We start from the raw sequence: 72,089 nt of genomic DNA, 5'->3' as shown, positions 1-72,089 counted from the left end.
TAACTTTTTAGATGAACGTAGTATATCAACCACTAACATAAATAATTTTTTTAAAAAGATTTCAGAATTAATTTTTTAAGCTAGCAGAAAAACAGATCTCTCTAGAAATGTAGGACTGAACCAAGCATCCATTCTCTTCACAGTTTGCCATTTACAACCATTATAAACATACTTGTATGAAATGGCAGCAGAATCTCTCTCGCATTACGCCAAAGAACAGATTGTAATTGTGGCCCTATATATCTTCTGATAATAACAGATCAGTTTTACTTTCCTTAGTATTTTCTCAAATGCTTACAGCCTGCCCTTCTCCCAGTCTGGGTGAACTGCTAAAATTAATTTTCACTTTGTGATAAGGTGACAACTGACAAACAGTGCACGTGTATAACTGATTTCTTTTTAAACCAATCATTCCTTTGCATTCGAGCAGAAAGAAAATGTTCTTCTCTATTGAAGACACCATGCATTTTTGGTATGGGTTAAAATAACCTCCTCCATCACTGACACTGACAGTACTCTCACTATTTCCTCAATGATTATATGATCCCTGCTGTATCTGGGACAGAAAATCCCTGTGCCTTACCAGTAAGAGGTCATTTCACAGGGCAGTATTAAATTAGTTTCCAAGATGATGACTACAAAGTGGCCAGTTTTGCTGGCTAGCTGAAGACACTAATGAAATCAAGAAATCGTGGTTGTCATTTGCAGTGGTACTTGATTCTTCTCAGAAAGACCTAATCTGAGAATCACAAGTTGACAGAGAAAATGTGACAGTGAGAAGAATGCAACTGGAAAATCATTCATAAGCTTTTCCTAGTCTGCTACTGTATCTAGCTTAATGGAACTAAAGTGTTCCTGGAAAGGCAGTCCTTTGTACTATATCTGTTGAATTCATCCCTCACAAATCGAGGTATTAATTTTGCTTTTGAAAAGTGTTCCTTAGGGTAGTGAACAAGAAAACATTACTTACAGGATTCACAGTTTAATGAGTTCTTAGTATGTGAACAAGCTGGCAAGATGTAAGCCAAACTATGTGTGGGCTAAGTGGTTTGGCTAGAAAAGTTTCAAGGCAGATCTGAACATTGACTTTGGTTCGGTAGAGGCAGAACAAGCCTATTACTGACTCCAGGCTTCCGGGTATGACTTAAGTGTGATTATCTCCTACCTTCCTGCACTGTCATGTTTTGAAATCTCACACATCTTAACTTCAGTCTTCATGGATGTTAAGATGGTTGCTTTCTTTAGACTGACCCACAGAAAGTCACCTAGGTACCCTTAAAAAAAAATAAAGACACAACATGGGAGAATAAAGAGCTGAGCATTAACCTGAAGGAACCCCCTCAGTAAATATGTGAAAACAGAGAACAATATAGGCTGCTTGCCTTCAGTGCGTCAACATGAAAGCACAAATTTAGTGAGCAACCAACCATTGTAACAGTAGTTTGTCCATCAATAAATCTATGCTACCAAGAGCCTCATGTGTTTACTTAATTATCATTATTACCTAGCAGTTAAGGAAACCGAGATTTTTGGTATAACAGAGTTCTTTTGAATAGAGGAGGGAAAACACTTTTTTACACTGTGCAGCTTTTTTAGTAAGTTATTTGCCTCTTTTCCTTATCAAGATTTGTCAGCTGTTGGAGAAATGCTTGTTTATTTAGTTTTAATAAAACATGGAGAGTTTTAACAATAGGCCAGTGGATATTCCCTTTATGAAACATCACCACTTTGTCTATTTATGGAAGGAGACTTAAGGAATTTTGTAAAAATGTCGCTACTTTGAAGATAATACAAAGCAATCAAAGCCACCCAAACTCAGCTGAATATTTTTAAGACTGAGCCTAAGATAACAGGGGGTGGATTGGAAGAGATTTAGGTTTTGTATCTTACTAACAAATCCATCAGTGTTTTTCTGTTTCCTCTGAAAACCTTTAAATGAGATTAATACAGCTGATCTGTTTTATGTCTAGCCCAGTCTTCAACTCATTCTCCCTCTGACAAAGCCATTAACTTCGATAAGGCTTACAGTACTTGCAATCTTGATTTTTCCTACATCTGCCTTGCAGGTTTACATGCATGACTTGTTTCTACTGTAGCCTGGAATATCTGTCAGGTCCATCCTCTTTTATAATACTAATAATCATATAAGATTTACAGATTTGCATACATACTAAAATAACATAAGATGTTAAAAATGTTTCCCAGAACAAGGTCAGTAGCACTCTAGAAACAATGCATTTGATTCTGGCCTTTACTAACAAAATATATTTATTCATTTAAAGAGAATTGTAAAAACTCATGCTGTTTGAAACTCATTTCAGAAGAAAATAGCATCATTTGAAAGCCTTGTGAAAACAGAGGTCTGTGTTGGAAATACTCTTCTGTAATAGAAAGTATAATTATTTTCACTTAGTATTTCATCAGTTATGAGCAGCTAATTCATCATTTCTAATATGACAGAACATCTTGCTACTTTTTAAAAAAAGTGAGGCCAAACAGTTGACCTGACAACCTGTTACCTCCAACAACTGCTACAGTGCCAAGTTGTGGGTGGAATGCTTATCTTATTTTCCATATCGCTTTATATCTGATATGCAGATCAAATTTAATGGCTTGGGATTGCATGGCAAGTATTATAACTAAAAATGGAAGTATCACAAAACATGCCATTGATAAACTTTACTGAACTCAGTGTTTCTCATAACTCCTCTATCCCCCATGATTTCCCTATGGAGTTAAATTTGAGCACTAATGTTAATGGCTTAATATAACGCATGCAGATTCAGGTGTGCTTTGTGTAGTTTCACTCTGAAATGGGCAGTGCTGGGGAATGTAATGCAGAGCCACTCACATGTTGCTTCATTTATACATATTTTTCCCTGAAGCAGACAGACTTTCTCCAAACACTCCCTTCCATCTACCAAGCTTTGTCTATAGTTATCAGCTCAAGTACCACTCAAATGCATAATATCTATAGCTTCCAATATTTCAATTATTTCTAATACTTGAGTACAGAAGATCTGTTACTTCCAAGTATTCAATTCACATAAGAATGTACTGTGTAAGTGAAGGTGGCTTGTTTAGTGCTTACTTATGGATATGTACATCATACTGATCATTATTGGAAGCAAAGATGATAAGCAGGAAGTGGGCAACTGGGAGAATTTAGAGGCAAACAACACAAGAAACACAAAATAATTAACATATAGATGCGGTCTATGGTTCAGTGGAAATCTATTGGTATAAAAATGCTGTTTGCAAGCAGAAAAGGCTATTACAGTATGCCTCTAAGATTGGCTTAGCACCATTATAAGACTTCTATTAAAATCCTCAACTTTACAACATTATAGGTTTGAAATGTGTAAGTTATATGTTTCATGTTGGAATTTAGAAGGTTTTAATCAAGTGCTCATAATCAATTAAGCATATTCACCAGTCAACATTCTTTGATTATTTCACTACCAGAAATTAACCTTGGAGGGTATTTTATGATCCTATAGTATATCTCCATGTATTGACCCCTGTATTATAGATTCACCAGCAAAAGTGTTCGAAAAAGCCCTAGTAGTGTCAAAAATAAGTATCTAAGTAACACATGTCCTTCTGTTTGCTCTCTGTGAAATCAAGAACATCTATTTAACTGACTACAGCATGACAGAAATGTCATAAAATATACGAAGTAAAAATTGGCAATGTCTCTGCTTTAGTTTATTTTACTAAATCAGAAAAAAGATTTCCTTATCACAACATCTATCTTAGAAATAAAATTTCACACCTGTTGACATCAGTGGCAAATTCTGAACAGCTTCAGTTGAGTTAGGATTAAATTTCAGAAGTCTGATATATGCCACATAATTTCTTCATCTGAATCGTGTTTTCCATAATGCACTGAGGCAGCTTCTGTTGTTTGTTGTCCTCTCTTTTTTTTTTTTTTTTTTTTTTTTTAAACAAAGGTACGAGCTATCCAACCAGATCACAACTATCCTGGCCATTGCTATGGTAATTATTAATTAGGTCTTAGTTGTCATTAAGGTATTATTTCTCAAACCCTTATTTTGTTCGAACTCGCCAACATATTCGCTCAGAGAAATTGCTTCCCTCTGGTTTCCACATAGAAGCCTAGTGAAAACTTTGTGGGTACCTCAGATGGTGATTTAAGGAGATGCTATAAAGATGAAAAATATCTGCCAGTAAGAGACTTCCTGAACTGTTCATTCTCTGGTATTGTGGATGCTTTCCTTAAAGCATTCCCTCCAAGGGCCTAAATACAAAATTTTAATTCTCTGTGTAGTCATAAAAAAAAAAAAAAAAAAAAAAAAAAAAAAATTCTGAATGAGTAAGTACTTTGATTCATTTTTTAGAGGATCTATTAACTGTCTTGCTCCTACCAAAATCATGAAAACTAGAATAGCAAAGTTGGGCAATGTGACAGCATCATACCTTGGCCAGTCTGGCTTTCAATGCTTGGAGCAGCAGACTCCACTCCCACCATTTTGTTTTGGATAGATTTCCTCAGGCCACTTTAGCATAGGATTGACAGTTTTGGCTGATATTTAATCATTAATTAAAAAGAAAGTTTGCTTTCTTTATTCTGTCACATTACACTTGGCTGTGGAGGTTTGTTAACTTTTATTTATGTGAGGATAAGCATAAGGGGTAAGCGGTGAAGGCTAACAAACCCTTTGTAACAAACCACCCATGCCCTTAGATATTTTATGGAGGGAGATATCCATACAGTATACTTGTACATAATAGTTACAAACTTAATCTTTAACACTTATTCCTTTCCCAGGCCAGCTCCAGGATTATTTTTGATTGCTTTTTAAGATCATTCAGCACACAATCTACTGTGTGACAATCATATAAAACTGTGTCAGACTCAGGCACCGGCTTTAATTGTAACACAAATGTAATGTGACACGAACAACGCACCCTGGTGTTCTGAGGAATAGCGCGATGTGTCACAGTGGCAATGTGTGAATCGGGCTTCTCCATTGTTATGGAAAATATGGCCTTCAGATGAAGCTACTGCAGCAGCAGCCCAAGAATCTGAGCTCAAGAGAGAGTCCTGTCAGTGTGCTTGTCAGCACTGAATTCTTCTCCATGATCTCCAAAGAATTTTAAAATGCTACTAACTGACCTGCACAGACTTCAAAAGATTTTAATCAAATGTTTGTTCTGAAGGAAATTTGTGTGGTTTTTTTTTTTTTTTTTTCTCCTAACTGGAGTGTATTAAGTCTGCCAGAGACTAATCTTGCTTGGCATTTCCAGAATTCGTCTTCCTTCTTACTCCCTTATTTGCACATCTGTAAGAATATCTATTCATATAAGCATTTTAACTCACAGACAATATGTACAAATTGTATACGTATACCTACTCTGTTTTCACAAATATCATCAGAATTAGAGACACTATTGACTTCTGCAATGCCACGCTGGTTTCAGAATATTCTTTGGGACTCTGCGACTCCAAAATTCCCTGTGGGCAGAACCTCCACACAGATGCCAACGAGCCCCACACAAGCCAGCATTCAGGGCATGCTTTATGAGCTTGCTGTTTCCTCATCCCAACCAGACTAAGCCAACTTGAGATCTGAACCTGTGTGCAAGCCACTCTGGACTTCAGAGAGCATTTCTGGTCCCAGAGAAGTGTCTACCTGTGTTCCACCATCATAATTAGACTCTCTGGACTGCATGGAATTGGCGATTACTAAGCCTGTCAAATGTACTGAAAGAACTCAGAATTACCCCTTGCACCAGAGGTGTTCATGTAATTAATATCATCAAACAGGCAGTAATGTTCTCTTGCAGAATAATCTGCTTTCAATTATACTGCAGTCAGGTCCCCACAAGGCTGCAGAACAACCCTATTTCTGCAGATTACATTAAGTTAGTGATAGTAATATTCTGAATATTTGTCCTTTTGCATGGTTTTACCCCCAAGATAGATATGAGATAGATAGGGTTAATGTTCCCACAGGGGGCCTCATTGAGTGAATTACTAAGATAGTAGCCATGTCTGAAATACTTTAAAAGGTTTCTAGAGCCTTCATTTTGGCAGCTGGCATTTGTTTTTAAGACTAGTCTTCTCTGTCAAGCAATTCACTTAACCTTTGTGCTAGGGCAATTTATTTATCAAAAAGTAGATGATTCTTTCATGTTCCACAACAGAAATATACAGAACTTAGGGAAATTACTTGATTACAATGAATAAAAAATACTGGCCAATAACAAATTATAGAAAGCATTCAAACATGTATGGACTTGCTTGGTATGACTTACATTAATACAACGCTGGAAAAACGTGATGACTCTAAGGGAAGCAAAATTGCATGGTAAAGCAGATAAAGAAATGTCTGTTAACACTATTTGATGATGTAAAGACTTCAGACTTCTTCACAGCCACATAAGTCATTTGCTGCTTTCTTATCTGTCTTTCATTCCAGCCACAGAACTCTTCTAGATTAGAGTTTAAATCTGATGGTGTTGTTTTAGCAATTCCTCTCACCTTTTATCCCCACTGAAAGAGTAATACCAGAGGAAAGCAATATAGAATTACAGCACACCTTCTTGTTCTGCAAGGATAGAAGGTAACTAAGTCACAACAAAGTGTAAGGCCCTGGAATGCATTTCAGATAATAGGACTAGGACACAAGTCTCTAGAAGTGGCTGCTACCATCATCTTTTCACTTTGCTTAAAAGTAGATAGTAAATAATCATACAAGTAACTTCTTTAACAACAGACTGAACAGGAATCTTTCTGAACCGCTCAGATTAACGTTAACAGATCATAAAAGAAAGCCTTTTGGCGGAAGTATTGTTAGGATGCTCACTAATTCTGTACCCTTTCCTCGTTAAGACTCTGCCCATGAATTTGTTTTCTGGATTAGTGATTTTTCTCATGAACATTTATCAGAGTATAAGAAGTTGAAAAGAATTAAGAATTAAACTGGATTCTCAGGTAATTTTTTTTATGTACTACAGAGCAAAAAACGTCTCTGAAATACTACCCTTTTATGATGGACTGACTAGAAAAGGACATGACATATTTTGCTTTTTGCAGTGCTTGTAATTTCAGAATCGTAATGAGAAAGAGAATGGATGGAAGATGAATGTGTTTCTGTGCTGAGAGAAAAAGAGCTTAATGGATTTCTGTACATTTGTGTGAGTTCCCTAACATTTTCTGATTTGTGGCACACACAGACATCAGCCGTATCAGGAGTTACTATCTACCACTCTTCTCTGACAGGACTCTGAGGTTGATCTGACATCTCTGTAAATTTTCCCACTGTCTTCCAAAAACTTTGGAGTCTGACTTTGTGTGGACATTTAACTTGTTTTCCTGCTCTAGCCAGGATTTCAGAGTCTAACATTAAGAATTATTTACATATTCAGATCAGGAGGGATATTAATGTCCATATCTTTTGTTGTTATGGATAAAGAACAAAATAACAAGATTCTTAATTGGGGTGAAGCTCATCGTTAGATTGCAGTGTCATAGTAACATCATATGAACAAGAACAAAAAATTTACTTGATGGTCTCCACTGACTACTAATAAACTCTGCAAAGTGATTTGAATGGTTTGGAGTATAACAGCTGTTAGTAAATACAGAAAATAAATAAATATGTCAAAAGATAATAGCTATTGAAAAATTCCAGTAAGGAAAAATCTGGTAACCAAAAATTAGCATCAGCAATGCTTGTGTAATAACCACATTGTTTCATAGTTCAAGCACAACAGAGGGATTCAGTTTCATTATAACACATTGTGAAATGTGACAGTCACAACTACTTCAGTGACCTCCATCCAGCAGGATGTTGGTTTGAATGTTCAGAAAGTGATCCTCATGAAAGTTTTGTATTATTAGATCTACCTGATATACTCCCACCATTTCATAAATACTATTTGCTTTCTCTTCCATTTTTCAAATCAATTTCTTCTTATCATCCTTTCTTTACTGGCAATTTTCTATAGAATACAGTGATAAGAGCATAGAGAAAATGTAATGATGAAGTGTAATGGCAATGGTGCGTGAGGCAGGGTGGTAAAAACTCCAATCAAAGTCAGGAAATAAAAAAGAAGAGCATTTTAAATGCTGCACAGAATCTATAGGAAGAACATAGGCAAGCCTTTTCTACATTTTTTTTCAAAGGAAACATAGGTATCTTATGCCAAACAACATCAACAAAAGAAACTAGGCAAAATGTTAGATAGCAAGATCATAAGGAAGCCATACAACTGTAAAACAGGACTATGATTCCCACAGAAAGGTCTCAATACCTACATTCCTAGCTCCTTCACATATTTTGAGATGTTTCAACCTCTTTAGCTAACATAGTTTTTTTTTCTACTTGGCTCTGAAACTTTCAGTTTGAAGACAACATAGAGGAAATGATTAACCAAATAAACTTTTCGAAGTGTTCATATTTTCTGAAAGAATAAAGTGTGGCTATACAGAAAGAAAGAACACTAGCTGTCACGAGTTTGACAAGCCCAGGTGGCCTTTTAGCTTTCTTCCTCACTCATTCACCCATTATTCCATCAGCAGCAAATCATATCACTAGCTGCTGCGTGGAGAGGGTTAAATCCTCAAAACATGCCACAATACACATAGAAATTCACCAGCCGTAAGGAGAGCACTGTGACCTGGCAAAGCAACCACCACTTCCATCACACTGGGGCTGTGCCAACGTTACGAATGACTTAATGATGGAACATAAGTGGTTTCTGTGTTCAGAAGTAGTGTCCAAGTAAACTCCATCTTTCTGTGAACCCAGACACTATCTGAAAATAGGCACTGTATCATTATTTGCAAATACAATTCTGTTCCTCTGCTAGTTCAAGAGCATTTCTTTGTGGCTATTCAGCATTAAAATTTGCCATCTTTTCAAGACATAGACATAACCATATCTGTCACATTAATGAATTAAAAACACATATTTTTTATGATTAGCCTCTACTATTAATATCTACTAATGGTGCTTTACCTACTACTCTATGAACTAACCTACTAATTTACCTAGTAACCTATTAACATCTACTAATAGTTGTTAGTCACAAACAATGCAGTGCAATGTAGATAACTTAAGCTGCTTACTTTTTAGGACACATTACTGTGAATACTTGGGCACTGTGAGAATGATTTCAGATAAACTGGCTCTAGACTGGTCATCTCTCTTCCCTCCAGGCTTCTGAACCTTCTTTACTAATAGCAGCAGAAGATTTAGCCCATTTTTCTTCCCGTCTTCCCCTTAGTCAGCATTGACCATTTCAGCATGAATACAGGGGCTGTGCAACTTTCTCTCATTTTCTCTGTCAGAGATAATTTTATCATTATTGTTATTCTACTGTAGAGAACGGCAGCAGCCATGATAAGTGTATAGTATGATATAACAACAGCAGGTAACATATTCTTGTAATCTCATCTGCACAGGAATTGTGAGCTTTCTTTCCCCACTGGTTATGCCAGGATCTCCCAGTGCCGTCAACAGTACTTCCCTCTTAACACCACATCACAGTATCACAGTCAGCTATCACTCCTGAATACCCTGCACTCCTCAGTCTCAACATTTTCAGTGTACTTCCAGTCTCAAAAGCCAATTCAGTGACTAGCACTTCAGGAAGGGGGGCCTGGTGACATCTGTATCCTACCTGTCCTTCTCATTATGTCTTTTTCAGCCACCATCATTTTAGTGACGCTCATGGAGATCTTCACATAAATCATCTATCAGAGTCAGCATTTTGCAGGCATAATACTACTGTGCTCACATAAGTATTTACCACCACACATTTCCAGAGACTCAACCACTCCCTCAGCCCAGTATCGTCAATCCAGTTCACAAGCTATCCCACAGAAGCACAGTTACCTCCTCCCACTCTGAAAAGCTATATAAAGAAAGGCAAGCGTTACCTCATGGTAATTAGCAGGAATGATTAATATCTTCTCTATGCCTACTCTAGTCAGCTCACTCACTAGGTGACATAATTGGTGAATATCTAGATTCATATTCTCATACGAGTTAAAATTCTCATAAGACCAAGTGAAAATACTCTGTTTCAGTACAACTAGCAAGCAAATACCTTGCTTGTAGGTGCCTAACTATTAACTTACCTGTAGGGCAAATGAAATAAGAATTTTCTTTAGTATTGCTCAGCTGCCAAAAGACCATGAAACCGTGTTAGAGATTACCAGGCATACAGTTCGTAATTGTCCTTCTCCCAGTCCCACTTAAACAAATTTAAAGGCTAGATATCTTCAGTGGAGGTTGTAACTCACCTGCTTGGCTCAGGGCCATGAATGAATATGTACAATGAAGTAGCTTGCAGTTGATGGTAAGAAAGAAAGAAAGAAGCCACATGACACACAGGAAGAAAAAAATCTGATGCTTGTATTTCTTACATTCTTTCTCATAAGTTTAATTCATTTCAGCTGTTTTGACACAACTGAATCAAATAATTAATCTCCTTCTAGAGACCAGATGGCTGAAAAGTAGAAATGATGAAGGAAAATTGGTTTAACAAATAAGTATATCCCAATGATAACTTTCTTTGTAAGATTCATCCAACTTATATCAAACAGTCAAAATCTTACAACAAAGCTTGGGGAATATGGGATATATGGGATATATATTCCACTGCTGACATAATCCACTTTTTTTTTTTTTTTTTTTTTTTAAGATCTGCCCCTTTCACCTTAAAGAGAAATTCATGAAATTAAATGCTTCTACGGAAGGTCCACATCTGGGTCACAGTTTAAAGGCTGTTAAGATGATACCTTGTCAGCCACATGAATGAGCAGACACATATGCACACAACCAGGCACATTCAGGCAAGACATACCTGTCAGCCAGTGAGTCTTTGCAGTGATTTATTTGAATTTAGGGTTGACTCCTATTTTCTGTGCAGATTTCAAGGGAAATTGCAAACATATATATTCATCAGGCTCTGTCAAAGGAGGGTCAGAAAGAGGAATAAATAAGAATTGAATTTGATTGAAAATCACAAAACAAATGGAACAGCCTAAATAAATACAACATTTTTTGTAAATTATGACCTTTCATGAACTTGGTATACAGATGTTGTGGTTTAAAGTGGCAGGTGGCTAAGCACCACGCAGTCATTCATTCACTTCCCTCCCTTCCCAGTGGGATGGAGGAGTGAATCGGAGAAAAAAAAAATGGAATTTGTGGGTTGAGATAAAACCATTCACTAATGTAGGGGAAAGGATAATAGTTATGACTATATATATAACATATATATGTGTGTGTATTAATATATCTCAGAAGTGATGCACAAGCAAATGCTCATCACCCCACAACTGATGCCCAGCTAGTCCCCTAAGCAATAGAAGATGAACTCCCACCCCTTTAAAAATTCCTTCTGCATGATGTCAGATGGCATGGAATATCCCTTTGGCCACTTTAAGTCAGCTGTCTTAATTCTATTCCCACTCAGCTCCTTAGGCCTTTTGCTGAGAATGGTCTTGGCTGTATACAACACTGCTTAGCGGCAGCTATGAACATCAGTGTCTTATCAGCATTGTTTTTCTCTCTAGAACCAAACACTGCATCATACTAAACACTCTGAAGAAAACAATTCCATCCCAGCTGAAACTCAGACAACAGATTGACAGCAGTTTTTTTCTGATTTTCTTATTCTTTTTAGGTATTTTAGTATGCTTTAGAGTAAAACCTACTGATATTTAGATCGCTTTTATTTTACATTCAGACAGATCAAAAATTGAATGACTGTGTTAGATTTTGATTGTCTGTGGACTTACAACATTTTTGTTTCCACTTGAGTAAGGAATATATATATATAGCCCTAAAGTGGTCAAGCAGTTAGACTAGATGATGATCATTGAAGGTCTCTACCAACTAAACTATTCATCTCATTTTTTCAGTAAATACCACTGCCTGTCTGACCTATTCCTATAAGCTGGACAACTGCAGGACCTAAACATCTCACAAATTCAGACTTACTCATGCTCACAACACCTACTAGAGCATTATTTTCCTGGTTTTTAAAGTTGGGAAACTGAAGAATTTGAGGGAAAAAGAAAAAGTATCACAGAATCACAGAATCACAGAATCACCCGGGTTGGAAGGGACCCCAAGGATCATGTAGTTCCAACCCCCCTGCCTAGCAGGGCCACCAAACATACACATTCAGATCAGGTTGCCCAGGACCCCGTCCAACCTGGCCTTAAACACGTCCAAGGACGGGGCATCCACAACCTCCCTGGGCAGCCCGTTCCAGGGCCTAACCACTCTCCTAGTAAAGAACTTCCCCCTAACATCTAACCTAAATCTTCCCTCCTTCAACTTAAAACCATTTCCCCTAGTCCTGCTGTTGTCAGCCCTTTTGAAGAGTTTACTCCCCTCCTGGGTGTAGGTTCCCTTCAGGTATTGATAGGCTGCAATGAGGTCACCCCGCAGCCTTCTCTTCTCCAGACTGAACAAGCCCAACTCCCTCAGCCTGTCCTCATAGGGGAGCTGCTCCAGCCCCCTGATCATCTTAGTCGCCCTCCTCTGGACCCTTTCCAAAATCTCAATGTCCTTCTTGTACTGAGGGCTCCACACCTGGACACAGTACTCCAGGTGGGGCCTCACAAGAGCCGAGTAGAGAGGGACAATCACCTCCCTGTCCCTGCTGGCCACCCCTCTCCTGATGGAGCCCAGGATCCCATTTGCCTTTCGAGCTGCCAGAGCACACTGCTGGCTCATATTCAGTCTCTCGTCCATCAGGACCCCCAAGTCCTTCTCTGCCGAGCTGCTCTCAAGGACCGCTCCTCCCAGCCTGTACAGGTGCCTGGGGTTCTTCCGGCCCAAATGCAAAACCTTGCACTTTGCCGTGTTGAACCTCATCAGGTTCACCCGAGCCCAGCCCTCCAGCCTGTCGAGGTCCCTCTGAATGGCATCCCTTCCTTCCACCGTATCAACCGCACCACTCAGCTTGGTGTCGTCAGCAAACTTGCTGAGGGTGCACTCAATTCCCTCATCGATGTCATTAATAAAGATGTTAAAGAGCACCGGTCCCAAGACAGACCCTTGGGGGACACCACTTGTTACCGGCCTCCACCTGGACATAGAGCCATTGACCACCACCCTCTGTCTGCGGCCTTTCAACCAATTGCTTATCCATCGGGTCGTCCACCCATCAAATCCACTTCCCTCCAATTTGGAGATGAGGATGTGGTGGGGGACCATGTCAAAGGCCTTGCTCAGGTCCAGGTAAATGACATCGGTCGCCTTCCCTTCGTCCACCAATGCCGTCACTCCATCATAGACGGCCACAAGATTAGTTAGGCATGACCTTCCTTTGGTGAAGCCGTGCTGGCTGTCTCGGATCACATGCTCATTCTTTATGTGACTGAGCATGTTGTCCAGGAGGATCTGTTCCATGATCTTCCCAGGCACGGAGGTGAGACTCACCGGCCTGTAGTTCCCCGGGTCCTCCCTGCTCCCCTTCTTGTATATGGGAGTGACGTGACCCTTCCTCCAGTCGTCCGGGACCTCACCTGACAGCCACGACTTCTCAAATATGATGGAGATAAGTAATAGCAAATGATCCAAAAACTTTTAATATTTTAGTGGAAACTGCTGCCCAGATTAAGAGAAATATTAAGTGTCCAATTGCCTTTGATTTTAATGGAAAAAAAGATACTGCATTAAGATCAGTTTACAGCAATATTCATTTGGTATTATTGGATGTGAAATAGGAAGCAGTACTTAAGGACTTGCAGGAATAAAAGTTTTCTTAATAAAATTCTGCATAATGAAGTAAGTACATCTAATATATTATTATGTTTCCAAGTTTTGTATATGTAAAGCTTAGACAAAGGGAGGCAGATAAAGGTTAAAAGGGTAGACTAAGACACACTGAGGAAAAGTAAGTGCAATTTACCTCTTAGGATTATGTCTCTTCTTTCTTTTTCCTGTCTGGTGGAAGAATTGCTTTACTGACAGGGTCAAGAAATGAAAACAGAATATATAACTTAGATTTGCAAATGTCAGCTCCATACATCTCTGAACATCCAGCCGTTCAAACATTCCCTTTAGCTTACACCTCATGTTTCAGCATCATTCTCATTTACTTCTGATGTAGTTGCATACACTCAGTGTACACAACAAACATGTAGAGTACTATTTGCGTCATGGCATGGTTGTGTATTGTGTAAATACATGCATATGTGTTTTTAATGTAGGTGTAGCCAGCTGGAATGATTAATGGTGTACAACAGTGCATCTCCTCTATTTCTCTTCCTCTTTCATGCACTATGTTGCAAAGTCTTTCTTTAGTTTCATATTGCCTTTCATCCTCAGAGATCATTTTGTATGTACACAACTGAGCTTAAATACAACCACTTCAAAGTGCAAAGGAAATATTACGTAGTAGAAAGGGCAGTTGAGGAGACAGCCTTCAGATTCTGTCCCACCAAATTTGCATCTCTAGTGCCTACAGTGAACAAGAGTTTCGTTTTTAAAGCTTACTCTTGCAGAAGCACCACGTGCAGAGGATTGTATGGTTCACAGAATGCTGAGTGGCCAAAATTAGTTTTCATTTGTTCATGACTAAGCCAAAGGAACAGAGAAGCAACCCTATCAGTTCAAGTCCATCAAGCTCAATATTGCGTCTCTGACAAAGTCTACGGAGAGGACAAACTCCTAAGCTTCACTGTGTTGTCATTTTTATGTTGATTAGATAATCGAATAATATGTAAATTACTATTCATCTCCTTAAAAGGAATTATTTCCATAAGCAACAGTGTAGTGAAGCCTGGTTTCCTCAGATATGTGCTTCCAAGTTTCTGGTGTTGTGAAGTGAGACCAAACCAAAGCTTTTCATGGGCTGGTGTTGCAACATTGCTGTGTTTTATAGATTCTCTATTATTTAGTAACTCATGAAAGTGTGCTGCAGATTATTAGGGGCTGTATGAGATTTTCTCTCTTCTGACTTTCATATTTTGAGACCCCCCCCAATCCTCTTGTCAAGTTGGTTGAAAAGTTGGATAAAACTGAATAAAATTTTGCAAGGACAGAATAGGCAAAGTGAGACTAGTAGCGCAGACACGCATTGCATAATTTGCATGAAATGTTTCAAATTGCACAGAAATTGTATGTCACATGCTTTATGACGTGCACACATAGTGGATCAAGAGAGGGAGCACTGGGTAATGGGATACATGATTCTTCTGTGTTACAGTTTTCTTCAGAGTGGTTCTGAATCTTGTCCTATCCCTATGGCATGTTCTAGCCCTCTGTCTCGGCATAAAGGGAATTCTCTGATACTGCTCCCTAATCTAATGTTAAGGACCGTTCATTCTACCTTTTTTGCTTGAAGTGTTTGGACAGGTAGCTCAGTCGCATCCTTTTCTCTTTAATTTAGAACTCTGCAACTAAAGAAGATGAAAGGAGTTTAATTAAATTCCAGTTTGGCTAAATACTCTGCAAATAATTTGTATTTGTTAAAGATTCTTTGTAGAAATCTTCCAAATGTTGTGCCTCTTTACTATTGCATTCCCATCCCATTTTGTGGTGTATATGTATCAGCAGTCCTACAAATAATACAATGTAAAGTAGGAAGTGGCATTGAAAGCCAAATGCTATACAAAATTATAGAGTGATGAGCAATTTCCATTTACTTCACTGGATTTTGGATCAAGTCATTACAGCAGAGAATAAAGAATCAGATTCATCTCTTTTCAGATAAATAGTAAAATTGCTACTCAGTAGCAATGGAAGCACAAAGAGTGCTCTATCACTATAATTGCCTTTATCTTACCAAAAAGCAATTATCTCCGAAGAATTCCATAAACAATCTAGATATAAATCTACATAACGAACATATGACAGATATTTAACCTTAACACGCTTAATTTTCAAGTTTTCTTAATTTAAGAGTGCTCGAAACCCAGGTGTTTGCACAGGGGATCCAGGTTATCTGATTGTTTTTAAAAAAACATGCATGCAGGACTGTATTTTGGCACTATGTAAACCTTCATAAAACTATTATGAAAAGAAGCAAGCATTATTTATCTTTAAAATCCAGTAACTGAACTTGAATTTCCTCCTAGAAATTTTAATTAGCAATCTGAAAAACACTAAGGCAAAATATCTGCTCTTAGTTGTCTGTTTAGGTTAAATTAAATTATTTCTGAAAGTAATATAATTAAAATCCTTTTAGTTCTTAATCAATATTTTATTTACATTAATTTTCCTTTTAGTACTTGATTAGTTCTTTTGAAAGGGTATGGTAGCTTATTTTCTCCTTATTATATACTCATGAGATGCATCTGTACTTTTGTGCTCTTGCAGCACAGAAACACTCTAAAAATGATAAAATTGTATGTTTATTCAGGTGGGCAACTGGAATTCTACCATATCTCAAGAGAAATTAAGTTAATCCTTTTTTTTTTAGCTCAAGCTCCTACTTGAAAATATCCTTCACTGGAAATCATGTAAGATGATATATATTACACACGGCCTGATTCACCTAGTTTCACTTAAGCCCCTATAAAATGGAGTGAATAAGAAAAGTAAAAATCATAATTCTTATTTGAGAATCCAACATATTCAAATTAAAAAAAAACTTAAACCGGGCAAAACTAAGTCCTACAGCTGCCACTGCTCCACTGATATCGGGAACTCCACGTAATTGTCCCTCAACAAACGTGCTTAATGATTAATCACACAACAGAGACTTTCCTACCCTTAATGTATAAAGCTAATACTGACCATATCAACAATTATTAAAATGGAAAGGTATTCCCTTATTTCAGCACAAGATTTCTGAAAACTTAGGTCAGTCTCTTCTTTATTTTCATCATCATATCATATAAATTAATCTGAAACTATGCTCTGCGTAGTGTTGTGAGTGCTAATTCCATTCAGGCTTCACTCTCAACAGAACATGGTTAGTTCAGAACACGGTGGGGGGACAGAATTATAAATTATGTTATTGTACACTTTGGAAAGTTTTTTCAGTTGTGCTAGCTAATCAGTATTTATTTCTCTACAAAGTCAGACTCTGTAGGGCTCTTGGGGGCTACAGTTATTTTGCCCTGGGGGCAGGAGAAGTGGTGTGAGACTGATGTCTGAATATCTCCATGAAACTTTTAATCTGACATGAAGTTCTGTGTCACAAGAGTTTGGCAGATGACTGCAGCCAAGGAGCCAGCTCTCCACAAGTGATGTGAGGAGCCATGTCTGGCCTGCATGGTCCTGAAGAAGGGAGGAAGGCAATGGCTACCTAGCAGCACTTGAGTTGGAGGTATCAGATGTAACAAGGTGCCTCACTTTCATGCATACCGCTTAAGACTTGACAAGTCTGTTAAGGACTATCTCTGCTGGACACATAATGGTGCTCTCTTTAGCCCTCACTAATATGAGCATGACCCTTGACAGAACCAGAGATTAGAACATTAGAAAACAGCATTATATACAAGATATTTCAGTGCACTGGGTCGTACTAGACACCAACATTTTAAGAGATTCTAAGAAACAAGAAATGTTCACTGCAAGTTTGAAAGGAAAACTCTACATCAGAGGTGATTCTCTGATAGTGCATGCTTTAGAGAAAAACTGTATTGAAGTATTTTAAAGTATGTCACAAGAAACTGGTTTCAAAAGAGCAGAAAGCAAACAAAAGGACTGAGTTTGGAGTTAAATGATCCTGCCATCTCCTACAAATTTCTTCAGGCTAAATTATTTCTATTCCTTTTGCAAAGAACCATCATATGCCATCCCAGTCATTCAGTAGAGAAATAGCAACCAAAGCCTGCAAGTCTTCAGATAGATTGAGGATCTTAGACATATGAAATAAATGCACATGCATGCACACAAAACCAGAAAGAAACTACAGAAGAAGTTGTGTATGAGTACAGTAGTAACTGGCTCAGAAATATCCACGATATCCAGATATGTCTTCACTCAGCATGAGTAAGATTCAGAAGACCTGACTACTTTCATATGAGATTGTAGGCTAATTAGATAAAGTATAAAAACCTCAAAAAACTCTAAATTTGATTTCAATTATATATCCTTTATCATACGAATACAACATAATTATTTTAATAGGAACTATTCCTGATTACAGTAATATTGGAGGATGATGACCCTGAAGCCTTGTATTAAACTATTTTTAGGTCCTTATGTGTTACTTAAAAGTTAATATTATCATCAAAACAGAATTAATTCATTCGATAAATAATCATGTTATAGTTTCAAATAAGAAAACTGTGTCAGGACTTGAATAGCAATTTAATTTGCCCTAACATATTATTCTAAATTAATAAAAATGTTTTTTTTTTTTTTTTTTGCTAATGCTTTTCATTTGTGTTTTGACCATTTCCTGATGTTTCAATTAGTTTTGTTCACAGATGTCTACTAATGAGCATCAAGATCAAGGGTTATTAAAATTTATGACACTTACTGCCAACCCTTGAGCCCTGTTTGACTTCATATGACTTGATGTGTGTAAACATAGCTAATTCAGCTACTGTTACTTATGTACCTAATTAATGTAATGACATTTATGGAACTAGTCAGAAAATTTTGAACTAAATACTTTCTTCTCCAATTAACGTTATGCCAAAACTAGAACAATTTTGAAAACAAATACTGACTTTGATGAAGTTCTGACAGGATTATTTCTAAGCTCTACAATAGGCTTCCTAGAAGATGAGAGTAGAAGATAAACAGTTTCTGGAGCCAAACATGAACATTTCACCAAAGTCCCATTTTTGCCAAAAGTCTTTGTGCACTTGGTTTTCATTCCAGAGTGACACAAAAAGATCTTCAAAGCCACAGAAAAATGTTAAAAACTAGGAAGCCTTCCAATGAGCTGTAGCTCTTAGCTGTAATTGCCATCTTTGGCCTGAAGCAGTTTCTGTGGCTTTATAATATGTTCATTATTTGGATTAGTTGGAAAATCCTAAAAAACTGTGTTGGAGATGGAAGAAAGAAAGTGTTCCAAGTTGCAGCAAACTTTCTCCACAGACTGGATGGCACTGAATTTTGTTGTCATTAAAAGAGGAAGGATCTATGTTCCCAATAGAGAAAGAGAAATTCAGGCATGAAAGCCTGGAGACAATCTGCAGTGCTGAACTCTAAGTCCTCTTGCTAAATTGATGAGAAGAATGAATGAATGTTCGTCTCAGTGAGAATTATGTAGTCACTGATTTTGAACATTCAACCAGACATGGTTTCATCTTAAAATGTCTAAATAAATTTAATAAATCTCAATATAGGAGACAGACACTATGCAGAAAGACAGAATTAAAAAGTCCTAAACTAAAGGCAGGAAGGCCAAACCTGATTTGATAAACCAAGATCGAATGGTGGTTCAGAAGGTCAGGCTGATGAAGTCAAGGTTACTGAGAGACTTATTTTAAATACTGTATAAATAATTGGAAGAGAGGTCTTTGACATTTAGGGAAGCCAGAGATGGAGATCATACAGTACTGAAAAAGAGACAACAGAGATGTGACAGAGAGCACAAATGTCTCAATGGGAAAATAACACATTAAGCACAGCCTAGCAACTGTAAAGCTCTGCAGGCAGCATGGATGTGGACAGGCAAAAAAAAAAAACAACAAAACAACCTTAGCTCATAACCACGGATATAAAAATAGTAAACACAGGATACTGTAACCTGAATACTTTCTGAAGTTGGTTTCTGCAGCATTTTCTGCCACTTGGACACATAGGAAAGATCCCTCAAAACTCCTCATTTCTCCATTCCCTTGCAATTCAAGAGAAAGCTAAAATATGAAAAAAAATATTGAAAAGCACTTTTCTTTGAATGGGTTTGCACCTAAGTAAGAGCTACAAGGTGTCCTCTCACTAAGTAACTAAATTAATACTTTCCTGGTATGAATTAGTGTTCTGAGTTGACTCCAAATGCCAGCAAACCATTTTCTGAAATGGAAAGTGGAGGCATCTCAGAGCAAACACAGTATCCCATGACTTACCAGGAACCATACATTTATCACAGTGCTGCCACAGTTTATGGAAAAATTGCAAATGTTTTATGTAATTTCAAATTATTTATGAGGCAAACATTCAACTTCAAAAATGAGCTGTTTAAAAAGGAATTATCTTTCAGTCATAATTATTGCATTACATAAAGCTGTATCAATAGCATGCCATTCTAAGATCTAATCTAGTCGCAATCTTTTGCCACATAAAGTAATGATAGCTCAGATGTTTAAAATTTGTCCAGTTAATCATCCAGCTAACTATGCCCACAGCATGGGAAGACATACCTGTGACATTTAGAAGACAGCACACAGCTATTTGACTATGTAATTACCAATCTGCCTGACCTGATATGAGAAACGGATTCTACATTTAACCAGCAAAAGTATTCAGATTTATTACACTAAAAGCCCCACTGCTCTGCCTTGAGGTTAACTGGACATCAAATTCTGGCACAAATAAAGTTTCCTGGTCCTCCTGGTGAACTCTCTCAAATTTAAGAACATGTAAAAAAAAAGAGTAACTACTATTCATGTGGCTCAGGAATCTGAAACTATTTGTTTATTTTACAGAATGTTGGCTCAATTTTAATTTTTTGTCTGTTTTAAATAGCAGAGCAAACATCTGGGATATGTGATAGATGCTCTTACAAGAAAAATGACCAACAGCCAGGTTAGAACAGGCTGCACAGTAATTCAGACATGATGAGCATATGTGTACATGTACACAAATTTCATATATAGGAGAAGCAAGAACAACAGCAAACCACTAATGTGATCATGGTTTCAATTCCTAGCCTGCACTGTTTCTAGCAGAAGTTAGCACTCTCTCAGCACTAATGCACAAAGAGCTATAATACCTGGTTCCAATGCTGCGGTATCAATCTCTCCTCTTCCCTCATATATTTCTTCAGCTTTATCCTGTAAAGTTTTAGAGGGAGATAATTATCATTAAGCCTTAAATTATCTTCTGTCTTTTTCTTGAATTTTTTAACCTTATTCTAAGTAGAAAATCTCTCTTCAAAGATTATTTCAAGTAGATGTAGGCTGCTCTAAAATTAATGCCTCCTATTTATTTCCACAGAAACTACAACTATTTGATAAAGCAAATTCTCAGCTACAAAAAATATATATTTTTAGTCACCAGCATTAGCTATGGATTTTTGCTAGCGATGAATAAGAGCTTGCATACTGTGCTTGTAAAATTCTGCACCAGCAGAGGTGACTTACCATTTCACAGCACGATTGCTCGGAAAATGTTGCCCATGCAGTCCATCTTTCATCATCCCAAACAAACAGAAGTCAGAATACGCCAAATTCAGACTATATAGTGGATGTGGTAGGACTCTCCAGCCAAGACTGGCAATGTGCTTCACCGTCTTCAAATTGGTATGGGGCCTGGCATTATTGTGTTGTGGGAGAAAGGTTGTCTTCTCCTCTGGCCATTTTGTCTCTGGCTCATCACCAGTAATGAGAGTATCAAGGAAACTGTCATCTTTATCCTCATATTGGTTCAATAGGTGCTGATGAACATGCACACAGTATTCTTTCATGCTTATGTGAGCATTTGTGGGACCCATCTGGCCAAACTTTGTGAAATTCCAGTGTTGCCACTATCATTTTCAATGTAATGGAATATTCAGCTCTATACACAATTCCCTCATCATAATCTACCAATTTGTGTAGATGAGCTGATCAAGACATTCTTCATTTTGTGGAGTGACAGTTCTGCATGGCCACCTGGATCACAGCTTGTCTTTCACATCACTGTTGCTATTGCTGAAACTCACCGCCCAACTCCTCAGCGTGCGCACATTCACAGTTGGGTCTCCATAAACGTTCAGCAAGCACCAATGTTTGTCAGTGGGTGACATTTGTTTCCTCATGGTGGAATTCAATTCCACACCTTTGCTTCATATGCACTTCCATATCAGATGCCGTCTTGTCAGACTGCTCCTCTGCTGCCATCTGTCACATGCAACAGAATGTAATAGAATATTTGTAAGAAGGTTCAGCCTCTGCTGCCATACCACTAATATCCACCTCTGATGGTGTGGGCCAACATAATAAAATAAGAGGCATTACTTCCAGAGCAGCCCTCATAGACTCTGGTTTCAGACTAGTTAGTTTTTCACTTAAAAGGAAATTGAAATAAATCACCTTGGTCCTTCATAACATCTATTGATCTACCAGACAGTTTTACAATACAATACAATTTCATTTATAGGATATGTCATAATACCTACATCAACAAAATGACTTACAGTGAATTTCAAACACATTATCGTAACAAATCCATTGACTAAATTAGAAAAATATCCTTGGTTTATTTTTTCTAGAAATGCTAAATATAGAAATAAATCATTTATCCTGAAGAAAGTAATTATCATTTTGCAGGAACACAATGAGACAATAGCAGTTCATCGATAAGTATTTGGAGGAAGAAATTAACAGGTATGCTCAGATTGCTAGGACTTGTAATAAAATGAGTCTAATCTTCTTGTAAGAGTTATTTACAAAATGGCATGTAATACTCTTTATTTTCAAAACAGGAATGAATAAAAATGTCCCTATACAAGACACTTGAGTATACCAGGCTATTTAGTGGATTGCAGAGAGCTTCCATAACAGAAACAGAGGGATGTTTATGCAAAATATGACAATGAGTAAAAGTTTCTCCAAAATTTGCAAATCAGTAAGACTATGAAGATGTGTCTCCATCCACCATCCACCAGAATTGTCAAGGATTTCCATGTAATGTACAACATGAAAAAAAGCTAATACAAAAAAGCAAAATCATTTATTTTCAAAGTGCAAATACTATAGGGGGAAAAGTCAACTTTAATGGTAATATAACTTTATCCATACCTGTTTTGGTCCCTACTGTTGTCATCCATTATGGCTTGGGAAGGGAACTAAGAAGAAAGGAAAGGAATATGGCATCAGTGGAATAGCAAAGCTTGCATGGATTTCCTCCCAGGAACGTAGGAGAACCAAGCACTAGGACTAGAGCTTATGTGAAATGTATGAATTGCTCTGCAGTCTGTAGGAGAGAGGAAAAGTGGGAAATTCTCACAAAGAATGCCTGCACTCTACTCAGATATCAGTCACCTCACATATGAGCATTGACTTGCATAGGAGACTTGCTCACAACATAGCCACTAATTTCAGTCTTTGGTACAGGGTCCTTGTACAAATATGCAAAGTTGCATTCAACAACATTAAATCAACATAAAATTATAGGGACAAGGTCATGCAGATATGCCTAATTCAAAACATTTGCATTAAAAATAAGATTTAAAAAAATGACAATAATTCATTTCTGATAACATAATGGCAAAGCAAGTTCAAATCAAAATAGTGTATCTTGACAGTAGGAACAATCTATGCAATTATATTTTAATTCATCAATGTTTTTTTGCCATCAAAACCATAAAAGACAAAAAATTAACTCACTGTAAGAGCACCATAGATGTGTACCACAGATGTGAATACAAAGGGAGTACAGATATTTATTAATTTCAATAAAGTATTTTGTATTTCTTTTCATGTCTACTCTGGCATAAGAATGTTGCACTTCTGTTTATTTTGGGACAAGCTAGTGTATCTGTATGATTATTTTTAGTTGCTCCTTCTCTTGTCTTACAGTGTTCATGACTTGTGATAGTGAGAGCATTGGAAGTAGTCTCTGTATCCTCTGTAACACATTATGACCTATTTAACCACCTCTCCAGCCTGCTCTGTCTGCACAAGGGAAATAAGCCCCTGGCTGCTGTGGAGAACTCTTACTGTGCTCAGTAATTCCTGTCAGCGGTAACAGGGTCCACCCTTTTGCAGAGGCACGCATCTAAAACAGCAGAATCAAACTTGCAGTGTCGTAGCCATAAATGTGATTGTCTCTTCTTCTCCAACAATCCCTACATTTGCCCCTTTGCATTACATACCAGTAAGCTATCTGTAACAAAAATGCATATATGGTCACCTCATCAGCCAATGTGAATTTGATTCAAAAAAAAGCTATTCTGAAGGGTATGTGTATTTTTCAGTATTTCTTCCATTGAACTATGCTGTAGTGATCTTTTCTTAAACACTGCAGCTTCTCATTTTTCAAGCTTAAATTCCAAAGTCATTTGATGCTGGGTAGGAGAGAGAGCAGACGTTTAAACACTGCTCTGCATGTGCTAGCTGCTGTTTCTATCTATATTTCAAGGGCCTGAAGATTTCTAGAGATACTTGTTTCTCCTCAGGATGATAATTTGCCCAAACTCCCACATGAGCATCTTGTAAGAATTTTACCAAAATAAGATATCATTCTTTGTTCAGCCAGCACAGGGAGCTCGGCAACATAAAAGCATGATGAATTTTCACATTTTTAATGTCTTACCCAATATCGTAATTTTAATTATCTCTGTTCAAGTTGTCACTATAACCATTAGGAAAGCCATCAGTCACAGGTAGAGATAAAAAGAAATATCAGCTTCCAAAAGGCATTCGATACAGGCAGTTTAAGAATTAAACAGCATTGCATAATGTCTTCTCCACTTTTTTTGCAGTAGAATATATGACGACAGAAGTTAGAAGCAGTTGAGGAAGTAGCACTCTATTCTGCAATTAAAAATGATGGATAAAATGAGAGTAGAACTGCAAAGCTGTCATTTTTAGATATTAAAAAGACAAGCATTTTTCTAAGATGACTGGAAAAATCTTTCACTCATCTCCTCATTCTGCTTAGATGTCAAAAAAATAAAAGCTTTATAACACTTAACATTTTAATAATAATTCATGGGGAAAGAAAAAAGAAAAAGGAAAGAAAACTTAGGCCTAAATTTCCTCTTTTGGAACAAAATGAGAAGTTCTGTCTTCAAATTCGAAGTAATCAGACCTAAATTCTTGGTTTTTAAAGTAAGTATTATCTGAGAAGATGTTAGTATAAATATGGAATAACATGTACTGTTCTGCTGGCATAAATCTGGAAATAAGAATAACATTTATTAGTGACAGCAAATTCGGAAAGATTACTTATTTTTATCTTTTTTCCAGTTTACAAATTTTCTAAGCAGTTACATATCTATGAGACAGACATCCAAAATCTGGGAAAGGAAACACCCAAGGGCCTCCTTATGAAAAAAAAAAAGCCAGGCCTACTTTCCATTTCCTCATTAGACCTTTTTTAGGCTTACAGCTGCCTGAATGCAAGGAGAGAAAATTCTGTTGAAACTTTGACCTTTGCAGTAGGCAGGGAGAGTTTGGGTTGTTGTTTTTCTCTGAACGTAGGATAATTCCCTAGTTATATACAAATGCTTCAAATGTAGGTCATTACAAGGAAATAGCACTGAAGAATCTAATTACAAATTTCCCAGTTTTTGAGAAGACCTGGTCAGTGAGAACTCACCTGGTAGAGTACATTTAGCACTCTGCCTGTCTGTTAGAAGTCTGCTTATTGCTATGATAGTCATGAAAAAATGGAAACTGTGGTTTGGGTTCTCAGCCCCTGGAAGAGTCATGGTTACAGTGGAGTACAAAGATTAATGTAGTTTTATACACACGTGAATCGGCCACCCAAAGCCATTAGAATATGCCCCAATGCTTGGCCTAAGAAAGCACAGAACAAACTGCAATGCTTATAGAATTTATAAAGTGCAAGAAAGGCCACAGACATCCTCACAACATTAACTGTTTGAATATTAATGTCCTGAAGAGAAGCCAGTGCACTGCTGCAAAAAAATAGTTTTTCCTAGAGGGATTCTGTGCCATAACAGCAGCTAACTGTTGCACTCCTCTGTTTGCTCTTCCTGATCAACTGTCTCCCTTCCAGCCCCTGTAATTCTGTGATATCATCACTGAGCTGTGTACCAAGTTAGGTGTCACTGAATATGGCCTTTTGTCATGGTGCACCTTCAAATTCCTGAGACAATATAATGATATTAAAAACCATCGTCCTTATCTAATTACTTCTCTCTTTTCTGTGAAGGAAGTTAAGTAATATATGCCAGCAGTAAATGAACAGCTAGAAATAATTTTGTCCCGACATCACTGTCCCAGATTGTGAATTACTACTCTACCAACCATGATGCCACTGTCACTACAGCATCACAGCTCTGCAGAAGCCCATTCCTTAGCCAGAGTAATTTTATACCATTCTTCAGGCTTTTCCCCCAGGAGTAAACCTGATGTTTCTACCTGTACTTTTATACTTCTGGTTCACATCAGTCCATGTCAAAGAACAATACAACGATAATATATAACTCTAGGGAATACTGATGTTATATAAACTGCAGCATAATACTTACCATATTAAATTCAATTTTTCAATTTAGCTATTCTCTGTCTGTTTTACTTGGCTTTAAAATAAACAAATCTCCAGTGCCAAACGCAGCAATTGGAACTGACCACCTACAGCACAGGATTAAGGAAATGAAAAAATGCTGTGTATTTGTTCTGAAGCTTAAACCTTCTTCTCTCCAGCTAAGGAACTTCATAGATTACAAACCACACTGCTCTAAATTAAATAAAATGGAAATATAATGAGGTATGGTGGAGTGAAATACAGTTTATTTAAAAGCGTTTTCAATCACATAAACTCTAAGGGAAGGTCACTCTTCTGTTAAAAGAATTTGCAGGCTTTTTTCTGGAAAAAAGTTATCCCGTTATCCTGGCAACTTTATTATAAAAGACAACAGAGTGCAAGGAACTGAAGTTGACTTCCATTCATTATTTTTATTTCTTTTTATTTCTTCTGTTTTCCCATCTGTATATAAAAATCTTATTGACAATATCACAACATTTGGGGTTCTATGAAGCAAAACCCTACTTTGCTACTGCATTCAGACCCCTGAGTCATGTAAGTGGAAGACAGGAGACAGGTTTCATTGGCACTCAGACTTCTGAACTTTGTGAACATCTTTGTAGCTATCTAACATGAAGCAAGAACTCCATTTGCCTACCTTAAAAATGTGACTCGTGTTGATGTTATTTTAACTCAGGAGAGCCCACTGAGAAACCAGCATCAAGAGATAACAGATGATATCCAGACAAGGAGTGGCCATGTTACCTGTTCCCTACAAAAGGAAGCTCAAACTTTTCTTCTGAAGGTTGTAAGCTCATATTATTTGTAATGCTTACCCAACCATCTAAATCCAAACAAAAAGCCATAGATTATTTCAGAAATATAACAGAAAATGATATGATGATTTTACTGGTTTTGTAGTCATTCCAATTATTTATAAATTACAGGTAGAGTTGACTGGAGGGTGTAATTGTTTAGTTAAAATATGCATATAAAGCTAAGTTCTATTAAAGTCAAAGGAAAGAATCCCATTACAGTTTATATGCTGAAGAATAGTAGTAATATTATGGGTCCTTCTCTGTAAGCTCTCTCTCTTCCTCTCTGACTGAAAACCAGAATTCAATATACCATTCTGCATAGATTCTAATATTGTCCTCCACATTCACTGAAGAAGCAAGACTGAGAAATCTCCACAGTGTTCAACCCTCTTACACTGAAAATCATTTCTGCTTTTCCATTTATTTTCAAGCTGCTTGACTTACATGTTTTATATTACGACATACTTGTGTGAAATTTGAGAGGCTTGTTTTAAGTTACAAGTCAGTTCAGGAGGAACAGAAGCATATGAAAAGAAAAACAGGAAAAAGAGTACATTACTATTATTTTGAGGTTACTTAAAAATATATAAAGTTGAATTCATGGAATATCATGGTATTTATTCCAAATTATAATAATACTTAATAAGTAATTTCCTACCTATTTACAGGTCAGTATTCATCATGTAGTTCCTACATCCTCTGTAGTTCGCGACACAGAATTAATATATTTGATAGCTGGTGCTAAGCTTGCTCTTTTTTTTCAGTGCACCAGATCCATGGTGCATGGAAGCTCAGAAGAATTCAGTGAATTCTGATCAATGCACAAGATACAGATGTAAAGGGTGCTCTGTAAAATTAAGGAAGAGATACTGGTAAGAGGCCCATAAAGAACTGTCAGGTCCTGGTTTGCCATGTCTCTCCTTGAGGTAAGCAAGCCAGTAAGTTGTATTCTCTTGAACAACTCTTGTGAAGGAAAGCATTAGGTCTGGCAACTCCATTTTGTGACAGTGAATAGCAACAGATCTTTTAGGAGGTCTCAGAATAAAGTGGGATTTCGAGCTATATTACTTTGAGGGTTGCCAGAGAGAGTGATAAGAAAGACAGAAAAAATGAAGAAAGGCCAAAAGACTGAGAACAGGCTTCACTTGAAAGACCATTGAGGTGAGCTAAGTGTGAAGCCTTACCAAGAGTCAGCCAAGAATTATGACTCAGCCAATTAGGAAAAGGCTTTTTAGTACCATTCTCTAAAATGATAGGGAAAATTAAACCCTAGTCAACTTATATTTACAACTTATATAACAATTTCTCAAATTATTAGCTTTATTCACAGAGATAGTTCCTCTCAATTTGGTTTACTAAGCTTCACTCCAGCAGAGTGGTAGTTGCAGCCTTAACCCAGCAAAGCATACATAAAAGCGATCTTATGAGCAGTTGAATTGATTTTAGTGAAGTATAGATACGTTTAAGATATTCATACACTTAAATGCTTTGCCTGAGTATGGTTTAGATGAACAACATCACTGTTATTAATCAACCTTATCAGCCTGTCTAGCAATGCAATAGAGCCAGCACAAAGTTAATGTAATTGCTAAGTCATTGGAAATAGGACAGGCACAAGTCTATGAAATGATCTTGTGAAAGCATTTGTCTGAAATTACTTTTTTTTCCCCTCCAAATTATCTCATATTTCTGACCAATCAGAGAACTGACTATTCTGTACAAAAATGAAGAAATCAAATAAAACTAAACATGCTAAAGTATTAATTAGATTAATAGGTGGTACCTCTCAAAAGCACTTCTGAAAGAAAGGTTGTTCAAAGATCAGGTGCAAATTTTATGCATTTGACTAATGACAAAAATATTATTATTCATATATCTTATTAGTCTTAAGTAACGTCATTTTAATTAAAATCAATGCCCACTAAATTTCTTGAATGGCATTTAGCAGCGATAAGGAAAACAATACACATTTCCTGTAAACACTTTGTTGCACATAATTATCAATAATTATCAATTCATTTACTTAAATACCCAGCTTGTGTTACAATAGTCAATGAGGCTTGTGCTATACAACAGATTAGATTTCTTAAACCAAGTGTGATAACAACATGGGGGCTTATACTGAAAAATCAGGACATGGTGTAGAGCCCAGCAGTTAAAATGATTACTAAGGATCCAGGCAGCACTAAACTCCACTGCCCGAGATGGGCATCAAGAGGTGGGTGCTGACAAAATGCTGTGGGACCTGGAGCCATTTGTGTTGATTAATCAGGTTTTATTCACATCCCAGTCGAAAGAACAAGAAGCAACCATTTCCAGAACTGCCTGATTTAGGAGATTGGATCTCATTTCAAAGCTCCTTGAGTATTCAAAGTAGTATGCAAACCTAATGACACTTAATCTACAAGACCCATGTTGGGTTTTTTTTGAAACAAATCAAAAGATGCATAAAGTTCTATTAGGTGTCCCAATACTCTTAAAATGAACCTCGGTATGTATCTGTGGTATATGTATCAGTATGTATATGTGGTCTTTGGTAACTCTGAGACATAGTCTAGTTCATTTCAATGTTTTTTTTCTCATTTCGAGAATGTTGTTTAGAGGATTCTGAATTCAATGCAAAGCCTTTTATTATATCAGTGATTCTGAATATGATTTGTTAAAAAAAAAAATCGTGCATATCTCAGTTTGCAGACAGTCAACAGAACACAAGCACCAGATTTTATTTACACACTCTTCCTGAGTCAGGCTATTTAAGATCTCTTATGAAAACCTCTATCTCTTCTCATTGCATCCCAAAGGCTTTAGGCCTTTTAGAAATAAGCTGTGCACAGGAGCATTATCAATATGTCTTCAGCATTTGCCTTAAGTGAAGAAGGCAAAGTTTGTAAAGCTGCTGTTTTCCCTCAGGGAATTACATAGGTACTTTACCTCAAAACTTTCTAAACCTGCTATAGGATTGCTGTTGTAACCCTGATGCAAGGATATCAGAGAGGCAGAATTGAGAATCTTTCATTAAGCCAACAGAGGTGGAAAAATACCTGGCTGAAAAGAAGCAGCCAACCTTCAGCTAAATAGGGGCTGCAAACAATTGCTCCAAGTTTAACACAAGGAAGCTAAGCAATTAAACAACTTAATGATCTTTTCTCCTTGTTTCAGATTATTATCTTTATATTAAGACCTTAAGCCTCTGCAGCAGGATGGGAAAAAATGCCAGGCAAGAACTGTGAGAAGGTAGTTAAAATGAAAATGGAGAATATTAAAACGTCCCCTAAAATCAATATCTCTGCTTAATCCATGGAACTATTGCTTTTGTATCCAGTAAAATTATATACTTCTCTTTCCTAGGCTTTGTTCTGAAGATATTTTCTAAGTCTACCATGAGAATTTGAAGATAAACTACTGAATGACAAATATTTTCATTCAGTTGTTTCTATCACTTGCTGAATTGTTCAGTTCCATCTACAGCGAATGATTTTGCTATCACTGCTGTCATTGGTACATTTGGTAGTTCGGGTGATCTTTATTTTGCTTCAAGATGACCATATGAAGACTCCATTAAGTATAAAGGCATGTTTTACTTAGCTTGAATTCAGATAGGTAGGTATCCACTAATCTTTTTTTTTCTATGTTCATATGCTTAACAAAAATTTCTAGGCAATTTGTGGAACAGCCCCTAATTAATGATGCTCATGACAATAGCAACATGGTTTCTTCCTTTACAGAAAACAAAAGGATAGACATTATATAAACATAATCTGTCTGTAAATCTTTTCCTGTGATTGAGCCAGGATAATTAGATCTAGTCTTGCCAAAACCACCAGGAACATAATTCTGTGAAACTATCTGGGGCTGAAGGCCCCGATTTCAGAAGTAAACATAATATTTACATTCGTTAGCCTAATGGCAACATAATAAAGATGTAGAATAAAGTATAGTCTTTTATAAAAGCTGCTTATATTCTGTTCAAGTGACTTTAATATATTTTTCAGCTCTACATTAATGGTTTTAACAATAATACACCAATTTTTTCAACTAAGAGGAAGACCCTCAACTCATATGCCTTGTGTACAAATTTATAGTAAAAGGTCTTTCTCATCTCAAACAGTTTAGTATCCAAATAAGCAACATGAGAGAGGGAAGAAAGTTGTCTCCAGCACACGTGGGACAGGCCAAAATACACAGATACAGTCTATCTACGTGTGAAATGATGACGGAGTGAACAACTTAGCCTAATTAAAGTTACAGGTCAGGGATTTAGGAAAATGAACCCAAATTGTTTATTGTTTGTAAGACATTCAGTGTGCAATTTTCTTAACGTCTCCAAAGCAAAGATTAACCCCAACAAACTATAGATAACTAATGTGTCAATCTTTTCCCTAAGCAAAGGTGTGTAATGCCATATGAAGTGTTTGGTTACCAAGGACATCTGCAAGATTTTGGCCGATTCAGTGCAGCACCTGCAGAAAATCTACAGACATTGGAATCTCAGCAGCAGGGCAGATGCAGTGGCCTGCAGCATCTCAGATTGCTTAGATGTCTATGATGATACCGTAAGTGAAAAACATGTATTGGTCATCTGCATTTTCTATGCTGTCTCTATAATCAGAATAATGAGATACTGATCTTCAGTAGGACAAACAGCTCTCTGGAGATGCCACTCTTTCTCCACTGACTTTGTAGAGAACCTTGGCCAACTGTGCCCCTGAAGAAGGTTCGGCATTTAGGCATTATGTTATTTTTTTCCACAAGGTTTTTGTTGTCTTTTAGAAAATGTATCCTATCTAGCCTTAGGGAAAAGGCTCAGTGTTTTTCATTGCTATTTTGTTTTGATTTTTTTTTTCTCCATAATCTTGTATTTATTCCTTAATGTGATTATTTAATTATTTATTTAAATGGTTTAAAAAAAAAATAGCTAGGTGTACATGAAAAACAAAACAACTGAATAAATAAATGGATGAACAAAAAACACCACCAAAAAACCCTACAGCATTACTTACATCTTCATCAGAGAGCAAACCACACTTAGGAAAAATGTTATTCTCAGCAACTAAGTACCAGATTTAGCTTTGAGTACCCAGGCTTCAAAACAGCAAACCACTTCCACAACTATTCAATCATTTGTGAAGCATGTCAGAAAGCATTTACAGCTGAAATAACTATAATAAAATTATTCTAATATGTGCTGAATAAAAGGTAGATGTGTATTTCTTTTAGAGGACACACGCAAAATAATTATTCTAATAAGAAAAATCCAGGACTTCTAAGCTTGTTTCTACTCCTGTAGACACATGTTATTCAAGGACATTTATACATCCAAGCTGTGAAGAAAACAGCTCCAGACTTGTCTAACCTATGCACCCATCTCTAACTGAAGAACTGAATATTACACACACTGACAGGTCCACACATGCATCTATTCTAGAACAGAAGAAAATTACAGGATTTTTTTTTGTTTTTTTTAACCTTAACACAAATCTCTTCAAGATTTCTTGAAGTCTTTATCTTTCTTGCTCACATAACTGGCTATGTTTCATCAGTACACAAGAAAGACTAATTTGTAACATTTCTCTTGGATTGACTTTCTGTTGATTAATTGTGGTATGTATTCATTACAGAAATGTGGCATTATATGTTGCATATTTTGACTTCCATTGTGTTTTAGATTGCTGTCTGTTAGCATACATGTAACCATGCTAACTAACTGTTTGCATATTTATGAAAACACAGGGGAAATCTTAACAGAATAACATCAAGTCAGAGTGGAAAATTCTTGTCCTACTCATCCTTCTTCCCTTTCCAGAACTTTTGGGTTTTTAAATTCAAGACAAAAATATCTAGCATGTATTTCTACATCTTCAAATGTATTGTAGGACTTCTAGCATATGCAACAACACAGCCCATAGAAGAACATTATCTAAAAAAATGAGTACATCATATAATAAAAACAACGTATTTTACAAATATGCCTGTGCTATTGGTTTAGCATTTCTTCTGCAAGACATATTTTTCAAATAGTTCAAGTTTTCCTATCCAGACACTCATAGGCAGTGCTTTTACATTATATTCTTACATGATATATATGTATGTGTTAATAAGAATCTGGGAACAAAAAGCTGTGTTTACTTGCATGAATACAACTTGTGACTGGATTCAGAAGGAATGTCACAGTCCAATAAAGTCATTTCACTGTGCATTCTTCTTACCAAAGAGAGCTCTATTTTTGAATGGGTGAGATGGCCAAAGACTGGGATTATTGTCTTCTAATAACTTCTGTCTAAATCGACAGATACTACAGATGTGTTACTACTAACCTGGTTCACCTCAGATGAAATTCATATTCTTTGCAATGACATGATCTAAAAGAAAAGGTTTAAAATCTCTGAATGTTTCAGTCCTATAAAAAGCATTTCTATCAGGCAATATTCACTTTAAGAAAATCTATGGCTTTTAATCCTTAAAAAAATACATTTTTTTCTCTAACAGAATCACAGAACCACAGAATCGCAAGGTTGGAAGCAACCTACAACGCATACATACAGCCCCTTTTCAGCTTTTTCGGAGTGATGCCATGTTAATCTAGTGAAGGTCAGTCTGAGAAAACTCAACTAACAAAGAAAGTGCTCTTAGGAATCATATCACGTCATGTCAGGCTCACAGATAAATGGGCATTAGCTATAGATAGAGATACCTCCAGTTCATCAAATTCCTTCATATGTCTGGTATTTTATCTTGGATTATGTACTATTGGGTTCAATTTATTATTTTGTAAGTTATTAGTTTGTAATTGCTTTCATATATTTGTACAATAAATACAGAAGGAGTGGGTGTAATCTGAAGCACAACTGAATTTTCTCTCCCTCTGCTACAATATAGATAATCATGATTTATTACGATAGGTAGTAATTTGCCTGCAATGAATCATATTTTATCAAGAAGTAAAATGTGAATTTTTATCTCTGAAGAATTCTCTGTGCTTTTCTTTTCCTTCTTTGTGTTTCATTTGTAACTTTTCTTTATGGCTTGGGAGTGTCATGACTCAGAAACGCACTAGAGCACAGGTATGCTGACAGATTTGCTTTCTGTCATTTCATTTAAATGAAATCAATTTTCTATACCTTTAGATGATACATTCCCAAGACGTACCTTTCCATTTTTAAATATCTTCTGGTTTTCCTTCAGTTGTGAAGTAATTTGTTCCACCACACTGCAAAAAATATATACTATGTATCAAACCTTAAAAAAAAAGTAAAAGATTATTTTAGAAATTGTTACATTTTTTTTTTTAATTCAAGAAAGTGTCACAAACTGCTTACTGTGCGTACACAGACAAAATAGATAACTCTATTATAAATGTATGAACGAATAAATAATTTTTATGTACCTTATGCTACTAAGGATGAATTTGATCAACTAAATATTAGTTAAATTGATGATGCTTCCGTATGAATTTCTAGACTAGATGAGGAATCAGTCTTACATCTTATATTCTGAAGCTAAATAACTTCTTTTTTTTTCCCCCTATATATTTGACTACTCTAGCTCAAATTTTGGACTGTATGTTTTAAAGACAATGTGAAATTTAATAGCCAATGGAAGACTGGACAGATTTACATATCCTTTCTTCTCTAACTCCTTCTGATCTTTAGGGAATGTTTGTCACACCACCATTCAGAGTATTTGGAAAGTAGCCTGACTCACATTTTTGCATGATTATATGGAGACCTGCATCATATGGCTGTCTCCCATTTTGTTTCTTCAAAATACTTTTGTGTATTCATTTCATCTTGGCAGGTAGGACTGTTTTATGGTGCTGCAGACTGTTTTATTTGATAAGAAGCACTAAAATAGTAGAAGTTTCACAGAAATAGTGAAAAATATAAAAGCTGGGATAAAGAGATCCAATGATAATTGGAACGAGTTTTCACCTCAAACAGTAAGTGAATGTTCCTTGAGTTGTTTGAGGATGAACAAGGGATGTTATTTCTTTCTGGGCTGGTCTAAAAGAGGACAGCTATAACCATTCACATACTCACGTTCTTACCAGTTTGCTATAGTGAAAAAGACAATATATAGCACCACAGAATCACCAAGATTGGAAAAGACCTCCAAGATCATCTAGGGCAACCATTCACCCACCATGTACCTTATATGTTAGTTTATGTACTGGGAATTGAATAAAAAAATAGTGAACACTTCAGTATACAACATGTAAGCTAGTCTGGGAAAAGCATTTCAGCTGGAAGGCTAAACAGTATTGAAATAAATAGCCTGAAAAGTTTGTGAGACCAACATCTCATTAAGAAAAGGGTAGGCAGACATGTCAGACATTTGTAGGACTGATCTTGACTTTAGTTTAGAGCTGAACTAGATAAACTCTCTGATTCTTTTCTAGACTTTTAGTCTAAGATTTGAAATTGAGCTCACACGTAAAATATAACAGAAGGACTCTGAATTTCCTTCTTAAGTACCACCATATGAAGGACCAGAAGTTCACTGGATTTCCAAATATTAGGTAAATTTATTCTAATATTCTAATTTCAGTGAGGTCCTGATCCTTACCGACAGAGAGAACACTGGAATTCATTCTCCTTCAAAAACAAAGAAAGAACAACAAGGGAGGGGGAAGGATTTTCATTCATGACTGACTGAGAGCCTGGGAAAGGTAATCAGGATTTTTTCATTCATTCCTTTAAAAGATGGTGATTTCTGTGATTATTCCTCAGTTCTGTGTGCACACATTACAGAAAAATCTCATAGGCTTTTGCAGATAGATATCTAAACATACTGCAAGATAAGTTCCTGTTTCAGCTGTCCAGTTCAAACTCTGGATCAGAGCCAGAATTACTGCATTAAATTCAACTTTCAGAATCATATTTAGCTGGAATGGATTTGACTTCAGAGAAGCTATACAGGAACAAGTGAGTATGCACAACTTATTAGCAGACAGAAATAGATGAACTCAGTTGATGTGGACTATTTATAGAAAATAATGTTACATTAGCAGCTTGTCTGAGAGCAGATACTTACTGTTTTCCATTTCATATTCACTTAAGTACACAAGGAAAGCAGTCCAAGCTCTCTTTGGTAATGGCAGGGAGTAGTAGAAAGTGTCTCACCTAATAGCAGAAAGTTTGATGGTCACATAACTAACCCTTACTTCCTGGTCTTTGGAAGGAAAATGTAACATACTGTAATAAGTTACTGTTTCTAAAAGGACAGGTGTGCATTGGGCACTGCAGAAACTGCAAATACAAATAAAAAAACAATAATAATCTGAATCTTTGAATCTTGAAACCTTTACAGTTTAAGGAGACTGCAAAGATTTAAGTGTGTACCTCAGTGGCACATGTATTGGTCACTGTCACATTCCTCCCTTGACTGCGGCAGGATTAGTACTACATGAACTTTTGAGATGGACAAATAAAAGATAAATAACAAGAGCGTAACGTTTCAAACCAAACAAATCTAAATTAAATTCGCATTTTTTTATATGAGTCCTGTACATTTCTGGCTGTTACTTCTGAGCAAATTCCAATACCTTTTCCGTGGTGACAGAAGCTGTGAGGCTGCTACAGCAACCTGGGACACTCCGTATACTTGCTTCCATTTTTTTGCCTTGTTGCAATTGTTCAGAGAACACACCACAGACTGACATCTGAGGATGTGTTTTTCTCATAGAATACACCAGGGCTGGCTAGCTGAGAAGAGAAAGCTTTAAAGGGAAGGCAGGTTGACTTCAATGGAAGCGCTCCATGACTAAGGTGAAGATTTGACCCAGAAAGGTCTGCATGTTTCTGAACAAACTGAATTATCTTTTGCGCTTCTCAAAGATGGATTGCTTAAAAAAAAGTGTAAAAGTTTATCTCCCAGATCACATTTTTGAAAGAAATTATTTTCTGCTATTCTCCATTTAAAAAAAAAAAAAAAAGCCCTCCTATTTTACTTCTGAACTGCATGGAAATTTTAAACTCTAAGCTTTTCTTTTAAAGCAGTGAATTACTTCTGACAGTTCTTTATTGTTTCGATTGTTATTAATTCCACATTTACCTCTTTTCATGCATCTCTTGATTCCCTTTTCTTGCACAGTCAAAACATGTACTTTCTAAGCAGCTGCTTAGCATATATGGCCTTATACTTGTGTTATGGGCATTTGTAAGGAAAATAAATACCACAATATAAATGAGGGTACAAACTGTGCTTGATCATGAATAGTCAAGTCCTGTTGCTTCTCTAAAAGCTAAATTGTCTCCATTCTGCCTCAGTAATACTTTTATCTATAAAAATAATATTTTCATCATTCTGAAACATTTTTTAATCTACTGAATTTATTGCACTTTGTTCAGGATTATTTGATCAATACAGTTTAATTAAGTTAGTACTTAAAATATTTTTCATATCTGCTGACATATTTTTAAGTATTTGGGCATATTTCAGAATACTTAATCTATTTCTGCTGATTTCAACTGTTCACTATATTTAAATGATTTTTTTTCCACATCCTACACATCTTTTCTTTGAAAATTTTATAGAAAAACAAGTCCAAATTTCCATCTATCTAATGCTGATTTCTACTGCCTACAAACTGCTGATATTATAATATTATGTTTTAGCTTGTTTTAATGTATTGATTAAATTCAATATTGTAAAGTTAAATAGTTAACAGTATCCAAATAGAAGAATATTCTGTACAGATGTCATTTTTTCATGCTGCATTTATTTTTCAGTTCCGCATATTCCTCCTAATCCTGAAACACATCCTATAACTGATTAAAGGTGACCAGTTAGAAGAAGAAACAGAGAGAGATGCATTATAAAAAGTGAGCTAATAACATTAAAATGTGGGAAATCATTTTCAAAAAGTCTGAATCTAGACTTGTGCTTTATAAATCACAACCTAGAAGAGGCTGGGGATTCAGCCAGATCTCATTAATTGCACAGGAATAGAACCATAAAGACTGAAATTTATGTAAAACCAGTTCAGCGGCCTACTCTTTTATGGGAACTATTTGGAATCAATCTGTATCTGCAACTCTTCTGTGGGAAATGAGTAGAAGAGCTACAGCAGGTGCTCTAAAGTAATAAGGGATTTCCTATGAAACTCAGTGGACTGATGACTCACCAGTTTAATTATGGCCTACTCTTCTGTTATAAAAGCAGAACAATTATTTTTAAAAGGCTCTTGTTGAGTAAATGAGTTTGAACAGAAAATCTTTCATAGGGAAAAAAAAGATACCCATATTTTATTTTAAGGAGTTGAAGATTTATAGAGAATGTCTGCAGACTACCGTACTGATTAGTGTTGTCTGAGTGCTCCTGAGTAACTAGAGAGATTTAAAGTAGCTGTTTTTATGCAGTCTGCCTTTTCCTTTTTGAATTTCTGATATATTTTCTCTCTGTTCAGCTGTTTGCCTTATTCCTAAATTTCATATATCCCAGTGAGACAATGCCGTGGTTCAGTTGGACACTGATTCAGTTGCAGCATTCATTGCTATTGCTGTCACTAGAATTACTATTTCCTCCTCTAACAACACAGTTCACTTTCAGCAGGTTGCACGTCCAGAAAGTAAGGGAGGCTTTACAAAATGGTGAACTACCTCCTGTTGCCATCAATGAGAATTTTATTGTTTACTAGGACGACCAAAATCTTTCACCCAAGAAAATGCAAAATAAGATCTTACATAACTACATCTCTGCTACAAACAATACACACCTCAGATCTGATGAGAGGATAATTGATCTCCTTGGTTTTGAATTCCAGTACGTTGGGCTGCAAGAAATAGCAGCTATTCCTCAGAATCCACCCTGAGCAATGGAGTCTGCATCAGTCCTGCAAACGTATCTTCCTCCTATGACCCTGCTGCAATAAGCTCTGCAGAGAATAGAAAAGATGTCTGTTAAAATGTTTCTCTTTTCCTTTTTCCAGCTGCAATTATCTGCAGTGACTGCACTAGAAGGACACCTGAGAGTGAGTTCTTTTCCTGGAATTAGAAAGCGGGGGTGAATGTGACGAAGACTCAGGCCTTGATATTAAGGAAGTCATTTATATAAAATGCAGCATGCCATCCCAACAACTGATAAAAACTCAGAGAATCATGACAGCTGAAACAGAAACATCTGCCTCTTTACAACACTCATTGCAAAGTAGTAGTTTCCAGTGAAAATTCCTGTGACAAAAGTGAAGGGGCTGTCTGCTATTCAGGGTATGGCAGATGGCAGTGGGTCATGTAGCGTAGCTCCCTGATGCTGTTCATTTTCTAAGCTGGTTGGTTTCATTTGACAGTTCTACTCAGAAATCATTAACCTGATTTGCCCGTGTCTGTCATGTCTCTAGCATAATGCATCTTCACGATATAAGGTAAACTGGGTACCTGGAGGGTAAAGGAAATAAAAAAGACTCATAGCCTATATAAATCAAAAGAAAAAGGAGAAAAGGAAGCCACTTAGAAGAGCAGGTGTCATTGATTGACTGTAATTTTAAAGGGTCTTTCTTATGATGGACAAATTTCTGAAGTGTTCATTAACTAATGGAATTATGGTGGCTGACTGCTGATGTCTCCACAGAACATCAGGTTAAAAAGCACAGATAAATAATGGGTTTTCCTTTATCACAGATCGGTGTCCTCACTGTCTGGAGCTTGTGTGAGATGCTGGAAAGGATCAAAGGGCTTTCATTACTGAAATTCATGTTTATGTTTGTCTGTTCCTCAATAATAGTATGCATATGCACAAGGGAATAGGAAGGGGAAAAGAAAGGAAGATGGAAATGTTGCCAGCAGAGAAGAAAATTCTTCAGAAATGCTTCATAATAAATGCATTTCCTACTGCAAAACACCAAATGAAACTGAACTCAGGGGGTTAAACAATAGAGGCATAGCACCTGGGCTTTCATATATTCAATTATCCAGAAAACAAAATCAATTTTGTTTTTGTTAATAGCACTGAAATATGCATTACACTATTTTAATTAAAGCAGTCTATTACGCTTGCCATTCAGTTCATTCCTGCATATTCCCCTAGGGCAGTAGTCATGTACTGTGATAAAACATAATGAAAATAATTTATAAAAGAAACAATACAATAAATCAATCTGATGCCTAATGAACCTTCATTACAAGCATGGATGCAATATTTTCTTATAATATGTAGTGCTTTCTCCTTAAATTATTGGAAGAATGCCTCAAAGCACTTAAAAAAATAGCACCTTTCTTCATCTCAGCATGCATTCAAAGCATCATATCTTAAAATTTCAGCAGATCTTGGCAAAACAAACAGCAATCCCTTTCATTTACACTAGCTTTCTGTTTTTTTCTCTTATCTTTAGTTAGATTCATCTGCCTCATAGTGACACCTGTAGAGACCACAGGGATTTCACTCATTTGCATACTTTAGCAGTCAGCTCTTTATTGTCTGTATTCCAGTAGACCTAAATTTTATAGGTGAGATAATTTTATGTCTGGGGACGTGAGCTATTCAAACATCAAATATAAAACAAGCTGTTCCCTGAAGATCTCACAGTGCCAGCAGGCAAACAGAAAGCTAAAAGGTGAGAGAGAGGGGCCATTAACATTTTCATACCAGACAAATGAAGAAGGGCAATGAGCAGAGGTGATGTATTCTAAAGGATTCTGGATGCTACCTCTGAAAGACCAGAAATCTACTGGAGGAACAGATTTCATCAATGACTATGCAGAATGTCCACGGCCCAGCCCAGTCCTTCCATCCTCTATATGTTCACTATGTCATGAGAATCTTCTACATATGCTGCTGCAAGGTTAAGTTCTACCTCATCTTGCTCTCTTGTACAGGGTAGCCATAATTCTGGCAGCTGTGAATAAACAGTTAGTCAATGGGAATTCTCAGTGCCACAACTGAGCCTTTAGTAGACCTGAAGTTCCTGTGTAGGAATTCAAAAATAAAAACTATTGCTCTGGTTATTTATTATTTTTTCAGGAAAAATTGGATGTAAAGAAAAATAATGGTTCAAGATAAATAGTATCAATTACTTAAACACTGTTGGAGAGCAGTGCCAGAGCTATTAGCTTCTATGCGCTTGTCTCCTCTTGCACCAAACCACAAAGCTGCTCTAGAGTACCGCAGGACAAGCTGCTGAAGCAGTTTGCAGAGACACTCCAACACATTCCAGGCAGGCACCCAGAGGAGCAGTGCTAGCCAGCTGCCAAAATGGCCTGGCAGGAGTTCATTCCAGAAGTGTCTGCTGGTTGGGAACATACCCACTCACAGGAAGCTGCTTTGAACCCTAACACCCAGTTCATACTGGGGTACAAATTCAGCAGGAACAAGAATCATTGTCAGCAACAGCTAACAGCCACTACTCCATACCATCTTGTCTTTTTGAGGAATAGTGTCTCCTGGCTGGCCAAGGTACTGTTGTTGCTAGTCCTGTAATTGCTGTTGGATTAGAGTGATGAGGTGCTGGAACAGGCTGTCCAGGGAAGTTGTGGATGCCCCATCCCTAGAGGTGTTCAAGACCAGATTGGATGGGGCCCTGGGCAGCCCAGTCTAGTATTAAATGTGGAGGTTGGTGACCCTGCATATGGCAGGGAGGTTCATGATCCTTGATGTCCCTTCCAACCCGGGCCATTCTGTGATTCTGTGTTGCAGGTAGCTGTTACAGGCTTGTCCTCTAATCTGGGAGAGAGGGTATAAAGTCCTTGGAAGCATGCTAATATATGCAGTATTAAACATGTCTAAAGAAGCCACAGATCCCGAGGTTACTACCAGCAGCCTTAGGTTGACAAAAAAGACAAGCCGTCTGTTCTGTGGTTCTATAAATACTTTACCACAAATTTTTATTCCTTTTGCCTATAAAACAAAAAACATTTTGCTGAAATAGGTAAGCAAACTTAAAATGGTCAGAAAAAGCTCACGCAGACAAGCAGGTAACATAAATTCTTTGCATTTTCTCTTGGTATTCATAGTTTCTGCCATATGTGACTTTTTTTCTAGCTGAAAAATCATTTTACTTGTCAGAAATGGTGTTCATGTATGAAAAACTACCCTAGATGGAAAAAAGTGATTTTGAGTGTTACTGTTGCCATTGTTTGCTCCTCTAGCCCAGTTTTCTGACTGCTACACTGGTTTCAGTAGAAAAAGTAATGATTTTGCTCCATTTTAAATGGCACCACATTAGCACAAAAGAAAAAGAAAGCCAATGATTCCATTCAGATTTTAGATTCCTTTGTTTCAATAGATCTTATCTTTCTAAGTAAAATAAGTGGAAAGCATTAGCTGTCACTTGTTTTCCCTTTTAATAATCAGTAGCTTATTTTAGGTAGATAGAACAGAAATGGATAAGGATATAAAATCCCAAGTATCACATTAAAAGCTACTGTTATTTGCCCCCAGAACTGTCCTTCCTGAGGGACTTGTTACCACACAATTATTGGCTGAAAGTTTTGCTCACCTTTCTTTCATCTTTCTTTCCATTCTTTGTTAACAAGAAACTAACAGATGGACTGTTGGATTCAAGTAGAATTACTATCTGTTGTATTCATATGCCTCACTGTATATTAATTACATGTAAAAATGTAGATGATTATTGACAGATATTTATTTTCTTGCAGAAAAGAACTTGCTACTCATTGCAACTATTCCATCCAGTTCCATCATTTCACATAGACAGAAGCCTGAGAAAAACTTAGGGAATAAGCTATACTGTAAAGTAAATTAATTAAAATATAATTAAAAGTGATAAAGTTACAGCATATGCCAACATCTATCAAATCTTGATTGGACATGAGTGAACTGGAATTTATTATGTGGTCAAATTTGAACAATTTTCAACAAAAAGAAAGAAGAAGCTTCTGCCTGATGAATACACATCAACTACTTTTGATGCAAATACTGAATCTTTCTTAGGAGTCTACAGTCCATATGTAGAGATTCTTTCCTAAAGTCTTTGCTTGGTTATGTGAAAATAAAATATCTTAGGGTTTTTTAACATGCAATGAAAATTAAAGAAGTGTGGCAGATAGATATACTACAAAGAAGAATTTTCACTCTCTGAAGTACAGCAAATTAACAAATAACTGAAGTAGCTTTGGCTATTAACAAAACATTTAGGCAATCTCTAAATGTAGGCACTGCCATATATGCTTATTTCTGTATACATCAAATTCTGCTCTCTGTTATAAATCACAGCCAATACCTGTCTACAAAATGAAAGAATTTTGGCCTAGTACCTCTTTGGGGTATCTCATTCTGTTAAATAACTTACTTCTGAGAAACTTAGCTAGATATTCACTGTTCAGTAACTCATGATTGCCTTTTTAATTAAAAGCTTGAACCTTACTTTATACTCATTAATCATATTAGATTGGAGTGTTGATATAGTGGGCATAGTTCACCTCTCAGTCACATTAATAGAAATTTTATTGAAATGCATAGTAAGTTGCTTGAGGATTTAGAAATTCTTCTTTTAGCTGCTCTATTTCCACATAGCCTAGCCTAATTCTGTACCTAGCACTACTACTGCCTTTCCGCAGATTCACTTTTGATCCACCCGATCACATTGCATGAGAGAAGCCAGGCTAACACAAAAAGAAGCGGTGGGACATGAGACTCACTTGTATGTTCTGAGAATCTCTTTGCTTCATGACTGATGTCAAATGAGCTCCTTAGCTTCATCAGACAAGATTTGAACTCTGTCATGTACACAAAGCATACAAAGCTGAGGTGCAACTCAAGCCTTAATCCACACCTACTCATCCACCAATCTCAGAGTTATTTACACTGTGTTCTCCTACTTCATATGCCCAATAGCACACGCTGACTATACAGATATGTGCTGTTTATTTTTAATAAGCATGGCTCCTTCAGTGAGTGTCCATTTTCCCACAAAAATCAGTATCAAAAATTAAGATGATTTCAGTGTTTCAGCACTGGGTCTGACAAGTCTGGCTTTTATAAGAAATACAAGCCTGAGCCTCTGCTGGTATAAATCAACACAAGTCCCCACTGGAGCTAGGCTAATCTACACAAGAACAGGATCAAACTTTATGTATTATTTTCTTTCTCTTCTGTCTTGCTGGCAAGAACCCAACAGCAAAGCTTTTTGTGCATTTGTTTCACTTTGTGTAAGGTCAGCTAAGGTTTTATGTAAAACAGATGGGCAAACTTAAAAATGATTTTTCACATTGCATTGAAAACCAGTAAAAAAGCAAAAGGGGGAAAATTACTCTTTTTGTTCTTTCAAAGGTTGTTGCAATGACCTTTATTTTACCCAGTGTCTCAATTTTAAAAAAGGAAAACAAACCCCTGTTTTTATTACAGTGGAAATGTTTTCTCTGCTGTTCATGGAGGTCTTAAAGAGAATCAGCAAGAGGACGAAAATTCCCAGTGGTTCATTGGCAGTTTTAAAATGGGAGCATGATGCCCAAGTTACAAAACAAGGACTATATTTAAATATTCTTTAATTTAGGCTGCTGCATTTTTGTTCTCACAAGTCTGTAATTTTGTGGGAACTAATCCTGTGGAACTGAAACTGTATACATAAGTTAGAAGGCATTACTGCACAACAATTTTAACCAGCCTGTCCTCTTTAAAAACAAAAAACAAAAAACACGAATTGGATTTCATGCTTACAGAACGTTTCATTCTAGGACACACAAACCAGAAGTTCACAAGGCTTCTGTGGCTGTTTGCTGAAGCAGAGTGGATTTTCCAATGGATCAGGTTCTTCTCACTTATTAGGACTGGCATATTTAGAAATTTCCATTTATTCAAATGCCTGTAGGCTGCAGTATGCCATCCATACTGTCTGCTGTGGATACTGGGGATATCCTTAAGCCAAAAAGAAAAGCCAAGGAGAAGCCAGTTTGTGCTATCTGCAGCCACAGCCGTGTGCTCATCCCTTGAGCCTCAGCTCCTGAGGCTACATTCAACCAAGATGTGAACCAGGGGGAGAGTATTGAAGAAGATCCAGAAAACAGGGAGGGTCAGTATACAAATTCCCTAAGGTGAGAACAGATCAGCAAATGATCTACAGACAAGCAGGAGATGGCAATAAAGTAGAAAGAGATGACTAGAAATGGAAGAACAGTCTTCAAGTACGTAGAAAGATACTGTAAAGAGGAAGTTTATAACTTGTTCTGTATATTAATGAATCAAAATAAAAATTAGGAGAATTCACATTAGGACAAAAAAAATGGAGTGATAAGGACTCACCAAGACAGGTGGGGCTAGTGATCTTCTCACACTGCCATCATCTCTTTAATGACAATTTTGACGAACATCTGGTAGAAGTGACACAGGCAGCGCTGATTCTGTCTTGAACATGCAGAATAGACAAAGCTGACCTCACAAGGTCTTTCCAGTTTTCTAAGTATGGTTGCATGCATCCATGTGCATAACATCCAGATCATGAGTATGGTAGCAAAAATGTACATCTGTTTGAAGAGACTTTTATGACTTCATTGAAGTTTTGAGAGGACTAAAATGCTATGAGGAAGCCTGTCCAGGCATTGACGTAATATGTACACACTGACCAAAATAAACTTTTGGTTATGCATATATATGCATTTCTATTAGTTAATTTCTAAAGCTTATAAAAACAGCTACAACAGTGTACAAGGGTTGCTCTGAAAGTAATGCCCTCCTATTTTATTATGTTGGCCTGCACCATCAGAGGTGAATGCTGGTGGGATGGCAGTAGAGGTCGAACCTTCCCACCAATATCCCATCACATCTTGTTGCCGTGTGGCAGATGGCAGCAAAGGAGCAGTCTGACAAAATGGCATCTGACATGGAAGTGCGTATGGACCAAAGGAGTGGAATTTAATTCCTCCATGAGTTAAAAATGGCACCCACTGATATTCACTGTTGCTTGCTAAAAGTTTCTGGAGACCAAACAGTAGATGTGAGCACAGTGAGGTGGTGGGTGGTGTGTTTCAGCAATGACACCATCATAGCAGCTGTAGAGTAGTGGGTCACCTCCACTGGTGTGGAGATTTCTATAAGCATGCAGGCTGTCATTCACTGCTGGTGAAGATGCATAGCTAATGGTGCTGACTCTATTGAGAAGTCGTGATTTGTCGCTGAGAATTTTCTCTATCACATAGTGTTATTGTCCTCTTTGTGCCTGTTGTAGTTTCCATGGAAATAAATAGGAGGCATTACTTTCTGAGCAACTCACCTTAAACTGTATTAATATTTAGTTACACAATATTTTAAATATTGGAAAGTAATGAATGCATTTTCAAACAAAATGACTACATGACTGTTTGCAAGCCAGCAACTCATATTTCATCTAGTTTTGTGCTGGCTAAATACCATTTAACCAGTTTAGGCTTTCCTGTCTAAGAGTAGCTGTGTATTTATGTGTTCTCTTAGGCTAATGTATCAATTAACCATGTATTTATTTGCAGTCTAGTGCTGGGAAAAAAAAAAAAGAAGACAAGAAGAAAAGAAAGCTTAGAGTGAAGTTGAGACAAATTGATGGCATTACTAAGCGTTTAATTCATTGAACTCTACAGGAAGAGACAATTCTCAGAATGAAGGAACTGAAGCTGACTCTGTAACCTAAAACTGACTGAATTAAAGTTACTCGGGGGGAAAAAAGGGAAAATGACCTATCGTAGGTTCATGTACAATTGAGCTTCAGAGGCCTTTTCAGAATAGAAATGTGACAATCCTTTAAAACTGGAAAAAAATAATCAAGACAATTTTCAATTTTTGTTTACCTTCAAACATTTGAGAAGACAAAAAGTCTTAAAACAGTCGAAAATGCTTGGGGTATTTAAAAATTAAAATACTTTGATGTACACGGACAAATTGAATCCAGGATGCATCTGCAAGAACAATAGAAGTAATAAAGCTGCTGACTGCTAGCAACTGCTATATGTTTAGTCTAGGAGCTTAAAAATGGTTGTGGAAACTAAAGCAAGAATGATTTTTATTGCAGATGGCTGTGATGGTTTAAGAGTGAAGTCGGCATTATGACTTGCATTTAAAACTGAATATTTGGAAACTGAATATATTACTGAAATAAAGATAGCAACCTTAACCACAAATAACTTGAACTGATGTATTAGTACCTCACAGTGGAATTAGGATGAGGGTTTTTTTAATTTTCTTTTTATTTTTTAAATGAAGGATTGCATCCTGAACTTACTGTAGCTCACTCCATCCTACTCCTGCATTCATTTGAAGATAGCACCTACAGATTAGATTACAAATACCTGCTACTTAAGTAGTCCTTAGAACTTCAGGACTCAGGAGAATGCTCTTTTTTTCTGTGATCAGGAAGAATGTAGGAAGAGGATATTAATGAATAACCAGAATTGTTTCCCTAGGAACTTTAAGCAACTTTAATAAATTAATGGTAATTTAATTGCTAACTTTGACTTATTGCTTGCCAGCTTAGTATGTCATCGTCTAGAAAGCGTTTGATAATAGTGAAAAAGCTCAGCATTGCTTACAGTGCTTTAAATTTTACAAGAGCAAAACAATTACATCATTTTCTTAAGCAAATGGAAATAACTGATTTCTTATGCAGGAAGCTAAGAAAACAGACTAGCATGAAAGGACACACTCTTAATTTAAAATATATTTCCATATATATACACTGTAAGTCTCCAATTACAGCTGTGCAGAATTGATCGTCTGGGTGTTGAGAAACAAATGGTCTTACCCTTCTGAAAATTACGAATATACAATTTAAGGAACTTGTTTTTTAAATAACAGAGCTTGGGTTCTTTTTATTTGCCTTTGGCTTTCAAGCTTTTAGAAGCACTTGAGTCATGTTTTCATGCTTTTCTGTTCAGCTAAAAGAAGAAGAAATTAATTTTTTAAACGATGCCCAAGAATCTTACATGATCACACCACTCCAGGCAATTGGACTTGAGAATAAATACCCAACACTGTGAAACTTTTGATAAAAGCATGGAAATATCTACATAGTATTAGTATTCTGTATGTGTTTTAAAACAGAAGTCTCTCTTTTAGGATGGCAGTAGATTACTAGACTACAAGCATTATTTAACTATGCCTTTACAAGATTGAACACATTCTATGTCTGAAAAGTCTTGCACACTCGTGATACATAATTTTTCCAACAAGGAATAACTAGGCTGTGCTCCAAATAAACAATTGTAGGGTTGTTGGTTTTGTTGTTGTTTGGATTTTTTTTTTTTTTTCAAAAAACAAAAACCATGAAAAGACTCATAGTGAGGAATCACCTGCCTATCCAGTCTTTGCTGAGAAAGCAGACAGATGTTATTCCACCTGTTGACCTTTAAAAAACAAAGTGAAGCAACTGCAGGCATAGGAAAGGTTTGGAGCCAGGGGAAGAGCAAAAAAGAAAAACAAGTACAAAACAAAACATGACAAACTGCACACTACTGGTTGCATAGTGCTTCTAGGCTGAGTGCATCTCACTGGAAAAAAAGGAGTACTGTGTGGTGAATTACATGGATTTGGGACTTCAGTCTTTATTATTTACACCAACTTGAATCATGCTTGTGGCTTTTTTTCTGCTGAAGGAAATACGTAACCAAGTGAATAAGAATTCCTTAAGAGAAGAAAGCCTGCCATGTCATTCTGTGACTCCTCAGAATATTTAATTACTGAGTGCCTTTGGTCTGTGAAGTTTGCATACACTTCAATTCTATCTGTAGTGCTAAGGCTTATCCAGCTAGTTGTGATTTGCAGCAGCAGGTTTCTCCTGATTTGCTCTTCCAAAGATATCTTAATTCACATTACATACCACTTAAACCCTAGTACACAGGACAAATCATTATGACTTTGTTCTACTGGGTAGCAATTTCAACTAAAGCTCATAGTCAAAAACACTATAAACAAATGCAGTTACTCAGTACAATCAAGGGATTATGACCTTATGATCAAACTACGTACAAACAGAAGTCTCTGTCACTGAATCTTTAGCTAGTGCCACTTCTTTGTATTGAGATAACTTTATGGTCACAGAAAAGTTGATCTTTATGCAATCCTTTCTCCACTGGTCCAGTGAACTGAACCTATCTTCTGGAGCCTGTAATTATGGGTTCCAGTGCTTTTCATTCTCAGGCCAATGTCCTCCAATTCTCATTCTCTCCAATGTCCTCAGAGACTATCAGGCTCTGGTTCTGCACCAGTGCTTCTCAAAACCTTTAGGAAACATTGAAATTATGGCCAAATCCAAAAGAAATGACTAATGTGGATCAGAGGTCAACAGTGCTAGGCTTACACAACTGAATTCTTACAGTTCTTTGGTTTGATGCCACTAGGAACAGACAAGCATCCTCAATGTAGAAAAACTGTGGAATTCAAGACATTTTTTATTTGCTCATGTAACACCCACATACATAAACAGCAAACATATTTCTGACATTTCAAGACCAAATCATTGAACTCTGGATGTTTTCTGGAAATTGAAATTGACTCCTCCTTTTGTTTCCAAAGTTTCCAAAGGCATGTAAGACCATTTCTCTACACCTAAGTCTTGACTGCAAACTGCCCAGCAGGTCACCTTGATTGCCACTGCTCAGATTTGATGTCTTTTGATGTCTTTTTAACTACCACAGTTGGCCAATTCTAATTTCATTAACAGAAGTGCAAAGAGAGACTGCATTTAAGAGCTACACTATATCTGTTCTGATTTACACAGGCGTGAGATTTAAGGAATGATCTTTCACATTGTTGAGCTACAGGACTCCTCATGTTAGCTCTCTAGATAAAAAAAAAATACCATGGTTTCACTGAATGAAAATACATCAGTCAGTGAACATGTTCTTACACCTCGCCACTGCTCAACATAAGAAAACAAATCACATTTGTGCAATGTTTCTGATTCACCTCATACCAGTAATATTAACATGGAGCTACAAAGCACTATATTTTGTAGAGGGGTATTAGAAAAAGCAAGAAGCCTTTGGATAACTTTTTAGTTAAGTACTTTGCTCAGTGACAGGTGCTTTTGCAATTACCCCTTCTCCTGACCTTATGGGCTACCACAGTATGTATCAGAGATCTCTGATACTATCACACCTAATGTGTTTGGACAAGTCTAGCATGTGTGCAAATTAATAAGAATAGCTTATTTTATTCTTCTTTTTGTTTTGCAAGGGTTGCTTTGCATTTGTACAACCTGCACATCTGCTTACCTGCTTTAACTAATGATAATGGATCTAGCAGAATGCAAAGAACATGACATGGTCTCAAGTGCTTTTTTCTTTTTTTTTTCTTTTTTTTTTTTAATGGGAGAATCTATTTCCTTTACTGAAAGGTAGAAGCCTAAACCAGCTTCTTAAAATAGAGAATAGATTTCTTATGAATTTTTCTTCAGATACTGAAGGAAACCTGAATGCAACACAGGAAAGAAACTGGGAGTTGCAAAGAGCACTGCAAGTAATCCTTTGCAATATACACAGTTAAACTGTGAGAAGAGAATTTCTGATTTATGTGTACTTTTGCCTCTAGTATTAAAAAATAAAATAAACAGCAAATATTAAACACCTCATGGTAACAGTTGCCTGGTATACTTCATTATGACATTTACCTCTGTAAGAAGGGCACATCTTGACTTCATTTTGTCTTCTAACATTGCCTTTCTCTTCTAAAGTAGTCTTTAAACATTTTTTTACCAAAACTATACAAAGCAAAAAAGGAAAAGCTGTAGTAATGCACTGCTGAATAAAAAAACAAACATAAAACATTCAAATACTTCTGCTATCCTGTTTCAATGAATAGATGAATGCCTCTGTTAATAGAAGTTACCACAGAACATCTTTTTGTGAGTCACTGTGTATCAGTGACCAAATGTCACAAAATAGACCTGCCTCTGGCTGCCAACATATTGTGTATTCTTTCTCCATGAAGAACAAATTCCCTCTCTTTTCACCCTAGCACAAAACAACTGATACTCAGCAGCATAGCGGCATCAAATACAAATGCTGTGTGATAATGAATATAGATAAAGCAGAATCTCCACAGAAAAGCAATATTACAAGTGCAGCTGTGATGCTGCTCATCAGCTGTATGTTCAGAAGTATTGCAGAACTTCTACTGTGATCCTGGAAGCTGCCAAGACTTTTGCTGGGGATTCAACACCACTCAGTTTTGACACTGAGAACAGAAACATTATTTTGATGTCTTTCCACATTTTTGGTAACGATTCTCTACAAAGCCTGACACAGAAGCTGTATGACATGCTCAACAAAGTAATAGAATTTTCCACATACTTGTGTGACTTCCTGTTAAATTTTACATATATGTTAAATCTTTACACATCTTGAGCAGTTACTCCTACAAAGCACCTTTTTCCTGCTCTCTATCCAGAACAGCAACATCTAATGTCTTAAAAATGAAAAAGAAAAAAGTCATAATTCATTTCCTTTGCTTTCCTTTGGGAAAAGAGATTGCTCATGTTCAGCTCTGTCTACGAGCTAATGCTAGACTTCAAACCACTCTCATACCAATTTTAAGGTTTATGATTTCTAGATTAGTAAATTATCTAGTAAGGCCTTGTAGTAGATTTAATTGTGTTAATTTTAGTTAAATTATAGGGTATGTTAATCCTGTGAAGAACTCTGTTGTGCAAACCACGATGTAAAGATGCTATTAAGTTTTTAAGAGCCTATTCCAAACTTTGCTATGCTTATGAATCAGCAAGTATTCCTGCACAGCACTGAGTACCAAGATCTACATTGCATGAAGATGGTGAGCGTATGCACATCCTTGCAGACAGGAAAGTTCATTATTACTCTATTGGTGTATATTAATTTAATAAAAAGATCACTTTGAAATTCCCAAGATTCCAATTCTCAACTACATAGATCTCTTGCTGTAACTGGAATTACTGGAGGAACACTGCATTTTTTCCATCAGATGAAACAGTGAGTATTGACTTTTAATAAGCTGTTGAATATTTCAGCACTTCTGAAATATGAACTCGACAGCTTATAGGATCAGTGCTCCGGTTTGCAATTTGCTTTCAGATACAAAGGGATTGTTCTAATATGTTTGGTATTACTGTCAGCTAATCCTTTTCTGATTTCTGTGAGTATGTCACAAGAAAGTGAAATAAAACTATGGGATGCTGTTTTATGAGCAATGCAATAATAAATTCCCAAATAAGGCTTTTCTTAAAACCAATTTAGCCTTCAAATAGCAGCTTGAGGAATGCTCTCTGAAATCTAACCTACAATGACTCAAGACCCAATTTTCCCAGGAAAAGGTTTGAATCAGTGTATCAGTATTAAACCTTTAGGCTAGGATTCAGAATGTACTTACTCTTTTTACGATGTATAGGATATTTTTAGCTTAGTGCATTAATAGGACAACATAATAAAGGAGGATTGTGACCCTTGTTCACGATTTTGCTCAAAATTTATAGGATGTTTGCAAAAGAGCATTTTGATTTCTTAATTCCTACAAATAAAGGAAAAACATGAGGTCCACTTTGGATTTTATTTAGCTTAATAATTATAATAAGGATAATATCCAAAATAATGGCTTAAATTTAGGAGCCCAAAATGTTGTTCAAGTCTCAAAATAAACTTTGCGTTTTGTGAAACATCTGCACACCCAATAAAAAAAGTCAATGGTGCAACAAAAACTTAAAACTGAAGTTTTATTTTAAAAGTGAGAAAGAACTGTTCTTAGTTTACTTTGTTAACATCGCTGGTTGACGTCCAGCAACACGCCAGAGGACACGGCCAGCAGTGCTTTGGTAGGGGCACCCAGATTAGTGTGCAACTCATGCTGCTGTCTCATACATCTATTAGACTGAGGGTACTGGAAATTTCAGAGTCATGGTTTTTGAACTGTACCCTCTAACTGAAAGAAATCAATTCAGAAAATAAGGGAGATGTCTTGCAAAATGAAATTCTCAAGACCAAAATAAGTGCATTCTGAACAAGTCAAACTCTTTAATTCTAGGTTAGATTGCTCATGCTTCACCTGACTGTAGGAAATTTGAAAACACCGAAACACGTAATGAAATAGAAAAATATTTCGCCAAAACAGACCTTGCTCAGAGGTCACATCTTACTGTGCTTCAGTAAATCTTGGACAAATGACAGGTTTTCTGATGAAAACAATTTAAGCTGGAAAATTTCTACCTAGGTCCAGTGAGCTGCTGCTTCTTTCCACCTTTGTTTGGCAGAATGAGCACCAGATAATACCTATAATTTGGCCTTCTAGACATTCATGTGCCACACAGCATTTACTATGTTTTGTTGCTTATAATAGCCAAAGTATAACTCTTTAGGATTTGGATAAATCATTTGGCCTTTCTTTCTCAGAGTTATGAAACTTCTCCCTGGATTGATAACTTCAGGACTTGAGGGAATGGACAGACATGAGTGGCAACAGCAGCAATTGGTGCTCAGTATTAGTGGAAAAATAAGGCTCAGGGAAGCCATAAAACACAAATAAATATCTGGCATAAAGAGACAACACAATATAGAAGATGAAAGTGATTTCTTAGTGAAATGGATCTTGAAGCATGAGCCTGGTACTAAGGCACAGTATTTGGTAAGGAGAGGAAATTAAATTTTACTTTTAAATTTTAGTCCACGCATCTTAAAAAAAAAAAAACAAAAAACTCTGCAGATAAAACAGGCATCAGCCGTTACAAAACATGGAACTAGATGGGCTTTTAAACAACAGGCTTTCACAGACCCATATTTTAATGTGGCATGTCCTGGGATAATACAGCATATCAGTGGTTCTCAGATTCTTTCACAGCACAGATCACCTTTTAAGCAAAACTGCCTAAACTGGCTTGGACCCCTCACCCTTGCAGTGACATTCGTAACCAAAGCTGCACACACCCTACCAGCAATCAAGCTACGAGCGCACATGCACATACACACGTAAAACACTGGTCAGCAATAAAAGAAACTTACTCTTTTACCTTGTGAGTACAGGAATTTTCTTGGGACTCCTGCTTTAGGTTTCCAAAGCTTTTGCCAGCAAAAACAGCAGTATCATCCCCATGGTGCAGATGCCATCTGTGGGAGAAGTAAGTGTCTCAGGACACCGGTGGCGTCCTGTAATCACTGAAGGGCGCCTGCAGCTCCTGGGATGGAGCAGAGCAGCAGTTAGAACAGTGCTCCTGAACCTCACACCTGAGCCCCAGCTCAGCAACAGGCTGAGAACCGCTGGAACTCTGTGACTCATTGACCAGAAGGAGCCTAATTTCTGACAGTAAAAGTATATTCTGTTCTTCCTGGGTTTTAAACATGTAATTCAATGTAGTAATTAATTAATTCTTTAAGTAATTGATTACCAACTGCTAAGGATTTATTGTAATGCTGTATGTGGATGTAATAAAATTACTTAAGGGTTTCAGAAAATTCTTCAAGAAAGCAATTATTAGTAGTTGTAGTCAAAATTATTTGTTATATTAATTACCTGTAATCTCTGCCTAGACATAATTAGACAAAGTAATCTTACAGTGGTGCAACATAATTATGTCACTAATGAGAAAAATAACACATTATTTTACATAAATTTGTCATATGTTTAAGAGCTTGCTAATTAAAGAACAAAGCAAGGAATTAAAGAGCAAGCACCCACAAAGTTTGGGGATAAGTTCACACAGCAGTAGCGTATTAAGGCAGGTCTTAAAACCTATTACTCCTTGTTAACTACTTAGAAATATGAACTGAACTTCTGCTCTCAGTAAAATTTGGTTTCAAATCTCAGTTTGTAGCTTTTCAGTAGATCTGGACTCCTGTGCAAATTTCACTCAGTCAAATTCTTTGGGAATGTCTCTTTCAGGCATAGCCACTAAATCCAATAGGAATGATCCAATGGAAAAAAAAATCACTATTTTATATTTGCAATTGACAATTTTTTTATTTTTACACTAGCATTAATGTCAGTCAGACCCATTTCAGCACAATGTCAGCACGGGTTATTAATAATCCAACATTTGAGATATGCCACCAAAGTTTATTTGCACACAGTCCTTTTTATCTGTACCTTTTAGTAAGGTCCAAGCACATGCTTGACAACAAAGGAATTTCTGAACTGGAGCACAAATTAATAAGGAAAAGGTAATAATCATAAAATATTAACTAGTTATACAGAATGTTTCTCTTTGAAAAAACCAAAAAAGTAACTTCTTGCTTTTCTTTTCTTTTTTTTTTTTTTTTTAAATAACAGAATGTGATCATAGATCATGGGAGAAAATGTTTTTTACTGAAAACTTTTAACAACTCTATTTTTGGGTGGAATGGTGAAGGGGAGAGAGAGTGGAACACATTTTCAAATTAGATATTATTCCAGTAGTGAATGAAAATATTTCTGACAAGTGCTTTTAGATAGCTACATCTTTATTTATGTATCAGAACTATAAACATATTTAAATAGTTGTATATGGCTTAGACAAAAGCTATGCTTTTGGTCTTCTTGTGTGCTTTTTCAATATATGGCATGTCATGATTCCACAGCGTACCATAAGTAATCCAGATAATTTAATAAGCACGAACTAAACCACAGTAGAGAGATCAGTTAGATTTTTATTTACCACCTGTAGTGGTACTAGTTGGATGAGAAGTCACTGACAAGAATTATGAAATAGAAAACCAACATATTTCTAAGGAACTGGCTTTTATTTGTATCATGTATTACTGCAATTACTCGCCAGGGTGTTCAGACAGATGCTGTAGCTTTTCTGCTGAGGAATGCAACAATAACCCATGAATACTCAGAGTTTATGTCAGTAGCTCTCACTCGCTATTTCCACATTGGATGTTAAGGCAATCCCCAAGGCAGGCTGTACAGGAAGGAAAAAATGGTTCCTGTGCATCTGCAAGCATCTCGTCTAAATAAAGGCCAGCTCTTTCTGCAGTCATTGGCTTGCAGTGGAAGGATGCAAATTAGCTTTTGTGCAGAGTGAGGTGCATCGCTTCACTGATGAAATTACTCTCATGGCTTTACTCTGTAAAATGTTTTAGTACGTTTTCAAAGGGCTGGTACATATAGAAGATTGCAATGTAATTTCCCTTTTCCCAAAACCTTTGTTTATGATAAATACTTTCTGTGACTACTAAACCAGCTGGTAGACCTATAAATAAGAAGTAATGTAGGTAATTAAATTTTAGGAGGATGCCACCTGCAAAGTTCTTCCTAAATAGCTGAATTTCTAGAATGCATTATATCTTCCTGCTCTGTTTGTTCAAAAAATCAGAACCCTGCACATACTTGGCTTGCCTCCTTCAAGCTACTCACAGCAGTAGCACTCATTAGAGACCTAACCTACTTTTTTTTACTAGAATCTGAGGCAAAATTCTCATTCATATAATCAGAAGTCTGAAAATAATATTCGCTTCTCTCTTAAAAAAAATGAACAACACTACAATTGTTTCCAGTTTTTAAGTACCTTATAGCTCTCAAACCTCATTTTTGTAAGTGATTTCTATTGGAAACAAGTATTTAAAGCTACTTTTAAATGATAACTTACTGTTAAAATGCAATGCATCTATTGTGTGTTTGAGGTCTTGATTTTGACCCCACACATTTGGTGCTAATGACAAATCCCTTTTAAATGAAGTTTTAAAATAAAGCAAACCTCATTAGGCTTTTTTATCACCTTCTTTTTACATTGCATCAAAATCTTTACTGTCTTGGATAAGACTTGGTAAGTCTTACGCAAATTAAAAATGCCATATTAAAAATGTACTTTTAATCCCAAGGCATGCATTGCACCATAATTTATTGTGGTAACATTGTAGGAATGAACGGCACTGATGATGTAACACTGTATTTCAACATGTTTTACAGCACCACAATGTTATTCTAAAGATTGTACCATAGTTGGAGCAAATATTACCAAATTTGAGACAGATTTATTTTGTTTGTTGATCTGTTTGAGCCAGGAAACAGAGGATCTATGTGGGAAATCTTACTAGCATTACTGAGCACTAATTGCTTACCTCCACTGCGTACTAGAAGTCTGGCTGTCTTGTACATTAGCACCTTTTCAGGTTTGATTCGGGCCAAGACCATCCCTCTGTAAAAGGAGGAACCAAAGCAGGAAAGCACTTCAGTCCTTTACAAATTCTTCCCTCTGCATCTACAGCTCTTTAGAAATCGTCTGCTGACACTCATTTGGAAATGGAAACTTGGGCCAAATCTCACACAGTATTTTAGGAGACATTGAGCTGTTCTGAATGACTAAGGGCAAACACTGCAGGGCAGGGCAGAGCAGCACCCAGCCTCTGTCTCTCATTCCAGATGCAGAGAGCAAGGAGGCTGCATAAAGGACTAGGGAACTGAAGAACCTCATTTTGCCATATTGTCATAAGATCACGGTTTATTTTCACCAAAGATAATGTCAGGTTAGGGACAAAGAAGTTACTGTGACTAGTGAAATCTGTATGTCTGTTGGAAAAAAAAATGCAGACCAGACTCATTTGGTGAGATGTTGAGCTGCAGGAACAACTGGTCACCACTTTCCTTGTTTCTGACAGTCACAGACACTCTGTAATGTTGAGGAAAACCACTGATAATATTTTCAGCAGAATGCAAAACAGGAGATAAGAACTCACACTTCCAAAAGTAGATTCTTACATCAGCAGCCCAGTTCTGGACTCTATGCTCTGGCTTGTGAGGTTTCCAAGAAGCATCTGAATTTCTAACCTGCCTGTCAGTATCTCTAATGAAGAAATCCTGTTTTCACTTATACTAGTGTATTCCCACTGAGTTCAGCAGACTTTCTCTGGAATAGCTGACTTTCACATAATATTACATTACACACAGAATGGCCGTATCTGGTCCTATGCACTCTTGCCATTCAGATTATAAAATAAAGGCTTAACTGCTTCCATTTCTAGTGTCTTGGTCATTTATAACTAAAATAACAGAAAATAATATATTTTAAACATAGCCCCCTGAAAACTTGATCTGTGATTAGATGGAGTATCTTTTACCTTGTGCACTGGCCAGAACCTCCAAACCAAGCAGCTGACGATGATGGTGAGCAGAAGCTGGGCAGTATTTCTTCACTGTGAGTTAAATGTTCCAGCGCTTCAGAGAACCCTGGGGCAACAAAAAAGGGAATAAGTAAGGGAAACTGTTTCAGTTTTTTCTCTTTGGAACCTGCTTTGCTGTAATTTTGAGACAAAGACTAAAGCACAGGTAATTGATCATAATGAAAAAAATGCATTAATGAAAGTAATTGACAAAAGCCAGTCCACCTGTCAAAGAAGAGAAACCTTGAAAAGAAACGGCAGGCTTTTGAAGGTCAGGGCTCAGTGTGGTGTAATCCCTACCATCTGCGTTCAGGCTGGTGCTATTCTCAGACTGTCATATGCACTCTCTTCTTTGAAAATAATAGACAAGGGAAAAAAAACCGAACCCAACAGGGAGCCTAAATGTAGCTAGCTTTATAGAAAATGAAAAAGCACCACTGTATAAACTTTCAATGACCCTTAATTTTCCTTCCCCTTGACCTACACACATCCACAATCTGTCTCAGGACTGCCCAGGCACTGGGAATGAAAATAATTCAGTACCAACAAAATGTAACAGTGTAACAGCAAGTTGGAATAGTAGGCAACCCTACCCAATGCAATCAGCCAGGCATGGTATTGCCCTGCACACACACTGAAGTGATTAAGTGTTACCCTTTCCTCCAGCTTTGGAAAGATGGGCCTTGAACTTGCAAAAAGCTGTGGGCTCCTGTGCCCATGCCAGAATTCCAGCCCTCAAAAGACCTGCTCAAGATCCACCCAAAGCTGCAAGATGTGTTCAAGATGTCCTGGTCATTAAAGCTGTGTTTCTGGCTGTTTTCAGAGAGCACAGAGAAGCCTGACACGCTTGCCTGTAAGGTCCTATGGGACTGAGTAACGTGTGCCTTCATGTCCTAAGCACACATAGCTCTATTAGACCTCAGCTTGGAAATTGCCAACAAGCTCCCAGCCCATACATACATGGCTGAGGCAGGCATCCCTGATACCCAGCACAATAGTAGCTACAGCTTAGAGTGGGAAAAGCTGGCATCAGTTTTCTGACCACTGACCACCAAGTAACAGAGCAATTAGCCTTCTTAATACATGCTCTTTCATGTTGCTTGCACATCTTAGAAAGCATGAATGAAAATCTTCTTCACCTACGAAATACTGTAGCTTGCTGATCAGGTCACTCTGTGTGGTCTTGGAGTTCAAATCCCTCAGGCAGAAAAGGAAATTGAATTCAGCTTTCCCACACTTTGACAGGATAAATTAATCACTGAGTTATTACATTAAATAAGGGCATTAGCTCCTCCATGGCAGTTGTGCTTTGAAGGAAAAGTATCTGAAATCCAGCAAGAAAAGTTGTCACTTGAATGGGAATCCCAGGTGTAAGAAGGTGTCCTCCCAGCACACAAACACTGAAGTCCTGGTGTGGGGCAACACTTAAGACACAGTCGTGTTCTTAGCATGTCATGTCAAAAGCAGAGGCAACTGCATACTTTTTGGTTCTCATTCCTCTGCTTTCAGACATCCACACACATCCTCAGGGAGTCTGTTCTGGAATTTGTTCCTTCCAGAAGGTGGCCAAGTATCTGAAATTTCTGTGTTCCAGCTTTGGTCTCAAAAAGCCCCTTTAGGTCCCTCTGATGCTTTGGCGATTTATTTCAAACAAGAAACTCAATCTGAAAGCTTTTCACAGCCATTACAAAATACAGTGGAGACATGGAGTCACTACCTATCTTGGAGATTGTTTTAGAGAGGAAAACTTTTTAATGAAGAAGGTTCGTCTATTAGAATAATGACAAAGAAACACACAGAGCTCTTTATTCCACAGTGCTAGACCTAGGGAACTGCAGAGCACAACCACACAGATCCCCAGAAGTCGTGTTACATACGCTATGCAGGAAATGGTATGTATAAAAGCTTACTTTTTCTATTATTCTGAAGTCATAAAAACTTGGATAGTATATCTAAACAGCAGGTATAACTAGTATATATACATTATATATATTACTTGCTCCTAAACAATTACATTAAAACTTCTGCCTCCATGCACAAACCAGAACACGCCACATAAAACATCCCTCTGTTAAGTGTAGATTCCTGGGAAAACAACCCCAATAAAAATAACACATAAAAAATAACAGTGCCTCACAAATGTCTAATTAAAAAGGGTCTCCACCTCTTTGGAAGAAACACATTTTATTTACCCTAATTAAGGTGACCTAACCACTGTATTTCACCCTGCCCTGCCTGAATGTCATCAGTATCATCCATGAAAAGAAAATACAAGAGGAGAAGAACCATTCTCTTTCTCTGAATTGTAAATGCCTATCTTTCAAGACACACAGTCACTTTCAAGCATATGCTTCAATTAATAACTCCAAAGACAAACTGTTGACATTATACTGAGTACAAGTTTAGGCGTAACTAGACTAAATGGAGAAATTCAGAATGGGACCTAAAGCTTAAGATGCTCCCAGGGAGGCTTCACTAATAACTTTTGCTCGTTAGCCACACTGACTCAAAATAAACATTTATTTAGTTATTTTTTGAACCACAACCTGAAGGCATACCCTCTGCTAATAGAGTAAGATGCTAATGAAACCTCTTGCTCAATGTAAAGCAGCACTTCTTTCTCTCATTTGCAGTAACTGCATTTTCCTCTTTTGTACCATTTATCTTTTTCTCAGTTGCATGTCTCATTATGTGGTTTGCTTGTACTGACGCCACACACATGGGGTAAGACAAAATCAGGGAATCTGAAGCTGCACAAACACATAGGAACACAACTGAAGCACAAATCACAGCTGCTTCTTTGGACAGCTGTGGAGGACCTCATCCTTATCCAAAGCAATGCCAGCTAATGTCACTTCAGGCAAACTGAGAAGTTGGTCTGAAGACAGGCAAAAAATCTATTACTATAAATTAAGATGAAATAATTAAAACTTCTAAAACATTACATATGTTCAGGCTGACTGCTAGTACTAAGAGGAAGGAAAATTAAAAGAAAAGACTATTACTCAAAAGTAAAATTGAAACCTAAAATTGAACAAAAGGAAATGCAATGAAGCCTAAGTATCCAGCCAGTGTGATGTCCAACACACCTGTGGCAAAAAGAAAAAAAGGAGAGATAGAAAGAAACGGCGAAAGAAAATCAAAAACAAACAAACAAACAAAAAACCCTTTATCAAAATACATAAAAATATATTCTTCTATTATGGACAGCAAAAGTCCCTAATATCCATATGCCTAGAACTTGACATTTTATACACTGCTTATCTTGTGGAGAGCCTGAAAAAAATAAAGCATGAAAGAAGGAAAGACTTTCACATGGGAAATGTCCCTATGAAGAAAGAGCAGAAGAAGACAATCAGAAGAGAAGCTCCTAAGACCATAAGCATTTTCACTTGTGAAGAACCTTGTCATCCTTTAGGAAGAAAACATGACATTGGCCAGGAATGGCATTCCCAGCTCACAATTCTAAGCATAAGGTCAGCATAAACTTTCTCTTTTTATCCTCAGAAACATATTTTTTCTCGTACAAGAAACATCAGATCTAGGTAACATGCAATAGGTGCAGCATTTCTAAACTACAGCACTACTGATATGCTACTGGCGTGACCTCTTACATTTTAATTAAGTTTACAGAAAATAAAAAACTGTGTTTTTTCCTTTCTTCTTTTATTTTTTAAACTAAAATATCTGACAAAGGAGCCAACATTTCAAGGGGCAGCAATCATCCTACACCATGTGTGCACGGAAAGGAGATGGTCTGAAGTATCACTTCTACATTTCAATTTATCACTTATGGTTTGGCTTTTTTGTTAAAGCCACTGGAGAGCAGGCAGGAGTCACAAGACAAGGCACTTGCCAAGGAGCACTGCACAGCCCCATGCTTGGGCTGACAAGTTGGCAGTGGATATCTTTCATTCAGTACATCTCTATATACTGCACACCAAAAATGCCTGGGGAGCCTTGGTAATGAATACATCAACTTTTACCCTGCTCTGTAAAAACAGCTATAAGGAAATGATTTCTGTGCTACAGAGGGGGTACACAGACTAAAAAGAAAACACAACACTTGCCAGAAAAATAAATGCCCTGCTCCATCAGAGAGATGAAGGAGAAAGATAAAGTGCTCTGTTTAGGCCACACCATCTGAATTTAAGTAGACTATAAACCCTTCCCCTTCTGACCAGGGGTGCAAACATCATCAGTACAGGTACAACAGTATCTAGTCTCCCATGTGATGCTGCTCACCATTCAAGTGGAACTGATTGAGGAATTTGTTTCATTTAAATAGAAAAGCCAGGAGAAACAAAGAAAAAAAGAAGAGGCATGTGATATGCTTTTACTAGCCACACTAAAAAGTAATAGCTATATACTTGATTTATAAAATGCAGCATACAACAATAAAGAATATTATAGGAAATCTCAGATAGGAATGGCTCTTCTTTTATTTTCCTAATAACAGAAGTGAACAGAAAAGATCCAGTAAAGAAACAAGATGAAGAGAGGGGAGGGGAGGGGAGGGGAGGGGAGGGAAGGGGAGGGGAGGGGAGGGGAGGGGAGGGGAGGGGAGGGGAGGGGAGGGGAGGGGAGGGGAATCAAAAGCTTTCCCAAGGCACTAAGGTGTGTCTATTTCTGGTATTTAGACTTTGCTGATATGGTCAATATACACGCTGAGAAACATAAGATATATACAGTACTTTCTGACTTCTGCATACACATTAACCATTACTGATTTCATAGTGGCAAACCAAAGTTTGGCACTTTTCCTGGAAACACAGGCAAACAGGCTCTGTAAGGAACCACTGCTGCTCCCAGAGAAATTCTGGTTTAGGTTGGTGCTTCTATCTGATGGCAAGGACAGCAGTGCCTGGGCAGCTGAGTTTTGATTGAAATATCTTTCTGAACTACTTTCATCAGCTAGAATCCTTGTACAATAGAAACAGCAGAAGTGTCTGAGACGTGGAATTATGCATCCCACTGGCTGGGCTGGATGAGCTGCGCCATTGTACATATTTATGGACATGAGTTGAACCCTCAGGGTAAAAGTGAACAAAGAATAGACTGTTGTTTTTTTTTCCTAAAGCATCTGGGTGTAAGCCTTATTTTGCCAGCAACCATAGTGTTTATGGGCATGTTTTACTGGAAACCTGCTGCTTCTCACAACGTTTCCTGAGCGACTGTCTTAGTAAAACTGCATCTGGAAATGACAAGCACAGAGCTGTAAATCTGAAAAGCAGTGTGCAGCCCTAATAGCTAGCAGCCACGGCAGGGCTGTGAACACTGGAAAGATTTACAAAGACAAAAGCAGAGCAATGAATTTGTTTCTGAGTGCTCTGTGATCACATTACACCTCTTCCTCTTCAAAGATAACCTGTAGACATAGAAGTGGCTGTAACTGCTCTTTGAGTTAATGCTGTTGTAGGTAGGTAACCTGTAATTGCTTACCTGCCTGAGGCAACCCAAATTTCTGCCCTGCACCCACTTGCTAAAGAAATGGCCAAATGGGCAATATATCCTTTTTTCCTTTTCACCTGAATTAGATCAATAACAAGGTCAAAGCCATGAAAACGAACCAACTTCAAATAATTGTTGTTGCTCTGATGCATACCATTTTGTGTAAAGCAGAAGTACTCATAAAAAGGTTATCACCTCAAAACAGTCACACAAAGGGCTCAGGACATCTTGATCAAGGTATGTACTTTTCATTATCTTGTCCCTTAAGCTGTGAAGTCCTGAAGCTACTCTGGATTCCGTGTAGATCGCTCCAAAAGTACATAAATCTCTAGATACTACAGAGTGCAGTTGCAAGGAGATGGTGACAGGAGGGGAGCAATGGTCACAGCCACATCACAGTAATACAGACTGGGATAGCAAAGGGAGATCACTCCATTAGGCCAGTCAGCATGCATCAGGGAGAACTGGGGATCAGAGCCAAGGTTTCGGAGTGTGAACAATACCATAAATTGCTTGGAGTGAGGAAGTTTCTGGATAACAAGCTATCCATGTAAAACAAACAAACAAACAAAAACCTTAAGTATCAAATAAAATATATTAATATTAGAAAGTAACTTTTTAAAAATCTCATAGAGCCAGGGGCTTTGAATCTTTAATTCAGAGTATTTTTTCTTTGAAACACCCTTCAGTTTTACTAAAACATAAAATACTGAAAGGTGTTAGATTCCTTAACCAAACCATCTCGCTTTACTCAGGCATTTTGTCTGCTCCTCATAAAGTTAACACTTAAACATATTAATATGTAGAGGCATGTATTGAAAACTAAAAGTCATTTGTTTAAAATTGAGTTATTTGCTTAAAACTCAGTCTTAATTTTATGCATAGAAGTATAAGCATATGTACACAAAAAGTGTGTGCACTCGGTTTTGGGATTTGCAATGAAAGAAATCAAACCTCAATTATTTTCTAACTAACTTTTCTCCTGAAGGCAAATGTCAGTGGCTGTTCGAGGGATTAAGATCTGTATGTGACTTGATCAGCTCCAGAAATGACCAACGGAAAAGGAACAGATCAAGAGTGTGAGCCTGTGACATTCTACATAGCACATATCCTAAATTTAAATTTCAGACTTCCATGACTATTTGGGCGTGTCATTGACTGTCACTGGCTCCTCTGTAGCCAGCAGGCAAGAGACAGCACGAAACAGGAAGAATATTCGTAAGCCTATGCAGTACTGAGATTGTTAAATTTTGCATCTGACTATAAATTCATAGTCCTTGTAGGTCTCAGAGGAGACTGAACGCAGACTTTGGAAAGTTCATCAAACACCTCTGGCCATATCTCTCCGTTGCTTCATAAAGACCTGTCAACGGCTTCATTAAATCAAACAAGCCTCTGGTCAGACCTTTTCCTCTATTACTGTTTCTCTACAGATCAGACACTATCGTCCTTTGCCCCCAATACTTCTCATACAAATCTCATGTCTGTTTCTAACATTTCTGCCATTTTACTGTATTCTGTATTGTTTCCCTGAGTCCTCTCAAGATGCCCCCATCCCAGCAGAAACAGTGTCACAAAAACAATCACAGCAGGATGGGGAAGATGGGTTTGGCATGGGGTTCAATGGGCTTCGGACAGAGTCATGGAGGCTCAGTGCTGCAAACTGTGCAGCAACGAGGACACTGTCCTCTGCTTCATAATGCCCAGGCACTCATTCTGTGGTAGAGCTTCCCAGCTCTACCAACTTCCCCATGATGTGACCCTGAAGGGGTCACAGTGTCATCACAGGCCCCTCCAGGGGCTGCAGCACCCTTGGGCAGCATGGAGGCAGCAGTCTGCCAGGAGCACTGCCAGGTTTCTGGCTAAATGTGCTGAGCTTCCATTGCAATATAATGTAAGAGAATCAGGAGTAAAAGCCACCCTTGAGAATCACAGTACCAGGGAGAAGGACCTAAAACTTCTCCTTGCTGGTTTCGCGACCTCCTACAACAGCAAGTGTGTTTCCAGGTTCATGGAAAGCACCCTCAGGTTGTTGCGTTTGCTGTTCTTTTTCATAGTTACAACCTTGACCCTACCTTTAGATTTTAAAATAACAGCTATTTGGAATTTGAGAAGAGTCAGCAGCCCCCCAAAGTGCTATCAGGATTAAATCCACGAAAAACCTTTCCTATTAGTCAGGCACAAAGCAGCTGGGCAGAGACATACGTTTCTGTTTCTCTGCAGTGCCATTCCTTTGCTCTGGCCCTCAGTTAAACAGCCACGATAATGCTCCTCACTCAGCTTGTTTGAAGATTAAATTAGCTGCTATTAGTTCAGCTCTTTGAAGATGTACCCAAAGTGGTAAGTGCTAAGTATTATTAGATGAATGTTAGTCATTAGGCTCTGGAGAAATCTTGTTGCTCTGTATTACTGTGTGAGCTGTGCCAAGCTGTGGCTGCTGGTCCATGAGAGCAATCCCAGCACTGGGTCTCGCTCTCACTGCTGAGTGCCAAACCCTGAGCTCCTGTCCATGAACAGAGCCACCTTCAGCATTTAAATCACCCCTCTGCAAACCAACTCTAAAGAGGTTTTTTTTTCCTTCACAATTAAGACAAGCTTTTCATTTTCCAAGCCCTCTCTGAAAATTCCAGTCTCCCTTTTAACCGAACTTTAAAGAAACAAACCATCTATGTGATTTATTAAGCTGAACTTTGATTTTTTTCTTTAAAAGGAAAAAAAAGCTGTCAGTCTTTCAAACTTCAAGACAGATGGGCAACAAGATTTTCCATTAAATTACTCCAGATTGAAAAGGGTGTAACAGACATAAGGTTTAGTCCTTTTTAAAGCCCTCTAGTGGTAGTTCCAGTTAAGCTATTTATTGTCATAGGAAATTACCTCATTACTAAACTGCTTTATCTGGGATCTTTAACAGGAAATTAGATGCATCTGTCTTTAGAAGCAGGGAGAGGAAAATGAGAAACTGTTAGCAGAAAGGTCTCTGTCTTTCTATATAGAAATAAACATGAGACAAGTATGTGGAGTAGTAGAAAATGTACATGAAAATCATGTAAACAGAAAAGGCAGCAAGTGCCACCCAACCAAATAACAAGATCGCTCCTCTAGGCGCCGATCCCTGGTATAGACTGAGAAAGCTTCTGCAAAATTACAGCAGGCCCAGTTCTCCTCTCTTGCTATGGAGAAGTTGCCAATGAGCGCGCTGTACCAGCCACACAGATAAGCAACATCTTAAATTCCTCGAGGCCATAAATCTGCCGCTTCTCACCAACCACTATATTGCCATTATAATATTTTCTCAGACTTCTTTCCTTCCTCTGCAAAGTTCCCTTTCAAAACAAATACACCATACAGTCCAAGGCAGCATGGGAAATCGCACACAAGTAGTTCAGTGATAATGTTGTTACAGCTCAACATTAGGAAAAAAAGGAGAAAGTACAATGAAATCAGCAAAGGTAGAATGGCTATTTTAAGACGTATTACATCGTGTCTGCCTTCTGCCAAAACAAGCTGTGTAAAAACTTAATCTTTCATTTAAGCTTAAACCAGTTTTTAGAAAGCAAAAGTTATATAGTTAGTTTCTTAGAAGCAATTTCAGTATTTTAACAAAATGGATAAGGAGGATCTGCTCGGACTGTTCTATAACCAGCCTGTCTCAGCCCCTGGGTATTAACCACACTGTCTGAATATCCTACATGGGGTTAGAGCTGAAGCTGTCTCATTTGTTAAATGGCTGAATAGCAGCTCAAGTGCCTGGCAGAGCATTCAGGGTTTCTCAAGAGTAACTCACAGAGAGTCACATGAGAGAGAAAAGCATTGCTCTGACAGCTCTCAGTGTTTCTTCAGCACCTCCTCTTAACATCTAGAGGATTTTCTGGAGTGCTTATCTGAATAGAGGAGCTTATTACAATTACTTGTTTTAATAAATGTCTTGAGAGTGAAACAAAAATTATAATAGACAGTCAAGAGATCCTTTGGGAAAATCAGACAGGTACTGGAAAAGACAGAACATCCTTGTCAAATGGATGTTAAAAAAAGGTTTTTGTGAGGGATGTCAAAATCAAGCATGGCCAGAGACTGTTTCCAGAAGGGGATGGTCCTCAACCTGGGCAATATTCTCATCTTCCAGAAGAGCATGGAAACGTCTGAGTCATCTTTGGACTACCCCAATAAAGTGACATGGACGTTTGTTTGTACTTAATGACATTTTCCTGAATTCCTTTTTGGAAAGCCAAAACAGTAGTATAATTCTATGATTCTATGATTCTATGATAGTGTTTCTGATTAGAATAATCATAGAATTTAGAGTAATGAACTTTATGTAGCTTTGTTTGCAGTTACTGTGTAAAATAAACAAGAGTTACAGTGAATGATAAGATATGCATCAGTTACTAGAATGAGGTCTTCTGAAAGTTGCCCTTTGAAAAAAGCATAACCACTTGGTAACGCATAAGCTAAGTCCAATAAAAATGTGCAGTGAGCACATTGTGTGGCTGAGTTTAATTTCCTGACTCTTGTGGGACTTAAATCTCAACTTTAATAAGACTTCACTGTTGTGCAAAGTGCATGGTGGCGCAGTGGGATGCAGTGCCTGAGATGCAGGCTGAGTGACAGGAATCACCTTTTCCTGGATCTATTGTTTGCTTCCGATGTGATTCTGTATGGGAGTTCTACAGCTCAATTTCCTCCTTGGTAAAAATGGGAATAACAATGGTTTCTCACCTTTGACATTCATGGATGAAAAGTGCTAAACATTATTAATTCATGAATTTATCAACCTCAAGCAGAGTTGTGACCTTGAAAAGGGAGAAGTTCCAAAGTCTGCCGAGTCTGCTGTGGAGATCATTAGCACTATTTATTTTAACAGGCAAGCATGTGGATGTTACAGTGATTCTCGCAGGGCTGGAGGAAGAAAGGCAGTATGATACAGTAGATAGTGTGATGTTTCCATGCCCAGAGAGAAAGCACAGCAGTAAGCAAAGCTTGGAACCAGATCATCTTGTCTAAGTGGAAGGCCTGCTCCCCTCCTGGGAGATGCTCTAAGCAATGTTTTGAAATACTCTACATGCTTCAGTCCCATATCTTACGGAACAGTTATAGCAATCAGTCACAGCTATTGATTACCTCGGCAGTACAAGGGAACTCACAGCAAAACCGACTTCTCAGTAAAGACCATTTGAGAACATTTTTATTTTCCAAAGTGTTAAAATGATCAAGAAAACTGAGGCTGTGAGCATTTTGTAAATCTTTTCTAATGAATGGCAAAACAAGGACAATTCATCATCTGGTTCCACGAATTCTCCCTAAGAATATTTTTCTTAGTCTTTAGAAATATTACATATTTCTACATGAAAACAGAGCGATAGTTTGACATACAAAAATATTCAGTGCTTTATTAACTTGCCTTTTCACCTTATTGCAAGGAGAACTGGAAAGCCTTGTGTGAGTTACAGCTACGAGTTCTGCAGCTTTTCACTCTGCCCTACAATTTCCTTTATGCTCTTTTAGCCTATGTTAATTGTGCACTGCTGCTGCCATTTGAGCATCTGTCCCCTGCTGCACTGAATCACCAGAAAGCAGCTTTTTCAGTCCATCTGTGACAGCTCCAAGCTCAGAGGAAACACCCTGTGTGGAAATGCTGATTCAATGTGGCAGGGGATAAGTGGGCTGGCAGAACTGGCTTTGTGCATTTTAATAACTGAGGAAAAAAGGGACAGGAATGACAGACATGAAGTGAGGCAGAGAATGTAAATTCTCTCTTCTTGACCAATCCAACATTCTTGTGCTCAATTCATATTTTAAGTGGCTAGAAATTTATTTTGGACAATAAAGTTACACACATCTCTAATAAAATAGGTTAATAATATACCTCAGTATATGTGCAGTAACACAAATATTGTGTAGAACATATGTATTTTATCATGACAAAACACATGGCATACTTAGAAATATTTGCTTACTTCTTATTAGAGAGTAGGGCTACATAGTAGTAGCTAAGATTGGAGAACTCAGAAGAAACAGTCAACCAATCAGAATCACTTGCCCTATGCCACCATCAGTATTTGTACAGATAAACAGAAGTACATATATAGGCTTTGGTACTGTATGTTTATTCTTAAATCTGACATCCATGTGTACTTCATCTAGCACAGAATGAGCTATTCTGTTATTTATCATAATCACTGCCATTCTGAATATCAAATCTAGTGATTAGAGACAGATCAGTGATCAATGACAGACATTCCTTCTAACAGTCTTGAAGCTGTTGAAGCAGAAGACAACATTTTGGATAGAGAGAAGAGATGATAATACTGAAAAATAACCTCTTTCTTTTCCTCCTTTTGATTTCTGAGTTCTTCATACAGATTGGACTAAGATTAGCAATTTTCCTTCCTCAAGTATCACAAATACATCAGGATACTTAAGTGGAGCAAATATCAGTGGGGACTCTCAGTTAACAGCATTCTGCCTCACAGGGAAAATAATGACCTCATGGATGATCCAGATACAGTGAACCTATGTCTAACTGAATCCTAAAACACTTCTGTGCCCTGTCTTAAGCTGCTGTAAGTACTTATGTTCCATGTTGAGCAACTAACCATCTCCAGTTGGATTTAAGCAAGCATGCCAAGGAACTAAGGTGTAACCTTAGCTATTTATCTTCCATATAGTTTCCTTGCTGTGAAAGAGTTCAGGACTTCGAATAGAAAAAAAATTGCAAGAGTGAGATAGTTTCCTTTCATGAGCCAGTAAAAAAAGGGGCTGAAAAGAAATACAGTATTCTTTCCACATTTTTCAATTCATGCTTTTAGTAGCCTTTGAAAAAAAAATTCCATCACCACCCAGGGGGGAAAAAAAGAAAAAAAAAAGGAAAAGCATTTGTGATAATGGAAGCTTTCTGTTTTCAAATACGAACGGTAACATTTTACCAACTGTAAAGATACTGCACATTATAATCTTCAGTCTTTTAGTCTTAACCATTTAAAAGACTCACTTTAAAACATAAACAATTATGGAAGTTCCATGAAAACATAACTTAATAACTGATACAGCAATAAAACTGCTGCAAGAAGAAATTTATAGTACATTAATCTCTAGATTCTGTATTTGGACTGGAAATGATTACATGATAATGGAGTAAATGCTTTGCTAAGTGAATACAAACTTAATACTGTATATATCAAATGTAGACATGATGGAGAATAAATCTGTAGTACATTAATTTACAAAAAGAACTTTCTTAAACGAAACCTCCTGAAATAGTAAGTCCAGGGAAGTGAAGAGGCCATCATTAAAGTGCAAGGAAGTAAATTCAATGTGAATCTGTTAAAGACAGTGACATCTTTTTCTAGAAAACAGTGAAAATTTGTCTACAACCTTCCAATGTGTGAATCAGCTCTCTCTGCAACTTGGAGATGTTTCCAAACTGATTCATTAAAATGTTTAAAATTGAGGGGTTACCTTCAGGGGAAGATCGTAGACCCTTCAGGAATATTTACTCCACACAGAGGGAACAGGGTAAAGAACAGCCCATGATAGAACTATTCAACTCCTACAGTCACAACTCCAATTTAAAAGTCAAATGCTATGTAAGACTTAGGTTGGAATGCACCATTCATCTTTTTTATGAGAAAATATATGTAGCTGTACTAAGAACAAATGTGGCTCTCCATTCAAAGTTTTAGTTACCAGCTTTACACAAATGGAAGTCATCAAAGGTCAAGAGGAAACAAAATCCTTCCCACCCACTTAGCTGTAAAGCAGTGGGAGCATTTAATCATGGCCATTTCTGCCGCTTCAAGCCAGCTGTAACCCTCACCATCTTACAAGTCAGGATAATGGAGCCACTAACAAATTTCTTGAGTTCCTTTCTGTATTTCTACTCATAAAACAACACCTCATGTAAATTAACTGGACCAAAATAAATAAGTGAATTTCCTCCTCTCCCCTTCCCCAAACTGAGCAATCTTTGGTTAAAATTAAACCAGATTAAACTACTGAAACAAAATTCTGCTCTGTAGAACTGAAATACAGGACAATAGGTCACTGTCAAATTAGAAATGATGATGGTTCATGAAAAGAAATTGAAAGATATGACAGATAATTCTGAGTACAGCCTACCACCTTTCTCTAAGGGACCTCAGAATAAAGAAAACTCTACCTGTTCCATTAAGATGAATACATAGTTTTCCTCCTGGTTGAGATTTTGAGCACTCTTATTAATTGTCATGCTATGAAAGACCAAGACACACTGTATTTAAAATTAAGTTATATGGTTCTCTTTCAGATACTAGAGTACCATGATGGAAGCAAAACTGAGATTAGGCTCTTGATTAAAAAGCACCATGTGCAGTAACAGGGAATGAAAAAAAGTATAATTGAACCAATAAATACTACCAGACAATTTATCTCCCACATTTCACACTAGATTTGTTTTCCTTCTTTGAAGAAAGTTGTACTTTCCGGAATCAATGCCACTCTGTCATCTGCAAAGTCACTGATCTATGTGCTGAGAGTGAAAACAGCTACATTTTGATTTTGAATTTTAGCAACCATATTGAAAAGTCGTGAGGAGAGAAGTTATGCTGGTTTACACAAATAGCCCTATCTAGGCC

General features: G+C 37.2%; 1 long non-coding RNA gene across 2 annotated transcripts; it reads left to right on the top strand.

Annotated features, from left to right (window-relative positions):
* Window positions 1-30,245: 30,245 nt before the first annotated feature.
* Window positions 30,246-48,190, top strand: LOC125697455 (uncharacterized). 2 transcript variants are annotated; one of them, XR_007378801.1, is made up of 6 exons: window positions 30,246-30,319; window positions 30,434-30,685; window positions 31,475-31,638; window positions 33,572-33,673; window positions 35,630-35,750; window positions 39,012-48,190. It is a non-coding gene; the product is annotated as an uncharacterized LOC125697455 (long non-coding RNA). The 2 variants fall into 2 exon arrangements; XR_007378800.1 differs by having other exon boundaries at window positions 31,470-31,638.
* The last annotated feature ends 23,899 nt before the right edge of the window (window positions 48,191-72,089 follow it).

This window comes from Lagopus muta, chromosome 9 (genome assembly GCF_023343835.1).
Source record: "Lagopus muta isolate bLagMut1 chromosome 9, bLagMut1 primary, whole genome shotgun sequence".
Classification (NCBI taxonomy): domain Eukaryota; kingdom Metazoa; phylum Chordata; class Aves; order Galliformes; family Phasianidae; genus Lagopus; species Lagopus muta.
The sequence above is the reverse complement of the archived record's forward strand: the minus strand, read 5'-3'. Positions and strand labels throughout refer to the sequence as shown.